The sequence below is a fragment of the Thermobia domestica genome, chromosome 18, assembly GCF_964235325.1.
Source record: "Thermobia domestica chromosome 18, izTheDome1.hap1.1, whole genome shotgun sequence".
Lineage (NCBI taxonomy): Eukaryota > Metazoa > Arthropoda > Insecta > Zygentoma > Lepismatidae > Thermobia > Thermobia domestica.
This window is the reverse complement of record NC_137471.1, coordinates 161,118,711-161,190,799: the sequence shown is the minus strand read 5'-3', so window position 1 is coordinate 161,190,799 and position 72,089 is coordinate 161,118,711. Positions and strand designations below refer to the sequence as shown.

General features: G+C 35.7%; 1 protein-coding gene across 1 annotated transcript; it reads right to left on the bottom strand.

Moving 5' to 3' along the window:
• Positions 1-23,808: 23,808 nt before the first annotated feature.
• On the bottom strand, positions 23,809-56,522 carry LOC145675818 (uncharacterized). The gene is made up of 2 exons (XM_081746541.1): positions 55,847-56,522; positions 23,809-27,060 (listed from the first exon to the last, which is right to left on the bottom strand). Exons 1-2 carry the CDS (start codon positions 56,206-56,208, stop codon positions 26,133-26,135), a joined length of 1,290 nt encoding a protein of 429 aa, XP_081602667.1. The 5' UTR covers positions 56,209-56,522; the 3' UTR covers positions 23,809-26,132.
• Between the last annotated feature and the right edge of the window lie 15,567 nt (positions 56,523-72,089).

The window sequence follows — 72,089 nt, the reverse complement described above, 5'->3', positions numbered from 1 at the left end:
AATTGCTTGCTGTATATCAAAAACAATCAGAAGTGAGTTTTCACCTTCTCCAGCAACAGATCTTCTTTGCAAAATTTGAGAAAGAAAATATCGCCGATTTCGTGTAAAGACTGCAAGAAATAGTTGTGAGAATGAAAGCAATTTGTAAAATGTTTCTGACAACACGTTGATAACAACAATCTTGATGTCGCTGCCAGAAGAGTACGGTATTTTGTATCTGCTTGGGAGTCTGTGCCATCAGATCAACAAACTGTGAATGACTTAATTTCACGTTTGTCAATTGAAGAGGAACGCTGTAAGTCAACTGCTGCTTCAAATACTGGTGCGAGTAATGCTTTTGTGGGGAAAGTGAATCAAGGGAAGAAAACAGAAAATAACTTCAAAGGTACAAGGTGTTATGGGTGTAATCGTTTTGGACATTTAAGAAAAGTGTCCTAAAAACAAAAAGGAAAAATCCAAAGAAAAACCTTTTTGTTATTGCAAAAAACCAAATCATGTAATCAAAGATTGTAACTTGAGACTTGAAAAGTAAAAAGAAGAAAAGGGAGAAAGTTCAAATGTCTTTATCAGTAATGCGTTTTACAGTGAAGTGGTTAATAATCAAGATTGGTTTTGTGACAGTGGGGCTACTGACCATATCTGCTGTAACAGAAGTATGTTTGCGGATTACAAAGAACCTTACAAGGCAAAGGAAGTGAAAATCGGATATGATACATCAATATTAGCGGTTGGGAAACGAACTGTAAAAGTGAGTTCTTTTAATGGAATCAACTGGGTTGATTCAAACATCGAAAATGTGCTTTTTGGTCCAAGTTTGAAACTAAACCTATTATATGTATTTTCAGTTCTATATAAGGGGTTTAAGTTGATCTCTGATGACCAGTTATGTAAATTTGAAAAAGCGGGCAAAGTGTGTTGCATTGCACTGAGATCTGAAAATCTGTTTAAATGCAGTTTATAGTAAAGTGTAACAGTTTTGAATGTGCTAATCCAAGTCAAGGTGTAAATCAAAAAGAAACATTGCAGATGTGGGATGAAAAATTAGGTCACCAAAATGACAAACAGGTGGTTAAAATTTTTAAAAATGTGGGGTTGAGTTTTGTGATGTAGATTACTTTTGTGAAGCATGTGTAAAAGGAAAACAGCATAAAATGTCCTTCCCCAAAAGTGAAACAATCACAACAAGGCTAGGGCAAAGAGTTCATGCAGATTTGTGTGGACCAATGGAAGAGGATCTCTTGGTGGTTCAAGATATTTTCTTCTGTTCAAAGATGATCTATCCCATTATCGAACAGTGTATTTTATCAAAAGCAGGAATCAAGTGAAACAATTTTTGGTACCTTTTCTGAATAAAATTGAAAATTAATCCGGACAAAAGTAAAGATTTTAGGAACAGATAACGGGTTAGAATTTCTGAACCATGGAGTGCAAGAAATTTTAACCTCGCGTGGAATAATTCAGCAAGGAAGTGTAGCTTATGCACCCGAGCAAAATGGTAAGGCGGAAAGAGAGATGCACACTATTGTGGAGTCAGCGAGAACTGTGTTGTGTGCAAAATCCTTAAATAAGGAACTGTGGGCTGAAGTTGTAAATGGTGCTGTGTATATTTTAAATATAACAGGAACTTCACAGGAAACAGGAAAGACACCAGTTCAAGTATGGTTCAATAAAGAAGTATCAGTAAAGGATCTGTCTCGTTTTAGTGTTTTCGGAACTGAAGCATGGACATATATAACCAAAAGCAAGAGAGAAAAGTGGGATGAAAAAAGTGGAACAGGAATTTTCGTTGGATATGACTTACATTGTAAGGGTTACCGTATTTACTTCCCTAAAACAAAAAAAGACCGAGATTGCCAGAGATGTTATTTTTAATAATGAGACTTGTGAAATACAGTCAGATTGAGAAGACAAAAAGTGGAGTAAAATCAGATTTCAACAGAAGGAGAATGAAGAGTTACAAGAAACGGTTCGCTTTCAACCCTTGGAAACAGATGAAACCTTTAGTGACTCAGGAAGTGAAGATTCATCAGATGAAGAAAATAATGAGACTCAAGAGGAATCAAAAGACCAGTGTTGAGAGACAGAAATCAAATAAGGAAACCAGCAAGATTTGATGGTTTTGTACTGCTAAGTGAAAGTGATAAAAAGGTACCGAATACGTATCAGGAGGCCATGATTGATGGAAACGCAAAAAGGTGGAAAGCAGCCATAAAAAATGAGTTGGACAAAATGAGTTGGACAAAATGCTTTGAGACAAAATGAAACGTGGACAGTAGTAGATAAATCATAAGCAAAATATCATAATACTGTGGACTCAAAATGAATATTTAGAGTGAAAGAAAGTGACAGTAGTGATGGCAAAAAGTATAAAGCAAGATTAGTGGTAAGAGGTTTAAAGCAAACACAAGAAGTATGTGATTATTGAGAGATATATTCCCCAGTAGCCCTATTAACAGCATTTATAATATTGCTAGCCATTCCAGTTCAAGAAAATTTTGAAATATGTCAAATGGATGTAAAGAACGCATTCTTAAATGGAGATATTAAAGGTGAAATATACATAGAAATTCCACAAGGATTGTCCGGTTTGGGAAAAGACAGGTTGCTCAAACTGAAGAACTCAATTTATAGTTTGAAAGCAATACCCGGATGCTGGAATGAAAAATTCAATGTTTTCATGGTCTCTCTTAGTTTCAATAGATCAAAATATGATTATTTTCTATGTACCAAATGCAACAAGAAAGAAAAGCTGTATGTACTCTGTTATGTAGACGATTTGGTTATAGCAGGGTCAAGTGAAAAAGAATTGAAAAATCTGAAAACCGAACTGAGTGCCAAATTTAAAATGACTGAAATGGAGAATGAGCAGAACTATTTGGGCATAACAATTCAACGTGATGAGAAGAATGGTGTAACCAAGCTGAGTCAGTCAACATATTTGAAGACAGTATTAAAAACATTTGGAATGGAAGATTGTAAACCAATCAAAACACCTTTAGAACCAAACTGGAAATTTGTTCAATCGGAAGAAAATGATAGCAGAAAGGAACTTGTAGTGAAGTGAAGACAAGCAATCGGGTGAATGATGTATACTGTTCAAGGGTGACGACGAGATTTGTGTACCCCTGTTAGTCTTCTCAGCCGGTATTAACACTGTGCAAACGAAATGTTGTGTAGATCAATTAAAAGGGTGTTAAGATATGTCAAAGGTACTTTAAATTGAGGTTTAGTGTACAAACGTGGTAGTCATCCTCTTGTTTTAGAAGGTTATGTAGATGCTGACTAGGCAGGAGACATAATAGACCGAAAATCAACAACAGCTTTTGTGTTCAAGTTGAATGATAGCGTCATTTCATGGACATCTAGAAAACAAAATTCAGTGGCATTATCATAAACTGAAATTGAATACATATCCCTAAGTAATGCTGAAAGTGAAGTGTGTTGGTTACAAGGAATTCTAAGTGACTTACAAGTAAAAATAAAATCCCCAATAATACTTTATGAAGATAATTAGTCTGCAATCCAAGTCACCAGTAATCCAGAACACTACAAGTGACTCAAGCATGTAGACATTAGGTATCATTTTGTTCGGGAAAAGGTACAAGAGGGAAAATTCAAGTGAAGTATACAAGTACTGAAACTCTGATTGCACACGTTTTTACTAAAATAAGTTTGAAGTTTGGCAAAAAGAATTGAAAAATTCAGAAAGTGCTTAAATTTGGAGTAAACAAGAAAAAAATTATAATGTACAATTAAGGGGAGTGTTAGGAAAGTAATTGTTATAATTTTATACTAGCAGCCTTCTACAATGTCTATTGCAAATAGCTCTTTTGTATTGTAAGTTAGGTTACGTAAGAAAACAAGATCTGGCAACTCTTGTTCAAGTATGGCAACGTCCATGAACGTAATAAACGAGTGTGAAAACAGAGAACCCGATTCGTTTTGTTGAAATGAATACCTGTCAGTTGGCCCCAATAACCTTGATAGGTACTAGAAAGCCTTTTGATACAGTCTAATAATACGTCTTCAGTTACCGGAGTTACATACATACTATGCTTGTTACATGGAATATTTGACTCTACAGGGAGATCCGACTTTCCAGGTGGTAAATTCGTATTAAGAAAATAGTTATTAAAGACGTAAGTAATAGCAGCAGGAGCAGCGAAAGAATTATTTCTATAATTAGCTTGTGATATTTCGCGCATTGGAAGTCTTTGATGAATTATTTATTACGTACCACGCCCCATTCATTTTGTTTTTGTATCCGTGTATTATAGTGTCATTGTGGATTCTGATGGCTGTTCTAATAACATTCTGATACATTCTTTTGTATCTTTTTATACGGGAATTAACTTGAGCTGGTAAATTAACAGAGTTTTCCTTAAGTTTATTATAATATATAATCTTTTGCTTTGAAATTTTTATTCCTTGCGTGACCCACTTTTTCATGTGTTTAAAACCTTCCGTAACCGTAATGGAAATGCTATGTTAAAATTCTGTAAAAAAAATCAAAAAAATAATTCAATTTGTCATTAGCACTAGGTAAGTCGTACAAGGAGTTCCAAGATTTACCTGATAATAGAAAACAAAAACAATTTATATTTTCCGTTGAAAATAATCTGGTTGTTCTCGCTATCGGTTTGCGACTTTCCTTCACCAGTGTCTCCGCAGTTATTCTACAATGAATGGTTTCATGATCAGAAAATCAAAGTTCAATAACTTTAAAGGAACATTTAAAATTACTTTTTGGCATAATAATTTGGTTGATACCTGTCTTGAAGTTTCTCAAACTTTTTAAAGAAAATTCCTAAATCACCAGAAGGGGTCCTATAGATACACACAACACAAATATTTAACTCTTGAAGTTTTGATGTGACTACCTCAAAATGCATTTGGACGCAAACATTTGATTGTCAATCTCAGTTGCATTTATATAAGAGATATCAAAAATTGTGACACCTCCTCGACTTTTGACTGTACGAGAGTAGTGAGTAATAATGTTCAAACCATTTAAACTAATCATATTAACGATATTTGCATCTAACCAGTGCTCACATATACAAAGAAGCTATATATTTGGGAATTCCCTTTCCAACAATACCTCCAGAAGATCAATTTTGTTTCCTAAACCTTGCACATTATGAAAAAAAGATATAAAGAGTCAGTATATCCTACCATGAAAAATCATTGGATAACATCTTTCGCATTCTCTTCCATCGTTCTATCTTTTGATCATTTTTAGTTATATTATTACAATCTTCTTTATTATAGATTAAACTACTTGGCTTCTGTATTAAAGTAATCCTGTAAATACAATCTACTCCTATACTACTACACTCTACGTTAATATTGGAGTATGTATCAAGGGTCTCGCTTACGTTATTGCTACTGTATCATACAACAGACCCTAGATTTTCATTATTCTCTAACGATGCTTGCCATGGCAAAGGCATGACACTCGTCAAGACCACAGATGATGAGTCTACAATTTCACACACATTTATTACACATTGAATGTTTCACAGTGTTGTTTAAATGTAGTCCGTGCCTAGTAAAATTATCCCTCTTCATAAAGTAAGGAGTTACCGTGTAAGTCATGTCTATGTGGAATACCTGTTACAATTACGTTAGTGTCATTTAACATATTTAGACACTTGTACAGATTTACCACACCTTCGTTACCCTCACCACCTGCAGCATCGTTCCTCCCCAATGATTATTAGTATGTCTTTCATACTCATATCCTTGCATAGTGAACCACAGTCTCTCATTGTTTCACTCATGGTGGCACCCGGCTTCGTGATACATGACAATTCATAACTGTTGCTTAATATGTCTTTTAACAGAACCTCTATGTTTCTGGCGTGACTGTCCCCTAGAATTAACAACTTCTTATTCCCACTTGGTTTGCTATTATTCTGTCTAAGGTAGCGTTTTTCCTCATGCATTGTTTTCGTACGTATGTTTACAGTTTTTGTTTGCCTTGCCCACTTTTTATTTTTCGATTTTGATTTGTTCTCACTTCGATGTCCAGTTGCTAATACCAGTTTTTCACGGGAATAGAGTATTTGGTTTTAGTTTGTTAGGGTGTTATGCTACTTCTGTGACCCGAGTCGGACAAAAATTTTTACGAAACCCCTATATCCTCCGTTAATTCGAACTAAGATTTTAGTTAGGGTTTCTCAGAAAATTAAGGGTAGCATGAGCCCATCCTTATCCTCTTGACTACGGATCTGCCTCTACAACAAAATTCCTCCTCTTAATTAGAGCTGATGTTAACCGCCAACGTTATAGCCAAAATGAAGTTAGATATTTTATCTTACGGTGGCGGGGGAAACTTTCTCTTTCCAATTCACAGTTTTCCAACTTGACTGTGCAAATATTTTTATATTTTGTGCAAAGTTACCGTTGATGTCCCAAGTAACCCAGTCTTACGTTATAATTATTTTGGGATATGCTTGGAAATAACATTATAGATTGAGCTGTAGATAAGCTACTGTGGTGCGCATGGTGCTTTGTGGTTGCCACTGATTGAAGAACGAGAAAGCTTAGAACTGGGTTCAGTGTATGCTCTACCTCGTCGATTTCCCCGCTTCTCGATTATCTTGAAAGGATGTGTAAAAAAAATTTAAATGGTCAATTATCATATGCGATAAGAGAACCGAACTGAAGCAGTATCCACAACTATGAGATGAGAAGATAATAATAAGAATGAAAATTATCATAATGATGATCAAAAATTGTTTTAGTTTTATATTTAAGCAAGCTTCCACTAGTGAAATTGTCAATCTCTTGCAACCTGTCGAATGTCAATGTGTTCGGATCACCGTGCGTTCAGACGATCACCGTGCAATAAACACAGCCTAGACTTGGCAACTATGCCTCACTAAAAGAGCTGTAGTACGCCAGATGGAAAATTATGCGCATGCACTATTATTTACCATGCAGCCAAAGTGGATAACAACTTATGAGAAGGTTAAAACTTTACCTTATGAGAAGGTGATCTGTGCTCTATTAAAATTTCACAATTACATGGTATAAAACTAACATAAAATCAAAAAGAAAAATGAAAAATGGGCGGAACTTTGATCCTTAGCATTATGAAGGAAGTAAACATATATATAACACACAACTTCATATAAACAGAATGATTCAATAAATAAATACAATACAATAAGGAAAAATGGAAAAGCGATAATGTGATATCGATGATGGAGAATGAGCCAGGTGCGAAACACAAGATAACACATGGTTTTTGTTAATCAGGCAAATAAATCTGTCTTCTGCGTATGGTCATCTCTATGTGATGATAAGAACAGGGGAAGCCAAATTGAGTAGAAGGTGTTTACTGAGCAGGATATGATGGATGAAACAGTGGAAGATGCTCATGAATAACATTATCAGATATAATTAAGAACGATGATTCTAACGGGGATAAAGTGTACTAATAGAGCGTAAAGAGTAGAGACAAGTTGTATGCTGATAACCATGTGGAGTGGTGGGTTGTAATGCAAGGTATTGGATACTGTATGAAGTAAAGGGAGAAGGGGTTTGGAAACGCTCGTTGATATTGATATTTTTCGATATAGTACTGTAATGTGGAGATAGTTATGCTTTGGTATGTTGAAAATTTCAAAAAATTGTAGAAAAAAATTAGGAGGACACGTCGTTGATTTCTCGAATAAAACTTTATTATACCCTTAGGTACAACATATATTTTTTCGAGGCCTGAAAGTGATGGCAACATTGTCAAAAATAAATAAAACTGAAAACAATCGCGCTTTTCGTGGTTTTTCCATCATTTTATTGCCCTCAAGGAGAGGGCCTATTCAAACGCTAGTCGAAGGAAGAAGATTAAAGCGTTTATTTTATTAAGTTTTCCAACTAATTTTAGAAAAAAGACACTAGTTGGCAACAGTGAATTCAGTCTAATCTTCGAATCACAACTTGGAGACGACAAAATTTATTTCTATATATGTGTGTGCCTAGAACAATAACCCTTTGTTCGAAATGTTGCTGAGAGACTTTTTCTACTTCAGATCCTATGAGAACGAAAATTAGCAAGTCACCCCAAGTGTCTAAGTGATATCTAAACTAATTTGTGATTGGACAATTTTTGGTCATCAACCAGTAGTGCACAATGTTATATTCACTGAGTGGTTGCTACTCACGTGACCCACGATGATCAGAAGAAGCACAGGTTAGTCTGGCGACAAACAGCGAAGCCGCCATCACGGGAGGAAAAATCGGGCGAAAGAAGTCGGACAACAGACTGAAACCTCCGCAGCGGAGATGTAATGTAGAGAGCAGACTGACAAATTAATAGGGGGTTCTCAAGTCAAGTGCTTTAACCAAACGAGAGGTTACAACGAACATTATTTTGGTAGTTCTCGAATATAAGTCGTTTGTGATTGTACAAAGAGGAAAGCATCTCACTTGGTCGTCAGACAGAAGACACTCGTCACTGGTCTTAAAGTGTAGAGAATTTTTGTTGCGAGGATACCAAGTCGTCAGAGGACCATTTCATCATATTTCTCGACAGGACACGTTGTTCTATGGAATTTTACCTGGATGCAATTGTAAGTAAAGTGCCAATTTTGTTCTGAGACAGCGACACGAATATTCAGTGAATTATTTCTCGCGAGAGCTATGCTTCTTCAATTGTGTTAAGATCTAAAACTATTTTAAATAGCCAGCACGCCTACTACGGATTTATTAAAAGAAAAAGTAAAAAACTAAGATTCATTATACGCATTATTTTGCGAATAAGCCACTTGCGCCGAGAGTTGAATTTACATATTTTGGTTTAATCGATCTATAAGTAAACAAAATGTTTAGTTAGAACAACAGAATTTATTTTAAAGCTTCTCTTGGCCGAATAAGTAGTTCTTGTAAAATGTCGAGTGTATTTCTTTTTGTGTTCGGATGTGTAAGTTAGGTTACTTATCTAAAGCAGAAATATGTAATTCAGATAGTTTTGATGTTGAAATATGATCATTTAAATGTATGTTACTGACGTAATCATTTAGCTTTTTAACATTTCTTCATACCGGGATGATGTAGGTTGTGATACGTGCTTTCTGATAATTTGCAGGAGTATTGAGCTATCCCTCGCACTAAGTCCGAAAGGTAAAAAGAGGACTTATAGTGTTAACCATCACAGAAGGATAGCTCGAACACGACCGACCACGTTGTGTACCAACTTCCACTCAAATCCTCCCAAAGCATGTTATGTATATCGGTGGAGGAAGATGATTGGGACTTACAATGTATATTGGTTATTGAGTACAAGGATGAATAGAAGCGACTTTCTACACCATCGATAACAACCCTTTAGCCGTAGGAAAAATTCGTATGTATTTAGGATCGTCTGTGCATTAAGTGGAAAAGTTAGAGTCAAACAGTAGCAAAGGTAAAGTTCGTGCTCCGGCTTCAGGAAGAATATTTGCGCTATCTCTGTGTTTTATCATTTCCATTGTGAACCCAGTAGTAACGTTACGGCTATAGTTCTGTGTTTGAGAACGCAACGCTCAATATATCAAGCAGGAAATGCAGTGAAATGCCGTTATTTTTTGTTGCTACATTACGCACTCTTAATATAATTTACAATGATCAAGACAGATGACAAGAAAACAGTGAGAGTGACTTGGACAACGCCATTTCACGCGGGAGAAGTGTTCCAAATCAGGTGCTCAATATTCCGTATTTGTGTTGTGTGTTGATTGTACACACGAATGCTGGTCCAAAGTGCAGTGAACAGAAAAAAAATAAATGAAATCTTTAAGTTTTACGTCCCACGGTTATGCCGGTTAGGTTAAAGGAGACGGACAGTGAACAGAAAACCACGTTTAAACTATACTACCAAAATATACAAAGCATTAAAAACGAACTCGCGGGTAGTGCTATTAATATTAGTTAGTTGCTGGAATATGACTGTTAGTGATGAGTGAATCTTAGCTGAAAAATCCGGAAAGAAACAGTGAAATGCCTTTTCACAATCAATTCTCTATATAGAGGAATGACCGCAAGACAAGAGGGGGCGGAGTGTTAGTATGTATTACAATAAATGGAGCAGCAGAGCACAGAATGATCTCGTACGTGAGCGTGAAATCATTTGAGCCGGGGTAAGTCTGTACATAAACACAAACTTCAACCAGTGTTTCTGCAGACCACATAGAAACAGTCATCGAAGTTTACTTGCAACATGCCACGATATACTTTCAAATATTGTCACAAGGTAACAAAGTTGTTCATTTTGGTGACTATAATTTGGGCTTAGAATAGATCGACAGTAAACATGTGATAGCATCAGGCACAAATGAGACCCATTCGTCGACTATTCTATTCAGGGACTCGATTTGAAATAGCACAATATGCATAAAGCGCGCAAAAATAACACCGTAGATTATGTTCTCTCTACTTTTTCGAGAGAATGTATCATCTCATAAAAAAAGTTACATCTCTTAGACCACGAATCTCTTAAAGCGACCTACCGCGTGCCCTATCATAGTCAATGCCCAAAAGCCAGGAACCCAACTCATAAGGAAAACTTGTATCTGAATGGGGGAAGGAACTTGCGGTGAAATTTGTTAAAATCTATAGATGTTACCCCGGACACTTTTACTAGAAAGAACAATGTACGTGGCACTGTATTCCTTTGCCGATGTGCACAGAACAGTAAAAGATTTCGCACTATTCATAAAAGTAAAGACGATGGAATTTCCAACATGGCACGTCAAACAGACTTGGGGACTGTGGCATATATTTCCGAATGAATATATATTGTCCGGTATTGTCAAGGCTCTATATTTGTATTTCACATTTAGAATTGCAACCGGGTGTTTCTGGCTGCCGAATACGGTTGTCCGATCATCACCCTTGTTCTTCGCGCGCACACTCATTCGAGGAACTGAAAACGTACTCTGTACACGAACAGTTTATGATTGTAAACTTGGAAAACCTGGTACTTCTGCTTGTCAAGATAAAAAGGTGGGAGAAAAAAGGATGTGTAGAATGTAAAGAGAGTGCAACTGTGACTGATACATGTAAGAAACATATTCATTTGTAGTTCATGCACATTCCGCCTCTAGTGCTACTGTACAACAAAGTATATTCTAACTCTATAACTCTTGCACACCGCTTGTAGGTCTATTGGCGTAAGTGACGACCGAAACTATGTTGTCAGCTCTGACTGCGATAAGGCACTTCAGTGCTGCTTTAACTTTCCTTTCTTCTCCTTTGTCAATTTTGAGACGCCAAACATGTTGGTTTTGGTTGTTGCACGCGCAGAACGGGTTCCTGCGGAGCGAAGTATTTCAGAAGTTGACTGCATATTTTTGTTTACGATAGGAATATGATAAGTACTTTCAATTATAATACGGTTTTAAATTGGTTAACTGTTGAGAAAAACACGAAGATAAAGTTGTACTTGTAAATGTATATTAATCGAGAACGTAGCTACTGACAGTGTTGGTTATAGATTTTCTCGTGGAACAATTTCATTACACTAGAGGTGAAAAGCAGACGTCCATTTAGACAGCCTCCCCCCCACACCTTTTCAGACTCAATCGGAAATGGTCTCAATCGTTTGTACAAAAATTTGCAGGCGAAATTTTTGTTTGTTCACAATTAAGCGCCAAAACGATAACAAAGTATAGGCTACATAATTGGTAGCACCTCCGCACGTCGGATTCAAAAGAAAATTACCTTACAGCGATACATTCCTATTATAATTAATCTGTACCCGTTTTACCAACACTGATCAGAGGCGCAATAATTAAGCATATAGCTTAGATATAATTAAAAGAAAGAACGCTGTTATTGACAGGACATGTTGTCATGGGAAAAGACTATGACAAAACTATTAGTTTGTTATTGACAAGATTATTAGTTGTTATGGAAAAAGATCATTACTGAGTTATACACACGAAATTGGAAGATATGTACAAAAGCTATGGTTGCTGTTGATATTTCATGTACGTATAAAACAGAAGAATAAATCGACGATATCTGGACACAATTCATGTTTATGGTTAGTAATTAGTAGTTGATATATTTATTATAATAACGTAGTGATTTAAAGGTACATAAACGAATCAGGGCTAAAGCGAAGTGTATCATAATATATATTTCGTTTTATCTGGTGCCGAAACCCGGGACTATACTATACTATTTAGTTCCGAAGAATAGTAAGAACTGAGTTTATGTGTATACGTATTTTATGAGTTTCACTACTTTGAGAAGTGGGAAGAGAATCCAAAGAATTAGCAATATGCAGGATTCCGAGATTGAAGAAGTACCTAGTATTTCAAATGAAACCATATCTGGAAATGCCGTAACTGTGTCTGAACATTTCTATTCTAATCTTGTTGATACGATTAGTCAATTACTAGATGCTAAATTTGATCAACAACAAAAATTGTACGAAGAAAAGCTAGATAAAAAGCTAGAACAGATACTAGATGCTAAATTCGAACAACACAATGAAAAGCTAAAACAGAAATTCAAACAACAACAAAAATCAAACGATGAAAAGCTAGATCAGATACTAGCGCAGCAGAAATCTCTTGCAGATAAAGTACAAGGTATACAAGAAAATTTGGATCATCTACAGTATAATTTGAAAGAGGATTTGCATGTATTGATTAAAAAGGTGAACGGTACTGATGTGAATATGAAAGTAGAACCGGAAGAAAGTCAGAAGAAAGCCGATGGACGAAATGAAAATATTGAAGAACAGGATGGAAATGAAACAATTGAACCTGTGACGAATGGTGATGCGGGAGATGCTACAATTGAAGAAGAACCGTCATCTCCGGCCAAGGAAACCTCCACTACTACTACTGGCGTATTCAAAATTGAAGTGAAAGGTCTGCCGAGATTATACCGGTTAGGGAAATTGAAGAAATTGTTGACTGATGATTTGAAGTTGGGAAGCCATACTATTAGGTCGCCGAAAAGAGCGAGTTCTTGGATTTATTTGATCTTCAAAACTGAAGAAGACCAACAGATGGCAGTAAAGATTTTGAATGGATACAGTTGGAAGAAGCGAGTTCTTTCAGCCGAAGTTGTCGAAGCTGATCAACGTAAGCGAAAATTGGAAAACTCTGTTGATAAGGATTCTAAAAAGGCGAAAGTTGAGTTACCTGTAGAAGATAGAATAAAACAGGCTACAATACCTTTGTGGGATGTTACTTATGGAGAACAGTTGAAGAAGAATACTGAAGAAATAAAATCTTCACTCACGCAACTGATGGATTTGTTGCCGAGAAGGAATTTAGATTTAACAAATTGGGCAGAAGAAAGAAAAGAGAAGAATGAAGGACTTGCAGACTTTCTGAAGCATTCGCCTATAGGGAAGATTACGGATGATTTGAAAGATTATTATTTCCAAAACAGAGAAGGAAACAGCTTGAATGTAACATCGCTCTATTTCCAGATCTTCATTGGAAAGGAAAAAGGTGAGAAACCTCCACCACTGCATTTGTTGTTCGCAGAAGAATATGTGAAAGAAACTATATGTGACATGAATTTTCGAGTATCTCCAGATTATTATTTTCAAGTGAATACTTTGATGCTGTATACTTCCATCGCAGAAATGGTTGAAGTTGACGAAGAAACTTCCTTGGTAGATGTGTGTTGTGCCATTGGAGGAATTGGATTTATTTTTGCTAAGAGTTGTGCTCAAATTCTTAGCATAGACGTAGTTGAAGATGGCTGTAATCCCGTTTGTGACTTATCGTTTAGCTTGATTGAATCTTTTGGCCATGTAACTTAGATTTGAGTTACGAAGGGATAACAATCCTTAATTTATTCTCTCAGATGTTATGAGTTGTGTTGTGAATACTTCATTTGGACTTTATATTTGAGCAACATGTTATGATGTGATTAATTTATCTTATCTTTGTATTAACTTTGAATGTTATGTTTACCTTTATTTTACTTTACATGTTCAAAAGAGATTTGATTGTGTTAACTTGAAATCCATGACAGTGAACTTAAATTGAAGCTTTTAAATGTAATTATTACCTTCTGATCTTGTTGTTGACGTGTGATATGATGGCAATCTTAATTGTAAATAATGTTGTTTGTATATGAATGTTATCGCTCAATGTAAAAGAGGAACAATTAACTAGTAACTCTGTGTAAGTCATCAGTTACTTATAATTTTGAATAGACCCACAAATAATATTTTTTAATGAATCGACGCTTTATGATATGTGATTAGTAATAAAAGAAAAATGTTGTTATAAATGAATTGATATATATATGGAGAAAGAAGAGAAGAGAAAACTACTTATATTGATGTAATAATAATAATTAATAGGAGAGTTGATTTAGTAATAATTAGTACGAGGGCTATTCAAAAGGTGAATGTTTTGAAAATATACAGGGTTCTTTCCTTCACTATAATACTGTTACGGAATTCCCGTTCTGGGCGACATTCATACAGCGATACATTCCTATTATAATTAATCTGTACCCGTTTTACCAACACTGATCAGAGGCGCAATAATTAAGCATATAGCTTAGATATAATTAAAAGAAAGAACGCTGTTATTGACAGGACATGTTGTCATGGGAAAAGACTATGACAAAACTATTAGTTTGTTATTGACAAGATTATTAGTTGTTATGGAAAAAGATCATTACTGAGTTATACACACGAAATTGGAAGATATGTACAAAAGCTATGGTTGCTGTTGATATTTCATGTACGTATAAAACAGAAGAATAAATCGACGATATCTGGACACAATTCATGTTTATGGTTAGTAATTAGTAGTTGATATATTTATTATAATAACGTAGTGATTTAAAGGTACATAAACGAATCAGGGCTAAAGCGAAGTGTATCATAATATATATTTCGTTTTAACCTCAATCGTTTGTACAGTAATGCGCAAGCAAAAGTTTTGTTCTACTCTATCAGGTGTGTCGACAGAACAAAAAGAAAGGGGAGCTGTCTAAGTGCTAGCCCCACCATGTTCGATTGATCCACAAACTGTCGCGATCATACATACAGCGCTTGTGCATAAATGTTTAGGTAAAATTTTCGTTTGCGCTAAATACCATACGGATGTGAGTATTTTTAATATTTGACCTAGAATGGAAGAAAAGGGATGGGAATTGTATATCTCGGGATTCCTCAAAGTTAGAGATATGAAAGTTATTATTCCGACTTCTCATTTCAAATGTTAAATGTTAGTGTATCATATTTTTAACGTTTTTTAATACTTAACCTAGAAAGTAAGAAAGGGGGTGGGGCTAGAGCTATGTATTACCGTTTTTGCTGTTTAGCGATCAACGTTAACCGGTTTGAATAACGGTTGCTGAGATTAAAAATGGTACCTATTGCACTAGTGGGCAAAAAAAATCTTTTTCTCCGGCACATGCAAGAAAATACCTAATTCTAATAGAACTTTCCACGTCGAATTCAATCTGCGATCAGTTTTTCTCCATCATCCTCAGTTTTCCCGTGACAGAGGGATTTTCGGAAACTTTCCCCTCAAATTTTATTTTCTTCTTTTTTTTACCATTTTCATACCTGTTGCTCGGGTACCTTAGGTATATAAACGCAATAATTATATTGTGTGTTAGCTTGAAATATACTTAGTAAGGTCTTTAAGTTTCATAAGAATAGCGTTATTCTCATCAGAGAAGTGTACTGTTCATTTTACCATATTCGTTAGCGCAGATAAAATCACGTATAACTCCCACGAAAATTACAATATAAGCACAGTTCATATCTCATTGGATTTGAAATAAAACATATTTTCAATGATGTATACACAGTGTCACAATTTTATATCTACTTAATAAATAATACAAAAGAGGTGAGTGGTATCTTCTTAATAAATGAACACTTACTTATCTAAACTGTCCTAGTTGTCGACTTCCTTCTGTGTTTGGCTTCTGGGACATCTCTTTTGAGTGTCCAACAGTAATCAGCTAGCATTTTTGAATTTCACTGCCCCTGGTATCTCTTCTCCATGGAGATAATGCCTGATGAAAACGATCCTCATACTCATCACTAACAGCACCAAGGTTTTCAGGAAAGAAATGCAGGCGGGATTCTAGAAAGTGAACTTTAAGGGACATTTTACAACCCATTTCTTTGAATGATTCCAGGAAATCACTCACAATTTCACGGTAATTTGGGTCTTTGTTGTTTCCTAAAAAAATCTCTGTTAAACATTTAAATGAACACCAAGCTGCTTTCTCAACCAAAGTTAAGATATCCTCAAATTCTTGGTCACGAATCAAACATCTTATTTGGGGGTCTACAAAAATCCCTAGCGTCACTAACCCGAGGAAATTTTTCCTTGAGGTAACAAAATCCTGCATTACTTTCGTCCATTGCCTTAACAAAGTTTTTGAAGAGCCCCAACTTTATGTGAAGAGGAGGTAAAATTATCTTATCAGGGCTCACCATTGAGGGATAAACAGCATTCTTCTGTCCAGGAGTTAATACATGCGTTGGCCATTCCTTCTTGATGGAATGTTCCGCTTTGTTCCTGCTGTCCCATTCGCAGAGGAAACAATATTTCGTATAATTAAGCTGCAAGCCCATTAACAAAGAAATGACTTTTAAATCACGGGAAACGGTCCAGTTGTATTTCTCATACTGAATTCTTTCCAACACTATTTCGATGTTTTCATAGGTTTCCTTCATATTAGTTGCATAAGCCAAAGGCACTGAAGAAAATTTGTTGCCATTGTGCAAAAGGACAGCCTTAAAACTAGTTTTGGAATAGTCAATAAACAATCACCACTCTGTACTTATGTGTGCATGTCCAAGTGTATCCATCACAGTACAGACATTATTACAATATACTAAATCTTTTTCTTGAGAATAAAAGTTCTCTTTTCTTGAGAATAAATACACACTTTAGTGTCACGACGGAGCAGATTCCAGGCTTTAAATCTAGAAGCAAGAAGTTATGTCTGTATCTTGCAGTGTTTTAAATCCCGTACGAGGTCATTTAGTTCACCCTGAGTTATCAGATGGGGGATCGAATGTAGATGTCCTTCCTACATATGTAGGATCAACTTCATTTGGAACTTCAATAGGTGCCTCAAGTACGTAATCCTCATTTACCGTAAGATGAGGAGGAGGTACTGGTACAGGTGATTCTGCACTGTGTTGAACTGGCGTAATTGCTGATGGAAAGTTAGGGTACTGTACTGTGTGGTTAGATTTACTGGTTACTTCTTATATCTGTGTCATACAAAAGTAAGAGTTTGAAGAATTATCTTTTGTTTCCCTTCAGATAATCGGTACTGCGGATTTTGTTTCGTTCACCATTTGCCCACCCAGTCTGACGTTTCACGCAAGTACAACAAATGTAGTGAGGAGCGAAATTCTTATCTTGGTCTCCTACACAGCAATCAAAATATAACTGATAACATTTCCTCACAAGGTGAGTAAATCCTCAACGTTGCGATTTAAATATCAGCTTCCCAGATACATAACAGAAATTGTTTGGTTGATTTACACACTTTCTCGGCATATTTTATCCTGTAAGGTATCACACACACTCACACACACACACACACACAGGAATCTACACTCCATCAAATTCCCACAAAATCTTTCTAGAAATTCCCTCATACAAAAATGGCGACATGGTGTACACATCATTGAAAATATGTTTTGTTGGAAGTCCAGTAAGGTATAAACCGTCATATATTGTAATTTTCGTGGAAATTATATGTGTTGAAGATTGATCCCACCAGAACCGTGACCCGACCCGACCCCACAATCCGAGCAGATTGACTCGACCCCACAACCGGACCCAATTGACTCGATCCCACAACCCAACCCGAGCTGGCCTGATTGACCCGAACCGAAGTGACCCGACTCAACCCTACAACCGATCCGAGTGACCTGACCTTACAATCTAACCAGTTTGAGAGAACTAGAACCTTACAAAGCTCCCACCAGAAAAAAATGCTGGTCAATTAGTATGCATTACCATTGTTTCGGCTTTTTCATTTGTAGTATAATTATCCTCCTCCTCTTTAGTGTTCTGCCATTAATGACAGGCCAGTTTCCGTGAACTAGGTAAGAAGCTTCCATTTTTGCGATTTCCCGCTAATATCTTCCTCGCAACCCAACATAATGTACCACTCACTTATTATCTTCTATCAATTGCAACCTTCTTACACACTCTCGCTCTCCTGATACATCTCTCAGAATGCAATCCCTTAGCAAGATCGAAACTTGTGATCCGTCCATTTTTTCGCTTCCTTATATCGTCCAATATTGCTGTCGTCTCTTGCATTTTTTTCAGCATTTTCTAGTTCGTTTTCCACTCTACCCTGCTAACCTTCTGTATTTTCCTCCACATCCAAATTTCCAAGGTTAAAATTTAGGGAATCAACTTCGAAAGTCAAAATAAAGTTTGAAGTTGTGCAGACAACATGATTTTCTAGTAAGGAATGTATATAGAACTTCTTTTAGTATTTTTTGCTGTGAAGCAAACAAAAATTTCATCACGTTAACATTCCAATTTTTCTATTTAAAAACAGCGTTGCTGTCTATAGAATCATAAGAAACTAATTGCACTGAAATATTATTCTGTAGGGAATTACCTTTTAATTTTTTCTTGAATAATTTATCTAGAAGATATTTGCAACGTTAGATAAAATCAACGCGTAATTTATTGACGAGGAAGTCAAATCACTACCGCGGCAATAATAATAATAATAATCTGAAGGTGACCAAGAAAGTTCTGCCGCTTTTTGTGGAGGTCTGTGTTCAATTGGCCCTCAGACGTAAGTTGAATGCGAATGGAGATAAGGCGAAGGTCAGTTGTTGAACGAGACGAGACGAGACAGAATTTTCATGAAGGGGTACGAGATGAGACAGAGCTCTTTCAATAGAAACATATGTACTTTAGCCGTCATCGTTGGTTAGCATCCCATGAACCGGTTCAAAAACAGCCCAAACCAGCACTACACCAGACTAAGGTTCTACTGTGGACTGCTCGCGGCGTCGTTTATGGGGAACTGCTACCAGCTGGTCAGAACATCAATGCAACTGTGTACTGTCACTCTCTGGATCCAACACTTCTGAATCGCAAAGGGGTCCTCCTGTTACAATGCAACGCTAAGCCCCACGTGGCTAAGATGACCCAGGACACCATTTTACGCCTTGGATGGGAAACACTATTGGATCCGCCATACTCCACGGACATTGTACCGTCCGATTATCACCTGTTCCATTCCTTGGACAAAAACCTTAGAGAACGCCAGTTCAAATCGCTAGTAGAGGTTCAATATGTACCTGATACCTTCTTCAATTTACGTGCTACCAAGTTCGACTGCGATGGAATCTATAGCCTTCCAGAACGTTTGGAGAAGGTCGTCGATGCTGATGGACACTATTTTTGATATTCCAGGTACGTCTTACGTTACATATGAATGTTCGAAGGTGTTGGTGAGAAGGCGGCGGAACTTTCTTGGTGACTCTTAAAGTAATAATAATAATAATAATAATAATAATAATAATAATAATAATAATAATAATGTGTCCTGCCCAAAGGCAGAAGTTTGACCCGAAGGTCCATGGGTGTTGATTCCAGCTCGTACCAAGTAAGTTTTCTGGTGGACAAACACCGTGTGCATGGGTATTGTCGGTGTTCTACCATTTCCTCTCACTTTCTCCATTCAATCATTTTAATTATATCTCATCACTGTCTCTCTTAGCGTTGGTGCATAACGTGGGACGTTATCAAAAAATTTCCCCTCAATTTCACTTAATGTGACATTTAACTTGATATTAAAATGCAGAAAGGAAAAAAGTCAGTCGTAATATTAATTACAATTACCATGCCAATTAGTTAATATACGGTTAAATTAAAATTTTATTACTATTTCAGCTACAATTAGTCACAATTATAATTCATTCACCAACTTCGAATTGAACTCTACAACAAAGCTTCTTATGCTATTTCAAAATTAGTGAAGAATGTGACGACCTGACCCGACTTACCCGACCCGACCCAACCCGTTTGACAGCACTATCAGAGGGGTACAATTTACAGTACAATTTATTTTGTATGGTTTAGCATATTTAAGGCTACCATATCTTTTGAAAACATAAAAAGCGAGACATATTACAAAATTAGTAGTAAATATTGCATTTTGTATTAATTTTATTTTTCGAATTTTACTACAGAATCGCACGAATTACACAACTTAAAATGATGTATTAATATAGTCCATACTTAATCAACAGTGCTAAAAATTATTATAGAAGCTAGAAGCTCTTATAAAATATAAACGCAATCCGTGAACATACAATATTTAGGCAAAAAATATTTTCAATATTATTACACATACCACCTCACATGCTATACATGTCTATAAAAAAAATCGAGATTTATGAAGTTGTTTCCAAATATCAATGGACTGACTAATTTTTGTTAACCTAAAATGCGAACTAAAAGAAAGTAATTTGCACAATTGTTTTTCTGAAGCAGAAAAAAATGTTTTTCCGGGGCTGGTCTGCAACGTCACAAGAATTTGTTACCACCCCGGGATATACATTCTGACTTTTGGTGAAAGAGTGCCAGTTAGGAGGATTTAAACATTGCATGTTATATCCGGGGAAGAAGGATTGGAATAATAATAAAGATTAGAATGAAATTGTTCCTATGGTATTGTCGGAATCGAAAGCGAAAGGAATAAGTCGATTTTATTATTTTTTCAGGACTTTTGATATGTAATTAATAAAAAAAAACAGGAAAAGAAGGAAAATTTCTGCACACCGGGACGTATGGTAGCCTTACATACTTATTTGCATGCGGAGTGTCAGTACGGAGTCACTACGTAGCAGAGTTAAAACAAAACCTCGTAAATATGTTGCCAACTCAGGAAAACAAAATTACCGGCACACCCTCAAAATTCTCTGTACAAATGAGAAACTTTAGACTGTATTGATCGTTATTGTATTTACCAGCAATTGACACTTCTTTAAAATTATCGAAAGAAATGAATAATACTGATTATTAATCTTTACGTAACAATTGTTGATTCATAAAATGAAATTTGTTATATAAACTTAGACTTCAAACAAACGAAATTGCTTTAAAAAGTCATTTTCTACTCTCAGTAAATGTATAAAATTCTTTACAATAGAATCTAAGTGTTATCAAATTTCTAATGTTAAATAAATAAAAAACTGCCATACATAAAAAATATCGATAATGTATAATACTACGGAAATTTGTTTGTAAAGGCACTGTTGAAAAATTTCGATGTTCAATATTATGTTCTGAATTGCAGATTTCAAAATACCGGTCAGAAGGGGGCTAATAAGAAGTTTGTACCGGTCACCGGCCTTAAAATCACAGCAATATTCCCGGCCATGCCGGTGAAATACCGGCCAGTTAGCAACCCTACTCGTAAATCAGAAGACTGAATGCACCAAAATACTTCACCATGCATTCTATAGTTTCTGCAAAATGAGTTTATTGAAGACGTTCAAATACAACAAGATATTGTGTTACAATTTTTCCTTTATCAGTCTACTTTGTGAATTTGTTATATCTTCCACTTATCAATTTCCTGTACGAGATGAGAATAACGGTTTCTGCGCAACTTACAAAGAAAAAAATACATTTTTCTCTTAAGGATTCAGCTCACGTAAGAAGTAATGAATAAGTTTAATAATAAGAGCCGAGGAGTGATTCTCGAAACTAACTCAGCAATAATGATTGTAAGTATAAATACAAACTTAAAACAAAAAAACTATTTTCATCATCGTTAGAACAAGATCAATGTAGTGAATCACACGATAGTGTGAACATACCAGTCGACACAATAGTGTGTACAAAGTCTTGTTAGAAAAATACTCTAGTATGTGACACATTTCTTTAATGTTTCTACCATTTAGACAGTGCCCCACATTGCTTTCGTTCTGGCGGCGCCCGTAATTGTGTACAAACGATAATTTCGCCTGCACATTTCTGTACAAACGATTGCGACTATTTGTGATTGTATTGGACATGGTGGGGGCTACATTTAGAAAGTCCCCACATTGTATTCGTTCTCGCGGCGCCACTAATTGTGTACATACGAAAATTTCGCCTGCACATTTCTCCACAAACGATGTACAAACAATAGCGACAATTTGTGATTAAATTTGACATGGTAGGGGGCTACCATTTAGACGGCCCCCCGCTTTCTTTTCGTTTTGGCGGCGGCCCTAATTGTGTACAAAAAATTTCGCCTGCACATTTCTGAACAAACGATGTACAAACGATTGCGAAAATTTCTGATTAATTGGACATTGTGAGGGCTACCATTTAGACACACCCCACATTGTTTTCTTTCTGGCGGCGGCCCTAATAGTATGCTAACAAAAATTTGGCATGCACATTTCTGCACAAACGATGTAAAAATGATTGCGACAATTTGTGATTGAATTGGACATGGTGGGGTGGGGTACCATTCAGACAGCCCCCACTGTTTTCGTTATGGCGGCGCCTCTAATTGTGTACAAGCGAAAATTTCGCCTACACATTTCTGTACAAACGATATACAAACGATTGCGACGATTTCCGATTGAGTTTTGGAAGGTAGGGGCCGTCTAAATGGACGTGTAAAGCAGTACTGCCAAAATACATCTAATTCACATTGAGCACGATAGGAGGCAATGTTCATTTCAGACTTTCCAGGGCGTGTTAATTGAATAAACGATGGACCAATATAGTACTGTGAAAATTCTAGTAACTCAGGTTGTGCACGCTGGGGAAATGCCATAGAGGGAATTTCGAACCTCTAGGCCCAAGAGCCACTTCTATAATCATCACTGACTGCCATTTCAACAATGTGTTCTATGGTCTTATGTCCGTGTTCCGATCCCTTCCCTCCCCCTCCAACTGGATACTTAATACTTTTCCTATCCCAAATTTTTGTGCTAGTTTTCTGCCGAAACCTTGAGTTTTGTACTCTCATCAGTTTCGAGTTAGTTAATTACTTACGTTTAGGATTCTCTTTCAAGGTTATGTGAGACGTAGACTCAAAGATTATGATGAAATTCAAACACAGTAATGGTCCAAATTTTGAAAGCTCTATAATGATCAACGTTAAAATCGGATACGACCCATTTCTACCATATCCAGTTGGCGAATCAAGTTTATTAAGGAACTCCCTCGAGAGGAACCACTCTACTTATTTATTGCAAAAGGGAGAATTAAAAAAAATCGCATTCGTCCAAAGTTATCGTTGGAAGTAACGGCCGCTCGTATGTACGTACCAATATCGATAAGTTCTACTACGCGTCCCAATTAATACTTCATATACCCCCGCCACACACACTAGCATATGTACACACGAATATATACCTAGTAGTATGCACACGCTTACGCCGGAAATAAATAAAAAAAAACAGACAGAGGGAGAGAGAGAGAGAGAAAAAAAATCTTGTTGTACCTTTATACTGAATGCACCATTACTCACAAAATCAATTAAAAAAGAAGAAGGAAGAAAGTTGTAAGTGAAACTTTCAAAGTTTGGTACCACTGCTGCGTATAACACATGAAATTGTTCCATAATGATTGATCCGTAATATGATGTATATGAGTTTGTTAATGGTAGTATAACAAAATGACTTCAAATTGACCACAAATAAAAAGTGAAATTTATTTCTCAAATTTTGTAAAATCGAAGTCGGTGGGCATTATGGGAACAGTGTACAATAACAATATATGCAAATAAATATTAATGTACTTCAGGTTTTCCAGTGGGTGCAAGAAAGCTAGGAATAGTGTTTGGTTTCATAATCATTAGCGGATGTAAATATATATAAATTTCTAATATAAGACATCACACGAAAAAGCTATTGAGATGTAAATACCTACTATAATTTAAGAATTCAGACACCAGCATCAACAACACTAAACAATAGTTTCTTACGAGATCTAGATCTAAACTTCTAACACACATCCTCTGGTGTACAATGCTCTATCAAGTGCAGAAAATTAAGAAAGTACAAAATTTTAATGAATAGTTTTGTAACAAATTCTAAAAACCAGAATGAACGTACGTCCCTTTTTAATTCTTTATCTCATATATAAGTCCTAAAGAGGATGAGTTACTCTTATTTTCTCTCCGGCCTCAGAGAGCCGCTCGCACGGTCATTATAAGCTACACCTCTCTGTGTTCGACAGCATCTATTATTTCTTTTCCACTTTCGCTCATTTTTAATAGATGTTTGAGGGGAACCTGTTTTTCTCTCCTTGGAAAAGACACCGTGTCTCCCAATTTTAAATCTGGATTGAAAAATCACAAGTCATCCTAAAGCAATGTCTCACTTCTCTCAGACACATCGATCATCTGCGACGAGAAAATTATCAAAGACAGTTTTCAAAGTCACCTCTCCATATTTTAACACAACTCAACATGGTTTATGTCTATAGCTCTTGCCTCACTAACATCATTAACATTCCAACAATGCAAAACTTGACGCAGTCTATCTCGGTTAATCTAGTGTCTTCGAATTCATTAACCATTTTAATCTAATTTACAAACTTTCCAATACATTCTGTGTTCATGGGTCACTTATATCGTTGTTGAATAGAAAGTCGTCTCGGTAAGATAAATTTCTAACCCTAACATCAGAGGAAGCACAAGGAAGCGTAATTCAAACACTCTTATTGATATTGGTATTGATTTGATTAGCTGCTTCAACTCGAATTTTAAGAGAATACTCTTATTTCCAGAAAACTGCAAAATCTTCAAAGAAATGTAAAGAATAGAGGACCACAAGCTGCTTCAAAGCAAAATTGATAATATTTCCTTCTTGTGTAACACGTGGCTTCTAAAAGGTCATCCCGAATGCGTAAAGTTCATCCGAAAGAGTAAATGCATAACATAACATCAGCCGTAAAGAAAAATATTTACTTACTTCATAAAACATAAACGATTTGGCTATCTCAATAATCAATACTCATAAGGATCTCAGAGTTTCTTTTGACACAAAACTAAATTTCCCAGATAATACAAAGACTTTGACTAAGCATTCAATGCGACTTCTAAGACCTCTGAACAAATTAACATAATTACGGAAGATCTCATACCTAGCAACTTCCTACAAAGCAATAATTTTACAAAAACCAAAACAAACTTAGGTCAGCTCCTGTGAATAGTTCTTCTCATGAATTACGTATTATTATTATTATTATAGTTACTGTGATTACTATTACAGGTACATTATGCTATTATCTCTTAGATTTGTGAATTTTAACAAAATATTTTGCCACACTCTTGGAACCTACAAAGTTTGTCATCTGTATGTAAACATTTGTCTTAAGGAACGTGATAATAACGAATTTTGTCGTACACTTTTGACAAGATGTTTCGCGATTGTTTGTTCCCATGTGTGTAACTTGACAACATCCTCTCATGTACAAGCATGATATTTTAGTAAATCGCGTCACATATCTTTTAATGTATTTTCACTAACCAAATATGGAATTCAAGAAAAGGATTTTCACACTTTTGCACACACACTTTTTACGTGTATGGGATATCATGTCTCTCCGAGAACAAATTCCTACCAAACCATTCTTCATAATTTTGACACGCTCAGTCCTCCAAACATTAATTTCAATGAAAATTACTCAACCCATTTAGAACGATTTAGTTTTTCATTCCGGTAGTTATGTTTCCCTTGTGTATGCATAATGTGCGTTGCAAAAGATGATCATCGTATTGACCATCTTTTCACGTGAGTCTTGCCGTATCTGAGATTTTTATCTCTATGGTCAAATGTCTTGGAATTTTCGAACTTATAGCAAATACAAATCCACACTCAATGCATATATGAAATTTTTCACTTATGTATATTTCTCTTCCCAAATTTCAGTGCTAAACAAGTTCATCCTACGACATGTTTTACACCTGTTTAGTTATATGATTTGCTAACCTTGAATGCAAACTTAATCCCTTCCTACACTCTAGGCTTCTATGAGAATTGGCAATTGTGTGTATCAAGATGTGTAGCCGAACTAGAACGCCAACCAAATCAATCTACATCTTCATTGGAGTGACGTATTCGTGCTGCGTGGATTAATTTGTGAGAAGCCAAAGCTTAAAGTACCGTAAATTGTTTTTCCACACTACTGACGTTTTCCTGCTCTGTGGATTAGCCTGTGTCTTCCCAAACTTGATAGAAAACTATATCCCTTTCCACACTCTTCACATTTGTGAGGTTTTTCTCCTGTGTGGATCACAATGTGATTTGACAGGTCTGAACGTTGACTAAATCCCTTTCCACACTCTTCACATTTGTGAGGTTTTTCTGCTGTGTGGATAAAAATGTGTTTAGCAAAATTTGAACGATCACTAAATTCCTTTCCACACTCTTGACATTTGTAGCGTTTTTCTCCTGTGTGGATTTGCTTGTGTCTTGCCAAACTTGAAAGTTGACTAAATCCTTTCCCGCACTCTTGGCATATGTGAGGTTTTTCTCCTGTGTGGATTAACAAGTGTCTAGACAAACTTGAACGAACACTAAATTCCTTTCCACAGTTTTGGCATATGTGGGGCTTTTCTCCTGTGTGGATTAACATGTGACTTAACAAGTGCGAACGTTGACTAAAACCTTTTCCACACTCTTTGCATGTGTGAGATTTTTCTCCTGTGTGGATTTTCATGTGTGTAGCCAAATTTGAACGGTTACTATATCCCTTTCCACACTTTTTGCATCTGTGCGATTTTTCTCCTTTCTGTATTAACATGTCTCTAGCCAAACTTGAACGTACGCTATATTCCTTACCACACTGTTTGTACTGGTGGGATTTCTCAGCTCTATTTATGGACTTATGATTTGACGAAGATAAACTTTGAGTATTGCGTTTATCACTCTTTCGGTACGTACCACGCTTTACACTATTATGTGTTACCATACTACTTGAGAAACGTGACAGTATAATTCCTTTGTCCAACTGCTTCGTACTATAAGATTTCTCATCTGAATGAGAATTGGCATCCTTTAATATAATGCACGTATTCACTTCTCTGTGAAGATCATATTCGTTGCAGCGCCTGTAACCGGTTCAATAAACAAGGAAGCGTGAATTAATTTAATAAGTAACAACCAAAAATGAAATACTACATTATATTTCAATATAAAATTACGTTTATTTTTGTTCTGTTTATTGTAGAAATTTGGAACCGAGAACTTTCGAGGTGTTTCCATACCTCTCTATTCTCGAAATAAAAGTATGTAATTTGCTACATACTTTTACGTATGTAGTACATACGAACGTATTTATGTTGTGCTATGGAATAAATATTTCAATATTATCAGTGTAAAAATTCCATTGTTATCAGATCTATTATCACTAAAATATTTATATATCATTAATTTTTGTGTCACAAAATTTAGCAATAGAAGAACTTGTTGCAATTACCCCTACAAAAAATGTGATGATGACAAAAACAAGGAAAGGTATAAAAAGTTTTATAATATTGCACAAAATATGTCATTTGAATCAGTACACCAATCCCTACGTGTGTTTTTAATGTAGTCTGATTCTTTGAGATAGTAAACATTAACACGAAATACAAACGTTGCATCTATCGATATATAGCTAAGCGGTTACATCTGATACATACTTAATCCGCGTATTAAGTAAATACTTTTGAGAGGCGGCGAGTATCCAATTTCTTGTAGTTTTTATCTATTTATTTGAAATACGTGAAATTATGATTCCAGATGTCCACGTTAAGGTAATCTGGACAAGCATTAGCACCTTCGTCACCCTTAGATTATTACTATTGCTATTGTACGTTTCTGCTCAAAAAAAAAAAAAAAAAAAAATTCTAATAACCTGACGTAATTCCATTCGGAGAAATCAAAATTCTATACTCGGTTTGGAAACCTGCTAATCCTCTTTTTTTTTAAACAATGCCTGGGAGTGTTACCGTCATCGTGAAACACTTTAGTTATTATTGTCTTCTTTTTACATTAGAAGTTAAAATGGCCTTTTAAAGATAAATGCTACACGATAAATAGCAAAAAATGCAAGAAATGTGTTATGCATCACACTATAGGAAGCCGAAATGTGTGAAATAAAATATTTAATATGTTGAGTGTCTATATTTAAGTGGCATTTTATCATGTAACTTTCATTTAAATGGTTATCATAAGGACAGGAGGAGGATTAAATTTTTACGTGAAAAATTGTATTTTGACGGGACTCTCTCTTTAGAGAGAGGACACTTCACACTAGCTTTTTTACTTTTGAAAAACTTTCGCTTGCACCAGTGTTTTGGGAAATACGATATTCAAGAGGGAGAAGATGAACAATCTGCATATCGCCGATCAAGAACCAGATGAACGTTAATCCATTTTCGAAGGTTTACAAGCCAGAAGACAAAAACATTGTTTTCTTAGAAAGATGTGAATTTAATGCAATGGGAATTGAGCTACATTGAAACAGACAATCGACAAGAAGAACAGATGGGGTTACGTTCCGTTTACACCAAGTGGGGCTTTCAAAATTGTGTCCAAACATGAAGAATATGAAAATAGCATTTTTGAAGATACGTTCCTCTGGTTTTCATTCGACGATATTATATCTCAGTAAACAAGCTCGACATCTAGCTAATGTAGCATTAGCTGCGGAAATGAGTAATTAGATTGAAATTAGATTTTACACTGTAGTTAGCCACATATGTATCTTAGATAGAAAACTTCTTCCTATCTTTTTTGGTTACTGTCAGTAGAATGAAGGTCCTACGAGTAAGAGAACAGATTTAAATTTTAGGCAAAATGCAATGTATCTGACGAGTGGATTATGGTAGGGAGGTGAAATTTGTCATACAAAATCTCTACTCCATACCTGTGAGCAAGTGATCAACGCCCTACGACTTTAAAACGGGTAATTTCCGTAGATTTTTTATATATATAAATTTAATACATGACATAAAATTAATAAGTAATTTATATAACTTCATCATGTTTTCTGTGATGCTGGTAAGTGATCACAATTTTGCTAGCATACAAGAAATTTTAATAAAACTACGTTTTCAAGCGCATGTTCTGAAATTACCAAGTAAATCCATTTAACTTCAAATCAAGTTATAGACTTATATATATATTATAACACATCCAACGGCAAAAACAGCAAAAGAGCTTCTAGTATGCGACTTAAGAATTAACTAATGGGAAGAAAAGCTTCTTCATAATTTCTTTTTCAAATAATGCCTTTTTAGTTTTCGAACGTACTTCTTTACTTATATCCAGGTTTCTACTTCATTGCAAAAACATCGAGAAACCACTACGTCTTCTCCGGAATTCACATTAACATTACATATTTCATTCCCGCGTTAGTACAATACAATACTCAAAGAAGATGACTATGGGCACTCTAACCTAAGCATATATACGTAGTTTTAAGGACCTTATACATAATATATTTTCTTTAAACACAATCTTGACGGAATAAAAATTATATAATACTATATGCCTAATATTATCATAAACAATGGACATTTATAAACCATTTGAAAATAAAAAAAAAAGTAATTTATACTTAATCCGAGAGAGCCCATGCTGGTTTTAACTTTAAAAGGCCCAAGAGGTGCCTCTGAGGGTCCCTGCTCCATATACAAGCTACCGGAACTCACCTCGATTATTTCTATTTTCCGTCATTAATAGGTAAGGCTAGTCACTACACTGCTATGAAATCATATGTCAATGGTAATAAACAATGAACAGTATCGAATAATTAGAAAAGTGCATACTTCAATACGCTCATCAGAGGCACACCCATACGTTAGCATAAAAAATAACGCTATTCTTTCTGAGGTAAAGTAAAAAAAATGCTTGGCAAAGGCAATCAGAAGATGTATTTCAAAGAGATAGAAGAATTTTAGAGCACAGCACACGGGGTAAAATATCTATAAAGAATAATGGCATTAAAACTGAACAGGGTGCCTCCGAGGAACCCCTTGGGTAGTGATGGACAGTGGGAATATTCCCGGTGGGAAGGAATTTAAAAAATGGGAAAATGCTCGGGTTTCTTCCCCCGGCCTATAAATTACCGGGAAGAAATTTATTTCCATTTCTTTACTTTATCTTCCAATTATAATAACCCTATGACTAATTACATTATTTTAACATATTATGATTTACTTCTACGTTTTAACGAATTTGGAAGTTAAAAAATTTAAATTTCTTTGACTGTACTTTATATAACAAATAATATGAGTTTTAAGTTCCATCTTCATTCGTCAAGAAAATATCGAACACAACTTATTGGGGGGAGGAGTAGGGAATTTGTACAAACCTTAAAGATAAGTGGAAGTGATTTTTGTGACAAAAGAAAATGAAGTTTTGGCAACGAAGATAGAAAACGACGTGCCCTACGGGGTTCTATCCCGCCTTCACTCGCTAGCGCTCGCTCTACAATGCCGTCTGAATTTAATGTTTGTAACTTAATTTAACCTATGAAACCATAAAACAACCGCATCGGATTAGAATATCGCAAAAAGTAGGTGCAGAAACTGGCCTGCCAAAGCTAAAAAATAGGCAAAGGTAGGAAAGTACTAATTTACAAATGATGAAAACGAACCACTTTGTAATGTAGAGTCGAGTGAGATTAAGTACTATTAGACAGGCCCTGAACGACTGTTAGTAATAGACGTCGGTCTGTCTCCTATCTCTGACTCGAATTTCTGAAAAGATACTCGGACTTCTCTTACATGTGAATTAACGTATGAAATTCGAGAAATAGGTAGCAAGTAAGGTCGTGTGTGGCAATGTTAAATGCTAAATTATAAACATAAGAAAGTATCTTCCAAATATTGTAAACATACATATTTATGCGCAAATGTTGACAAAATGGTGGGACATGTGTCTTCTGGATGTTACCCAAGCTAATTTGTTTAATACATTTAAAAATTTAATTTGTATATATCAGTAGTAGAGTCAATTTTAGAAAGTCTACTTACATGTAAATTTAACAGTTTGAAAGTATGTGGACTTACTATAATATATTTGAAACACTTACATTCATAGAACATATTGTAAATAAATGTCCATTTAGGCGTACTCTCTAATTATAATAAAATATTAATAAAATAACACAACATCGTTCAGAATATACATTTTAAAAACTTCTCTGGGGACAACAGAAATAACGTACTTTGATAAACGAATTTAACTTTGAAACTATAATATAGTAATGTAATGCAATTTTATTTCTGATTGTACATAAATTCCCCGAAAATTTCCATTTTTGGGAATCTTCTCGGAAATATTCCCGAAAAATATTTTCCCGGGAATTTAACCATCACTGCCCTTGGGCTTTTACGCCAATATAAGAATAATCCTATTTTTTACTGAAGTAAAATAAGAAAACGTAAGAACAACTCATCCAGGGGCCATATTCCAAAGAGAAAGGAGAATTCTTGAGGGGAAGACACGCGACGAAACATCTATTAAGAATAATTGCATTAAAAGTCGACTAGGGTAAATTTTATTACCTCAGACAAAGTCCCTTATGCTTCCTTCTTGAAACTGGTCCATATCTTATTAAAGTAAGAATTATGATCCAGATCCTGCAAAAATCCCGAATCAGGGACAATAAGCAAAAGCATGCTACCGGTTGTATTTACTGAACGATCTGCGAAATTTGGAAGTTTAATTTAAATATTGGTCTTAGGCGTAATCTGTTGCAAATTTCGCACTCTCGTGATCAGGTGCGACAACCTGGTAAAACATACTTAGCACACGTTCGAGAAATTATGAATGAAGGCCGAAACAGTTAATTATTTGCAACAAACGTGACCTTCCTTTGAAGTTCTCATAGTAATTTGCACTGTGTAATTTTAAAAGGAAATATTAAAATTCCAAGAAAACAAAATGTATACTTCACCTTAAAGTCTAGTATACGGAACTCATTCACCAGTTGACTAACGAAACGCGAAGTCCGAAACCTAACAAATTTAACTTCTCAACATAATATCATCCTACACTAAACCATGCAAACTTGGATTATTACCACCATTCTTAGAGTATCGTATTGTATAATATTATCCATTTCTTTTGACCTACTAACCTTTCACAAGAATTTTACAGTTCCCTGCGTATTACTGACACGAGCGACCTGACACGTCAATAGTAGATATATAGATTTCATTATATCTGTAAAAATATGTGATGTCTTCCTATTGTAAGCATTAACTACATATAACAACCTTAACTTTCTTTTAGTTCATATCACGCTAAATAAGTTAATCAAAATTTAACGAATCTTTTTTCCTGCTTGTTAATAAGCATCTTTATCCATTTCAGCTCTCACGTACACAATTGTACACAGAGATAGAGTGATCAAAATATCCAATATCAGCAGAACACAATTGTGCAGGGTTTTTTCCCTAAAGCCACTAGTTTAAAAAAGAAAACTAAACCACATTTATGAGGATCGGTAGATCATGCTAGATTAGTTAAAAAAATGTCTTTTTTCCTTTTTTAAAAAAGAGTCGTACTGCTGGAAAGGGATATAAATTGATACCCTCGACTTGTGACAACTAAATTTAATTAAAGGCGAAATAGAAGATAATATCATCCTTTTCTCAATTTGGTCTTTCTTGAGAATTGTTTGCAGTTGAGATTAAGATGACATTTTGTAAATCTGGTCAATCGATATTTTAACCTTTCTGATCGATTGGGAGTAAAACTAGCTGCATCGTAGGTCTATTCTAACCACTTATACAATTCATTACAGCAACAGCTAACAATTACATACATCCAAAGCAAATGTCTCGTACAAAGTGATATTACAGGTATTAATCCTTAATATTTTACAAACTAGTAAACTTTGAGGACATGCATGCAAAATAAGGTTTAATGAATGGGACGAAACTTTATGGAAATAACTATTCATGCACTAAGAATATATAATTATATACCAGAAAATTGACCCAAACTAGAATCAAACTCATCAACTTACGCTTTTATTATAACACCTCGGCTTTAGCAGAGAGCTGATATCCTCAGCTATTCTTTATAAGCCAGTTAGTACAGACAATGAATCAGCCAACGTATTCCATACAAATGGAAATAAGGAAGTGTTTAAAAATCTCAGAGAAACACGTTGTTTACGCAAAAACAACTACCACGATCTAGTTCAAGATGATAAAAACATGGTAAAATATTTACGTTTATGAAGAAGTGATACAATGTTAGCGGAATGTGTGAAATATCCAACGTAAATGTCGGAATAGTAAAAACTTGCCGTGTCATACATCATTTGCTGAAGATCAAAATAACAGCATTCTTTTCTAATAGGATAACATTTCAAACCAAGATAAAGGTTTAAACTGATGGCAGTGAAGGACAAACTGTGAATGCGGCATTATTTCTTTAACCATTCCCATAACTTCTGCCAAATATCTGTTACATAGCCACAACTTTTTAATGGATGACTAACAGTATCAACCTGCTGCGGTGTATTACAAGGATTATACTTTACCTAATTTAAACAAGTGAATATCGTTTCACAATGTGAAACTAATGCTTCCCAAAATATGCGAATACAATACTTAAATTCCAAGTAGGACATCTCTAACAACTAGTTGATATAGAGTAACAAGATCAAAAAAGAATCTGTTCCTTGGAAGGTGGATCCATCTCATAAACTATTACTAGCTATGCGTTACTCTTTAACTTGTATAGAGATAAATGTTGAAAAAATCGTTAATTTGAAGCACTTCGAGTTTGAATAGAAAGTTAGGGAAGGAAATAGAACGTACTGTTGCGCCGCTGATCCGATCAGAGAAGAGATTTTCGACATCTTATCCAGTATTTGTATATGGAAATCAGATAACGAGAATACTAATCATTTGCAAAAAAAACAGCTCTTCGATACCTGTTACCATTTTCGTTTTATAATGATAAATGTTGAAACTGAAGACAGATAATTTTAATCCCTTCAGGGTTGAACAGGTCTTCAACAAGAAATATAGATCGTTTACTCGGAAAGCTTACTCGATTGAACACAACCAGATATCAATATCTCTCATCACTTTTGCTTTACGGAAATCAGTATTGAAACCAGAAATAATTGTAAGTTTGAAGCAAATGTGGTTCTGATATAGTGCTGCAAATAGTAGAGATATGTTTAAGACGCTAAAACGCTTTCAAAAACGCTTCTCACTATCTGTTACTGTGTTTGTTTTCTGACGATAAACATTGAAACCAGAAACGGTTTATTCTAATCACTTCCAGTTTGACTGAACTTCAACGGAGGAAGTGAACATAGTATTTAAATAGAGTGTCGTTTACAAGAAACTGCAACCTGATGGATTTTAGCATTCTTCCTCTAAGAAAATAAGTATTAAAATTGAATCTAATGGTAAACTTGAACAACTTACGTATTTGGCAGTGTCGCGAATTGCCATTATATATTATATTCATACGCTTGCAGAAAACTGAATCTTGTTACATGCTATCGTTTTTGTTGTATGGCAATAAAAGTTCAAAAAGATAATGAAACCGGTTTTAATAGTAAATCTGAACCATGTTCCGTTTCACGTAGAGTTCAATGGGTAATCATGATATGTTCAATTTAAACATTCAATTGTTTGCAGAAAGCCGCCTTTCTGTATCTGTTACCTTTTCCGTTCCGTAAGGGTAAATGCTGAAAGCGGAAATGGCTAACTTGAAATGCTTACCGTTTGGATAGAGGGTTAACGGAAAAGATGGGCCTATTCTTGAAAAGCTAAACGAATTTTACCAAACCTTATCCCGATATTCCTTATCGTCCTTACTCTACAGAAATCAGTATTGAAACTACGTGTTTAGAAACTTTGAACAACTTCCAGTTTGGTAAAGTGCTGTGGGTTGTGGTATTTCCACTCCAAACGCTCAATCGGTTGTACAATTCGTTTATTACTGTTAGTTAACGTTTCCTTCCTATGATGACAAATATTAACACCGCAAATTGTTCGTTTCAATCGATCCGCTTTGAATAGGAGTTAGTGTGAAACCCTAACCATGCTGACACATATTGTGTGGCCAAACACGTGATTTGACAGAGAGTCTACATTCAGAAAACTGATACCACCGGCACTAACAGTGAGTAAAAGGCTCAGCTGCATAGCATACTCTCGCAGTAATATTCTGAATAAACGAAAAGCAACGCATTGCTGTGTATGGCATCGTGCTATGGCATGGTTCTATATTTTATGCGAACATATTGTTACCTAATTACCACTAACACATGACCACTAAAATTGAAATAAACAAATCATTATTAATAAATGTGGAAATATAAAAGTCAATTTTGAAGAAAAGTTACGAAAGTGTAAGCATATAAAACGAAACCTGATTTAAGCTACCCTAATCCATGAACACATGATCTAAAATAACATACGAGAAATGCAAGAAAACAAATATTAATAATACATGTGAACATATAGAAACATATTTAGAAAGAAAAATGTTTCATCTGTCGTGAGTTGAACCCACGACCATTTATCCCAGATATCAACGCGTTAGCCATCTGACCGCCGAGTCAATCTTGCAAATATTAGTTTGCCCGTTTTATTTACTGTGCAAAAAGGCGAAATTTAATTCAAGATGTAAATTATTACATTAAAAGACATGGACAAATAAAGATGTTGACATTGGAGACACGTAAGTAGAACCTAATCCTGTTATCAGCACACATAACAGACTGTAGTAAACATCACAGTAAGAACACGTGCATGGTTTTAATAAAAACTCTCTTAAGGCGGGGATTAGGGAAAGAACATTATAGTAGGTATAGTGTGACTACAAAATACGAACTGGTCTCAATATTTGGTAAACTAGTAACAACCAGTGACCCAACATTTAAGATCAGTCCTAATAGTTTGGGAGTCTCCACTAGAAGACTAACATGAGTCAGTCGGACGGAAGACTATCCAAGAGTAGTTTTGGCAGTTATGAAGAGATGATTATGGCCAACTTAAATCAACGTCCGCGAGCAGAAAAGAAAAGAGAAGAATAATCAATCCCCCCCCCCGAACATCACGAGAAGAAGGTGAACAAGAAAACTCAGGTGTTCAGAGTGAGGTTGACAGTTGCTCTATAGGTATGAGTAATTATCAAGAAGCCCTCAAGTTTATTGATAATATACTCGACGTGATTAAAGGTAAAGCCAAAATAGTTGCAGTTAAAGAAGAACTAACAAAATGGCTCATCTACCAATCCAGGATGGAGGGAATCATTGATCATATTAAGGAAGAAAATCAAAAACTCAAGGACGAAAACGGTGAACTTAAGACTAGACTAGTTTTGTTGAGGAAAAATTAAGAAATCAAAATACTGCACGGTTGCTGATCCCAAGACAAAAAACCTTGCAGAAATAGAAAAAAAAGGAGACGGTAAGAGCTACAGCAATTAAAGAGGCAATGGCCAAACAAATGCCAGTCATATTTCTAAAAGGAAAGGAGAATGAGTCCATCAAAAATCAAACCAAGTTTGTGAAGTCTTTTAATCTAATTAAGGATAGAGTTAAAGTTGTTTCTGTCAAGCCGGTGGGTGATTCACTGATAGTCGAAACAGAAAATGAAGAGTATATAGAAAAAATATCTATAAATAAAAAGGTGAGGGAAGAATTCAAAATTAAGAAGAAGAAAGGAAGAAAAGACCATTGGTCATTATATATAATATACCGGCAGAAATGAAAGACAGATATTGTGTCTACAATTATTGAACAAAACTTGGAAGATAACGATGTGGAATTGCCAAAGAAAGAAGTAAAACCGAAATTCACAACAGGTCCAAAGAATGACACCAGGTGTCATTTGGTAATTGAAGCACCCAATGAAATCTATATGAAACTACCTCACACAAATAGCATATATCATCTTTACGAAGCCTTCACAATCAAAGATTTCGTTTCAATTCCTAGATGCCTTCGTTGTCTTGATTTAGGTCATACCCAAAGGTTCTGCAAGGATGACAAACCAACTTGTAAAATATGTGAACAAAAAAGAACATGAACAAAAACACTGTTCGGAAAAAGGTAAACCCAAAGTTTGTATGCCTTCCCAAAAAAGAAAGAAAAAGTGTACGGCTTCCAACGAAAAGGAATGCCCAACATACAAAATGTTGTATGAAAGAGAAGTATCCCGAATTGACTATGGATAAGTGTTAATTAGAACTAATATTTAAACTATAAATTAAGGTCATCTTAGAAAACAAAAAAACAAAATAAAAATCGGGAAGACAGACACTCGGAATCGCAAAGAAAGCTAAACATGGATGAACACGTAGATTTACGTATCAATCTGTATGAATATAGTTTTGATAATGTAGAACAGTATGCCTAAAACTGTATTGATTCAAACAATAAGGAAACTTTTTCAATTTTATATTTAAATGCTAGAAGTATACGGAATAAAATTAAAGAATTAGAACTACTGTTACATAGAATACATATTGTAAAAGTTATAATTAATGTTGAGACATGGTTGTATTCTGGTGAAATTGAATACGATAATATTAATAACTATAATAAGTTCTATGTGTGTAGGGACCATAATCGTGGTGGAGGAATACTTGTTAATACCAGTAATGAATTAATTTGTAGACAATTATATATTATAGATAAAGTGTATAGTGTACATTTAATGCTTTTTAGTATATATAATCCAAACAAGAATAAGATTAATGAACTGTTAGATGACATGGAGACTTTGTCACCTAGTTGTAAAAATTCATCCATTCTAATGGTAGGGGACTTTAATATTAACACATTAAACAGAGATTCAACTGAAACTTCGAAATATCTACAGTTTTATGGAAATTATTGCCTCTCACGCAAATATTAAATATACGACCAGGTTGGCTGATAATAGTAGAAACTTGATAGATCATGTATTAGTAAACGATTGAAGTGAAGTGGTTTCTGTTAATAATATATTGGCTGATATAAGTGACCATAATAAATTAATATGTAACATCATATTTAGACGAGTACAATACTATGTAAACAATATGGAACATTCACGTTTACCTAAAATAAATTATAATAAACTAAATAATTATTTTAGGAATACAAAACTTTCTTCAACTACTAATTGTACTGATGAAAAATACGGTAAATTGATAAAGTATATGTCAGAAGGGATTGAAATATCTAAATATAAAAATATGCATAAGGTCTGTAGGAAAGGATATAAACCTAAGTATCCTTGGATAAAAGAGGAATTGTTCAGTTTAGTAAAAATGAGAGATAAATATAACTCTTTAATTAAAAAATTCCCAGATAATATAGATATACGAAATGAGCATAGAAAACTTAGAAATATGGTAACAAAGTCGAGACGGCAACTGAAGAAGGATTATTATCACAAAAAATACAGGAATCTGTCTGACAGTACGAAGTTTTGGGGTGTTGTTAAAGAATATTAACTAATAAGATAAATAATGATATAGATTGTATACAATTGAAAATAGGAAATACCTCCGTTGATAATGAATATATATCAAATGTGTTGAATGATCATTTTGCAAATGTTGGTAAAACACCAGCATCAAAGATACCCTTAATGGAAAATACAGCTTTGAATACGGGTATACCATACAACGGCTCGTTCCTTTTTACGCCAGTTGCCCACATTAAAATTATTATAATTATTAGTTCGCTAAAGAAAAAAGAAATCAGACAAAAGATGGATTATATAATGAAATTTTAATAAATTGCAAGGACACCATAAACCATACTTTATCTGAATTAGTAAATATTTCCTTTACTCTAGGCGAATTTCCGATGCAATGTAATACTGCCAGTCATTCCAATTTATAAAGGTGGAGATTCCTTAAATCTGAATAATTATAGGCCAATATCAGTATTAAGCTGCATTTCCAAATTAATTGAGAAGTGTGTACATAATAGACTGGTAACTTGTCTGGAGTCTAAAAATTATTTTTATAAATATCAGTATGATTTTAGGAAAAAATCAAGTACCTTAAATGCTGTAACTGATAATGTAGTAGAAATTGACGAATGTTTGGATAACAATAAACTTGCAGCAGGATTGTTTATTGATTTAAAGAAACCATTTGATACACTCAAACAGAACATATTGCTTCAAAAGCTAGAAAATTTAAAATTCAGAGGTTTCTCTTTCATGGTTTAAAAGTTCCTTGTCTAATAGGTCACAATACGTCTTAGTAAATGGAAAAGAAAGTACTGACGCTCAAATAGAGTATGATATTGTAACCGGCAGGGTGTCAAGTGGCTGTTCGGGCGGACATTTATCTGTAACGGTCCTGAGTTCGGGTCACTGTTCGGGCTGACATTTATTTGTAACCGGTCCATGTTCGGGTCATTTGATACTACCAAGAGGTATACTCCTGATACTTTAACTTACCTGGACAGGACGATGAAGGACCTCTCCAAGAAAAGGTTACAAACTGTTTCCAAATTGCTCGTCGGTCTCAATAATGAGATGAGCATTAGGCGCCGAGTGGTTCGGGTGTCTCGTCTGAAAAACCTCACGGACGATCAGACGGTCATCCAGACCATAACGCACACAAACATCACTCATACAAACAACGAAAACACACTGGATTAAATAACACTATACTTATTTATTAGAACACTATTAAAAAAAATAGCGAAGAGGAATGGATACAACACTGAACACTGGATAAATATAATAATTTTCGTCGCTGAAATCACGCTTTAACTTTTCAGTGCGCGATAGCCCTTTAAATATAAAAAATTATGATTCGGATTTCACTGTAAATGCTTCTCTCACACCATTGACACACTTGGGGGATTAGCACTGGGGAAAAGTTGTTTGGATCGTCCTACGATGAATCCAGTTACGCTCAACAATCTTAAAGCGTAAAGATGAATCTTCAGCAAATTAAACAAGAAATTCTCCAAAGTAGAATGCGGATGTGGGTGGGCGCGTGTATAACATTTTGAACGCACAAGGTCTGCGGACCTGGGATTTCACTAGTTGGGGCTAGCCGTAAGAAATCGTCCTTCACCGGCTAAATAGCTTGTGCCCCTTCACAAAACTTAACCAACGCAACGTGCGTGGTGGCTGCGTACAACACCGGAGTCGAACTCCCTGAGCATCCAAGCTCAAGCTACGGGTTGCAATGATCAACGGAAAAGTGTTGGCAGTTCATTTCAAAAATCACTCAGTTAACTCACCTGTATGCACATACAAACAGAATATAGAAAACAATTTATGTTAATTTTAGCCAACTGCCTATAATGCACTAGACACGGCGATAACACTGGCGTGAGAAAGTACAGATAACGAACTGCAAAAATTTTGAGGCTGGTGTCACTTTGGCCACTGGGACATCTCGTCAGCCCGTATTTCTCTAATCTATTGTAATGTTTCCATAAGTGATTAAAGAAAGCACTTAATTCAGTTCCAAATAACTGCAGAATATATATTGTGTATATAATGAGTCAGGGAGAAACACTGAAATAGTTAGTCACTAACTGAAATGTTCTCAGCAAAAGCAATGTTTTAAATAGATATATGAAAAAATGATGAAAGACTTCTTTATCCAATTGTGTGGGAAAGAAGCTATTCCCACCAAAGAAAGAACTTATGTGCGTTGTAGAATAAAGTATAAATCGAAAATAATGATCACAGTCTTTACGAAATATACAGAGTGTCCACAAAAAATCCTTCTATAACCTGGTAGCGGTTATAATATTCCACAGTGTTCCATATTGGGGCCGTTACTGTTCTTAATGTATGTAAATGATGTTCATCTGCTTAATCTCAAGGGGTAGAATAACTTTATTTGCTGATGAATATGCTATATTCTATAAAGCTGATACTGTAGAGGAACTGGTAACATAAGACTTATCTACATTATATCATTCGTGATGCAAAAACTTGTTGTCATTAAATTTAGAAAAATCTAATTATATAATTTTTCACAAGCCGTTGTCGAAGATAATTCTATCTAACAAAAATGGAATTAAGAATTTCGAGGTGAAAAGAATCTAATACACTACATAATTTGGGATAATAATAGATCAACATCTAACTTGAGAATTACATATTAAAAATTTAGAAAAGAAACTAACTCCTATTGTAGGTGTTATGTACCGCTTTAGAAAAACACTAACAACGAACTTAAAAAGAATGGTATACAATGCATATATAGAAAGTCATTTGATATATGTGTATTATTTGGGGACATGCTAATAAACCAAAAATACAATCACTCATAATATTACAAAAGAAAGCCATTAGAGCAATGTATTGTCGACCTTTGGACTATCAAAATAAGAGTTTATTCATGGAATCAAATATACTGCCATTCGATTTATTAATCAAAATCCAATCCTGTATGTATGTCCATAATGTACTTTCAAATAATATGCAATGTAATCTATTTTTAAAAAAGAGGAAAGAGGTACATAATTTAATACTAGAAAAAAGAATCATATATTGATATTGATAATGTTAATACAACAAAATATGGTACAAATAGAGTTAAGCATAACATTACACAAACTTATAATAGTCTGACTAAAGATATAAAGGATACAAAAGCAATACCTTTATTTAAAAAAGAAGTCAAAAAACACATTTGGAATAAATTTGCTGAATAATCTAGTAGCCTTAAAAATGATAAATGAACACGGGGGACTCTGACATATTACTACAAAAGAAATAGCAAAAAGAAATATTTAGTATCTTAGGGTGAGCCATTGCTCGTTGGGACAACATTTTCCATCTTCTACTATCCACATGTTATACTTATCAGTCATAGGGAACTTGGAGGACTAGTTCCCTTTATAATTTAGACATATTAAGTGTGGGAAATCTGGAAGACCGATTTCCCTGTTAATGACGTACAGATGATGACCAGAAAAATGGAAACACCTGTACGAAATTGCAACTTACCAGATTAATTTGGTGTCGGGCCACCTTTCGCCTTCAGAACAGCCTTGATGCGACGTGGGATGGAGGCATAGAGGTCGTGAATGGTAGCAAGTGGAATTTTACACCATTCCTCGTGCAGGGAATCGGCCAATTTTGTGAGAGAGCATGGAGGTGGAAATCGTCGCCGGAGTCGTGTTTCCAAGACGGACCACAGATGCTCAATTATGTTGAGATCTGGGGATTGCGCGGGCCAGGGGAGGTGTTGAACTTCATCCCGATGTTCCTCAAACCACGCTGCAACAACGCCAGCTGTGTGAATGGGTGCATTATCATCCTGAAAGATGGCGTCATTGTCCGGGAACAACATCCGGACCATAGGATGCAAGTGGTCTCCTAAAATTGCGACATAATCGTTGGCAGTGATTCGTCCGCTTAGTGTGACCACAGGACCCAATGAAAAACATGATAGGGCGGCCCACAGCATCACCGCGCAGCCGCCATGTTTCACAGTTTGGCGGAAACACTGCAGATCATAAGCTTCTTTGGGCGTTCTCCACACATAAACACGGCCCGTGGTTGGGAATAGGGTGAAGGATGACTTATCCAACAATATCACACGTTTCCAGTCCTCAACGGTCCAAGTTGCATGGTCGCGGCACGATTTGCAGCGTGCGAAAGCGTTATGGTCCCTGATGAGCGGTGTGGCCTGAGCAACACGACCCCGTAAGTTCATATCATGTAATTCGCGGCGGACTGTGATTGTCGAAACAGGTAGGGGAAGGTGCTGATTGAGTTCCTCCGTCACTTGCCCCGCAGTGGCACGACGGTTCTGCGTGACAATGCGCTTTAATACCCGGTAGGGCCTATCACTCATGATTTTCTTCCGCCCACTGTTCTGCTTCCCCGATGTGACTTTCCCGTGTGTTGTGTAGGCCGTCATCACCTTCGACACTGTCCCACGCGACACACCTAACACAATACCCACTGCCGTCACACTCACTCCACATAACCGCGCACTAACAATTTGCCCTTTGAAAATCGGAGAGGTCTCCCATTTTACACTACCTCCGTCTGCTGCAGCCACTCGACACTGCTGTCCACTGCGCTTGACGTAGTATGGAGACCGATCAAACACACCGCCACCAGCGGTCCGGCGCTGCGGGCGCCAACACACCACTACCAACCCATACATCTGACGTGTTGCCAACTACAGGTGTTTACATTTTTCTGATCACCATCTGTATATTAACTATGAGAAATTAGTATATTATCAAAAAAATTGTAGGAAATTTGGACTTTCAATTTCCGTATACTATGATATTTATGTTACTCATTGTTTTTTCTTTATTTTGCCCTCATTTTTCAAAAGGATTTGTGTAAGTAAAAATATGTTTTTGTTGTAATGGTTTTATATATTGTGAACAAATGTAGGTATGTTGTATAAATCTTCCAGCACTGGTCTATATTCTAAAGCATCTCTTTTGTAAAATAAATAAAAAGTTTTCGTACTATATAAGGTGCAACTCCTAAAAAACCACATTCCTGTCACAGGACTATTCACACAGTCAAAAGAAAGAAACAGAAGTGTTAAGATATTTGACTAAACCTAGCCTCCCCTAACTACTGGTCAATAAAATTTACGAAATCTACAAAGAGTGCAGATTGTAATAACAAAAGAATGTGTTTTCAGAGTAAAAATATAACTTCTACCAGCCAATATTTGAACGCGGGTTATTTCATTGAATAACACGACATCGTACCGACGTATTCATGTGAGAGCTTGTAACTATCATTTTTGAAGTTTTATTTACACTGGACGTATATTACGTAACAAAGCTACGAGATGTCATTCAAGGAAGGATTATTGGTGAGAACACCTTCTCCAATAGCTAGAATTGGCTCCGTAGATGTAAGAAATCACCTTTCTAATCCTCCTCAAAGAACTAGTGCGAATATCGTAATTTTAGGAAATCATTCTCTAAATCGTCGATAAGTTCATGTTCACCCCTAACCATAGGTTGGTAGGCAACACGGAAATTTTGTAAACTGTTCCCTCCCTTGGGAGATCAGTTTTAGAAATTGATAACGTCTCTTCTTCTTAACTGTCTATATATTTTATTCCTGGTCTTCCAGTGCCTGGTATTCCTATTGTCTTTCCATCTATCAGCATGGTGATCAGATCGGAATGCAAAATAAGGTGGTCAAGTATGCTGTTTCTTCTTTTTCCTATTATTTTCATGATCTGTTGTCCTTCATTAGTGTCCTTTAGTCCTTGTTCATTTCTTTTTCTTTTTCTCCATGATATGCGCATCATTATGCGCCAATACCACATTTCAAGTACTTTCAGGTTGGATATTTTACCTTTTCTCAACGCAAATCCTCGGGCAGTCCTACACATATGTAGGTGAAATAGTAAGTTTCTGAAGATTGTGTATTAATTTTTGCCTGATCTTGATCAACAGATCCAATTTTTTCTCTCAAGCCAGACGTTAACCCATAAACGTCTAAAAACCGTAAATGAATTTCAAACTTCAAATGAAATCGGGGGCAATTCCATGACAGTGTGGAGTTTTATGGCTAACTTAAACATACGCCTTAGATTGTGCACCTACGGAGACAGCGTATGAGACTCATTTTAATGGTTCTCAGTTCGAATCGCAGCCTGCAGTTACAGTTTATTTTTCAGGAAATTAAACGTCGTAAATTTTGTGTACTATTGCTACTAAAAAGATTTATTCAATAAGGGAAGAGAAAACCAAAAACAGAAAGATGGGGCAATAGGGAAATGCAGACTATCTATGCTTAAGAGTTAAAATTTCTTCGTTCTTTCCATGGTTTCTTTGTCTCTGCATGATGCATATTATTATATTCATTTTGTTAGCATTAATTTTCATCTCTTAGAATTCAACGAAAATATAATTTACTCTATCTATCTAGTGGTTCCCTAAGTGATGCCGAAATATTCATTCTTTCCTGCTCCAATTGGAGGAATATCCTCGCGTGTCATGTTCGGTGTCCAGCTATCAGACATACACTGTAACAATCCCATTGGATGAAGGAGCTACTATTTGTTAGAACGCCAACCTCCATAAACTTTAGTGGTTAACAGACTAGGACAAGTAATAAAAAATTGGATAAAAGGAAGGAATTAGCAAACATTTAATAAATAATTGGAAAAATTCCGATTAATAATAAAGCTAAACGCAATCATCGAAAGAAAATGCATAACATATTAAAAGATAACCAAAAAGCACAAATTGAAATGATATATTCCGACTATTAAAATTAGGAAAGGAAAAAGAGAATTAAACAAAGAAACAATGGACATTGAAAATATCATGGTTCCTTTAATTCTTATACTAAAAGATTAAATATCGAATATGATTAAACATGTTACTGCATGGTAGAAAAAACGCCGAAAGAAATCGGCGTCGGATTAACCTAGCGGCCCACGGTTTACGCTCGCTACAAGCAACGGCGTACTATAAATATAGTAAAATAACACGTGATAGTTTTTTGTGAAGTTTTAATCTACAGAGACAAAGTAATCTATGTATGAGACTATTCTTTCTTTGAATTGTATTATATTCGACTTTTCAAGTTAAATTTCAGGCCAAAATTTGTACATGTTCAAAAGTTGGTTGTCTAACGATATTCTGCACATTTGAAAGTGGTAACACTGTTATCCTGAATGTGTAGGCCGTAATCAGAAATATTGGATTAAACATTTCTTTTCAAACGTAAAAGTTATAAAACTGCCCTCTGGCATTTTTGATGACTCGCTACGGTTCCTGTGTTAAGACGAATTTACAAACACGGTAGCTCATTATGATATAGCTATAATTTCGTTACTTTCACTGCGTTTTCTTTTGGAAGAAGAAGGTAAGATGAATACGGTATACAAGTTGTATCGTGTAAGACCTGTAAAGAGTAATTACTAACCGTAGCTTTCAAGATTTGTTTGCTTTAATATTCGTGAAGGCATTGAGTATACATTATTTATTTCCCTCCGTTTGCTTGATTGGAAATTGTTCCGCAGGTGTCAGTTTCGCTGATGATTACACCAGGAAAGTAGTACCAGAGTCAGGTGCTGCCATGTCATTATACTATTGCCACCTCGCATACAGTTTTGATATTTCGTTACTTTTCACATCACACTCAGTTAAAATATAAAGGAATTGATTAACAAATTTTTCATTACCGTAAACAAGTAATAAAATTCTCATTTAAATTTCCTAGACGATTCACTTGGATACAAAATTGAAAATATTTATGTTGCATTTGTTAGTGCGCTCCAGTTGTGAAACTGCGTTGTTCATCACGGAGAAATTTCCTGCGGGGCAGTTCACACCAAGTGTAAAAAATATAATAAAACTGGTTTAGCAAAAGCAATGTCGTTGTAAGCCACAAGGAGCGTAACAGATTGGGTGTCGCGGGGAAAACGACGTTGTAGGGATAGTGGGAGTTGATGAGGGGGAGGTGCCAAAAACACGAGGAGGGGGCATAAATTTCTCTGTGATCAACTCATATAAACTGTGCATACCTTTCCCTACGATAGTGGAAAACATTTCTTTCCATAGAATGTAATCGTGTGAACTGAATTGGCATGTCATGAAATCATTGGACATACAGAAGAGAAAAGTTTCAGTCTGTGTGTTTTCAATTACGTCCTTGACAAAATCAAATTATGACTAACCGGTATTCGAAACACGAAAACTTTTACCATGATTTGGTGTGTTTCGATCCAAGGTGGCTTTCTGATTAAAAATTCGAACTACTTATAAAAAGCAATGACCAAAATCTGTGGGGAACTTATGGACTAGAGGAAGTGAAACTTATCGACGAACTAAAATTATGTGCAGAGGTTTGATCCATAATGTCGAAATGAGATGTTGTGAGTGAATATGATAGTGAATATATAAGTAGTGAGTATGAAGAGGAAACATGGTGAGACGATATTGAACCAGAGATGTAAGAAAATCAACTTAAAGAAAGCTAGCAAGTCTTGCTTCACGTGCGCGTACAAAATTATATACGAATGTCTTATGCATGTCCTATGTTATACATAGCTCTCTAAAGTGTACAAATTCCTCCTTACGATCCGTCTAACACAAGCAAATTTTTAACGAGCGTTTTTCAAACTCAGGATTATTAAATCTAGATTACGGGCGAACCTCGGTCAAGACAACAATGAATCGTTTTTGTTAATGCAGCATGAAGTGGATATACTAAACAAAGTGAATTAAGATGTCATGATTAACAAACTCCATCATGATAGTACAGAATTGAAAATATTTCTGATGTAAGGTAAGAATGTCCTTGGTTCTTGTATGTAAAGAGATCAAAGTGATAAAAGTTAAATGCGCTATATATATAATTTGGCACTGCACTAATAGTAATCAAGCTCACTGAAACCAAATTGAACTATCACAACTGCATTTTCGAGGTGTCAATAAGTACGTGTAAAACTTTAAACCCAGTATTTAAATACCACAAAAAAGGTAGATTGCTACATTGTTGCATCATCTTTTAATGTGAATTTATCTATCACTCTTTTCACAAGCGCTAACTTATCAAAAATCATTAAAAACTACATAGTTAAATCTGGCTACTGATAGTTCGAAAGTGCATTTAGTTCACTGCTTTCGCACAGCTCAATTGAGAGCCCCATAATAAAAGGGATCTAAGTTATGACGTTTGCAATAACGTTTAATTATATTCACAAATGTACTCTCCGCAGGACAATATGCTAACTAGAAGAACATCATCGCAGTCTACCTTAGGGTCTACAAATGATTGAACTGCATCGTGGTTCTCCTCCAAGTATATATTTCACTCAGAATAATAGATTTCCTGGGCGTAAAAAAAAAAAACTACTTCAAAAGTTAGTTAGTCCCCTTGACCTCCAAGGTCTTCACATTACGTTTGATGTAGATGTTTCGTTGAGTATAACGGAATAAAATTATATGGTTCTGAAACGTACAGTTTGAGCGTTTAAACGGACTGCGATGATAGTTTTTAATAGCTCATTATATACTACTGTTGATTTTCCAGTTAAACATAAAATACGGGTATGTAATAACGTCTCTATGTTAGAGGTTAGTGCGCCCTTTTGGTAGAGGTAGTGCCCCTCATTATGATCCTGCTAGAAATGAGAAAACTAATGATATTAGGAAAAACCTAATCCAGAAGCATGGGATAACATCAAATGGTAAAATATAGGATTAAATTAATTTCAGAACTTAGCTAACCATATAATCAAGAATATGTCGAGGAGAAAAACACAAGTAAAACAAGTAAAAGGTCGTAGAATACTTTAGCACAGAATATAAATCTTTATAAACGAAAACCTGAAAATTTGTTATAAAAAAATAACTTCTCTGGAAATATCCTGGAACAGATGAACATCACTTTCGTTTTGTTAATGAACGTTGTAATAAATGTTTGTGATTCCAGGTGTGTTATTGTTTAGTGTGGCTACAAATCAAATGTACGAAAGGACAAACCATAACCAAATTAGATTTGGGAGAATGAAAAGAAAGTCAAGAACAAACTTTTAGAAGATATTCCTGTTTATTGGCATCAGTATCGATACCAGTAGACGATACTAATGAGAATTAATATTGAAGTATTTATCCAAGTAATAACATTAACTCAAGACAAAGAAGAGAAACTAATTTTTTGATTCACTCCCAGCTCTTATAGGATTACCATGTGTGTAAGGTATGTGCTTTTTGAGAAATTTTGAAATTCAAAAAATAACGTAAAAAATAAAAGGAAACGAAGGGGAAAGGGAGTGATTTAACTTCCGAGACCATACAACATCTGAATGCATAACCGTAACCTACTGAGTTATAACTATCCAGAAAAGGGCGGCAACGGAAATAGACAATTACAACAAAGAAAAAGGCATGAGGCAAGTGACCTAGGTAAGACTCTAAATAGTCGACAAAGAAAGGGGAGATGCGGGCTATAATCTTAAAAGGAAACAATAGTATAAATTAAAGATATCCATGTTTGATAATGGAAATTCTTGTTAAGGGTGATGCATAAGCTTAAAAACGACACCCAAACCAGTATCCTATGAACTTTGAGCCATCTGCAAACGCTAATCGAACAAATGTCAAGCACGCAACATTTTGTTGGTAAATTATGAGTATTTTGACAACCTATAATTTCAAAACTGACATCGAAAACAATCTCAGCTTTCTAATTTTTTTCGCCAGCTGGTAATACTATTTGAAAAGTTTACTTTATCTTCAACTTTTAAGGCTTCACCTGTCATCTTCCTGATTTTATATCGAATATCTCAGCAAATCGTTTACCGGTACATGTTCAAGTGCAAAAAGTATGGACCCGTGCAAAAACGCAGTATGAAGTACGGTAAATGCTATAAATAAACGACTACTGACAAGATGATAGAAAACACAGATCCTGGTGGAATAAGGCGAAAAGAGTGTACAAAAATATTTAAAAATTGAGAAAAGCTGTAAATTAAAGAAAGGATACGTGGAAACAAAATATATATTTTTAAAATAACTTATATACAAGTAAACTATAAACCCTTGACTTAATAACCTTCTCATCATTCTTGGTTCCTTGTACTCTCACGCTCCTGCACTTTCGATTGGATCACAGAATATATTCCAACGTGCAAGAAATCTAATACAAGTAGACAATTCTTTTTCTTAAAGCAGTTTTCATTTTTCTTTCATAAAAACTTGGATTCATAGCCATCATTGCGCTTTTGTAATGTAAACCTGCATTAAAGAATGAAATGCCGCTTAGAAGGTGTATTATTCTATGCTACTATGAAACTTTTGTTCAAAAGGCGAGATGTACTTAATAATTAAGTATTGAGGATTATATTCTTAATCTGGACTGTGGAGGGCTAATTTACAAGTAAATAAATAACGCTTTGCTTGCATTTGTGAGTACAACAGTACACCGCAATAAAAATTGACTTAACGTCACCCTGAAATCAATCTAAGTAATAATGATGATGGCAGCCTAATGGAGTTCTAAATAGAAGAACGAAAAACCGTTAATAAAATACCCTTTTTCAAATGTACTAGGAGGATATTGTCTGAGAAAATGCTGCTGCTCTATACAAAAATTGAAACTAACCTTGCTTTGAAATCGATTTGTAATCATAAGGACCATCTCCTTTTAAAGGAAATCAACAAGGAAAAAAACACCATCGGGCACCGTTTTTAAAGGTATTAAGAGTCTATTTTGTAAAACAAAACAAGATACCTTCGTGGATATTTCGTACTGATAAATCTATTTTTAATATTCTATTCAAAAGCAATTTTTACATTAAAAATAAAAAATTCTGTGGGACTTCATCTAGGGCCATTCTCATGTCTGTCAAAAACCTAAAACCAAAGTATGAAAATTCATTTCACTCACTTAGTAACAAAGACCTGATCTCAGATTACATCCTATGCAATTAGAAGCAAAAAAGCGCCAATAGCTGCTAAAGTTCGAAACATGTTTCAAATATAATGATTAGGCATTTTTTTTTATTTTTTGAACCTGGGATATTTTTACATTTCTTTATATTCTCAAATAAGACTTCAATTCATTTCAGTCGCCTAAAAGGAATGAATGATCTCAGAATTATACAATCTGCAGTTAGAATCAAAGTAGAACTCATTCTGATCAACAAGTTTGAAACAAGTTTAATGCTACGATCAAGATTTCTTTCCTTGTTTGTCAGTACGGACATTAACACTTCCTTCTTCATTCAAAAAAAAAAAAAAAAAAAAAAAAAACTCGTAAACAAAAAGCTGCAGGTACTTTCTTCCAGGTAGGGATATTCTTACAAATTTCTAAATTCTTGAAAGCACAAACTCTAAATTTGTTACACTTAACTACTAAAAATGAAAAGAAATATATTATTGATTCCGCAAGATTGATTGTAGAATAATTGCAATTAAAAGGTACAAATCCGAAACATGTTACGAAAATGTTTGTAATTCTTATTCTTGAACTGTTATCGATCTTGTGGTTGATAATAGTTTTTCCGCTTCTCAACACAAAGGATATAATTTAAAATTATCCTATCCGTATTAACTGAGGGAAACACATTATTTATTGTTATCTGATACAATATAAAGGATACAGGTATGTTCACAGATAACAGAAACTACGATATCCATTTCTTTTGTTTCCATAGCTATAAAAATATACCCAATTATTTTATCTGTAACATGTTTTGAATCTGGATCTAATAATGGCGAGCTTTCGGCTTTTAAACATAGGGGTTACAATTTGAAATCACGCCATTTTGTAAGAGAAGTGAAATGACTTTAAATTTTGGTGCATTTTAAAGAGAGCACACACCTAGATATGAGTCACAAATTATTTCCTACTCTTGTATTTATTTTAGACGTCTTTCGACACTGCAGGGAGCACTGATACCTAAAAATTGTTATAAATATTGTTATACATCAGTGGAATAACTCTGTATTGTCCTGGATTACTCAATAGCTTATTACTAATAATGTATATTTTGCAGTTATATTTCTTGTATGCTATGTTCAAAAACTGACATATATATATATATATATCGGGTGTTGCAAAGTAAGTGTCACCACTCTTGGAAGGTGACTCCTGCCACTGAGACAAGAAAAAAGTTCTCTTCAACTATCGGCTTTCTGACATAGTTTCGGATCTCCAAGATGCCGAAAGCGTGGGAAAATGACTTTCGGACGCCAATAGTTCGTAAACTATCCAACGTAAAGAGGGCTGCTAAAGAATTCACTGAAGAAGTCATACCTGCTGCATTGAATTTTGCATGTTTCACAACCGCCAACATGCACGCGCAAGGGATTCCCCAAAGGAACGTAGGGAGTCCCGGTTAATCTGCCAAATGAAAATTGGTCTACTTGGATACAAATTGATAGGGTTTCTGCCACGTAGCAGTAATTCGTTTGTATTAAATCTATATCTGGAACAAATACAACATGGCGGACACCTTCATGCCCGTTGTGTGTGGTTGTCCCATCGCCAGGTACGGATGCTAGCCAACAGTGACGTTCTGAGTATTAAGTGTAGCGAATTTGTACTCAAATGCCCTAGAAAGACATCTGGTGTGTCGGTAGAGCACAGCAGATGAAGCAAGGTGATTCACATGTGTGGAAACACGTAACGAAAAATGCCCACAAAAAATGCACTCATACTAAGTAAACGTGAGTTCAAAGCGTTGCAAATGTTAGGAGTAGCATCAAGAACATGGAAGCCATTGCCAATTCACCAATAATATTCCATCAATCCGATGCAATATGATCAGCACGATTGCATACCAATAAGGATGCACCAACTGCGGCCAAGTTGAAACTGTGCAAGGAGACTCAGAAAGAAACTGGGTAAACTAAATGAATGTCACTAATGGGATCGCATGATCGATATTGAAGTGTGGCTAATGTGTGTGTTGCTATCACCTTGCAGCTAATAAAAAAATGTCAACATGTCCCACTTCTGCTGGGACACTGTCTCACGTGCGAAAACTATGAAAATAACGTTGTACATTCTGCTATTACATCTGGTGCAGTTTTTGGTACAATGTAACTAGAACACAATTGTATCAATGTTCCTCTTTGTTTGGGACATTGTCCCACAGTTGGCACATATGAAAAGAAATGTCTTGATCCATGGTTCAAATTCTGATATAAACGTGAAAATTACAAACTTGTATTATGTCCCACGTCTTCTGGGACACATGACATACTCGGAATATAGGAAAATAACTCCCGAAATTCGTATCTTACATACAGTGCACATGCCAAGACAAAGACGAGAATGAACCCATTTGGCACATGTAACACTACAGCTGGAACACCATACATACGGAAAATAAAATGACATGAGAAATAGGAAGAAACGTCTTAAAGCTCTGATTGTTTACAATTGTGCCGTGGGAGTAACAAAATGAAACACACATGCATGTCGGGAGGCTGTACAAGAGCGCTTGCCAAGCAAAGCGGATACTCCTCAAAGAAATGAATACAGAGAAAGTGAGGTACCCTCGAAGCCTCAGGGCTAGAATGCTCGCTTTCGCTCCCGTGGTTTCAACTTCCAATCCTACTGGGAGACCATGGCTTCAGATTCAAGACTCGAGTAGTGATTTTCGTATTTTTCTTACATGAAACGATGTTCAAGCAGTAATAGGACATGTTGACATTTGTTTATTAGCTACATGTTGATATCAATACACTCATTGGCCACATTTCAATATCAATCATGAGATCCCACTAGTTACAATCATTTAGTTTACCCAGCTTCTTTCTGAGTCCCTTTGCTTAATTTCAACTTGGCCTCAGATCTTACATCCTTATTGGTATGCAACCATGCACATCACATTACATTTTTTGAGGGAATATGATTGTTGAAATGACAATGGCTTTCATGTTCTTGACGCTAATCCTTACAGTTCTGACACTTTGAACTCACGTTTACTTAGTATGAGTGCATATCTGGACATTTTTCGTTACGTGTTTCCACACACGCGTATCACCCTGCTTCACACGTGTATCACCGACACTCCAGATGTCTTTCTAGAGCATTTGAGTACAAATTCGCTACACTTAATACTCAGAACGTTACTGTTCGCCAGCATCCGTACCTGTCGATTATGCAACCACATACAACGGGCATGAAGGTGTCCGCCATGTTGTACTTGTTCCAGATATTGATTCAATACAAACGAATTACTGCTACCTGGCAGAAACCCTATCACTTCATATCCATTTAGACCAATTTTCATTTGGCAGATTATCCGGTACTTCCTATGTTTCTTTGAGGAATCCCTTTAGCGTGCATGGTAGGCGGTTGTGAAACATGCAGAAATCAATAGAGCAGGTATGACTTCTTCAGTGAATCCTTTACCAGCCCACTTTACGTTGGATAGTTTCCGAACTACTGGCGTCTAAAAGTCATTTTCCCACGCTTTCGGCACCTTGTAGATCTGAAACTATGTCAGATAGCCGAAAGTTGAAGAGAACTATTTTCTTGTATCAGTGGCAGGAGTCACCTCCCAAGAGTTGTAACACTTATTTTGCAACACCCGATATATATATATACTAATTTAAATAAAAATTTATGTTATAATACTGTAGAAACTTGTATTTTTTCATGTTCCAGGCGAAATAGCAGTAGCCTCATAAAAAAAGAATGATTATACAAAATATTTTGAAATAAGGAACTGATGAGAATAAATATGAAGAGCAACATTCTTGCAATTTCCATGTCCATTGTCGATATAATTGCCAGTTCTAATCATAATTCTAATAATAACTATTATTATAAAAGTTGCGCAAAATTAATACCAATGAGCAAGAACTACTGAGCCTAAAAACTATGTATTCGATACTGATAGGAGCCCTATTTGATTAATCTCTCATCTCTGTTCTTCGTAATATTTTGGGCTCTTTCACCTCTGTAATACTTTTTTCCATATTGTTAATCATAAGTGTATGTTAGCTTGCTGTTGTCTATTAGTATACGAACCGAGGTTTATCTTTCTAACATGATGGCTGAGAGAGAGAGAGTAAATTTCTAAAATCTTCTTTAACACTTCCCTATTCCCTGTTATGAGAAACCAAACAATGAATCACAGCCTACAGTTTCTTCGAAACTCTGATGTCTTGCATAAAACTACTCTACGGTGGGGATTTGTATACAAGAGCAACCAATATGAAAACATTAACTGGTCGAGGTTTACTATAAAAGAGAGGGAACTAATTTATAATAACATTCTAAATAATACCGTATTGTGCATGTTATACATAAATTCGTTCACAAAGTAGCTAGCAACCACTGTAAGCGACAGGAATAACAAAATTCAATGTGCTAAGTCATGATACGGAAAAAAATATTTGGGAGTTAAGGAATTTACATAGGTAACAAATTTAAGTTCCTAATGTATTGTGTTATTTTAAAACACAAATATGCAAGCAATGAAAGCATTTCAGGATGTTACTCAAAATGTCTTTAGGAACGTACAAATACACATTCAACACGTATAATATGTAGGTTTATGCTATATACAGTACTATGCGCTATCCTCGTTTTCGTGTATACTTATTTGCGTTGATCCAATTGATCCTAACCAACGCATCCCTGTACTTACAATCGGAGCAACACCCTGCGTTTTGCCCTCATTTACATAGCAATCTTTTTCTTTTACCGACCATCTCGCACACGTTGGTTAGTGTTGATTGTACAATAATTCTTGTATCGCCTACGTGCGACCTTGTATCAGGAAATAGATATCCATATAATATAAATGATTGCTGAATATATAAAAAGTCGAATGTCTTGAAAGAAATGAGTACCGGTATGAAATGAATTTATGTCTGTATGGTCATCTACAATTACTGAATATCCACTGTTGGTTAGAATACTCTTTTATTTTGTAATTTGTTAATGTCTTTCGAAGCCCTCCGAAAATTGAGGATAGACTCATTCGAGCTAAATCCTTAATAAAATAACAAAAGTCCATAGTTTTTGTTCGAGAATAACCATTTGACATTAAAATTTCCAAAATTTTAGGATAAATTGTATTATCACGGTCTTATTATTTTATTATTATTTTACCAAAGACTCTATATAAATAAAACAATATCGTAGAGCACCCATATTGTAAATATATACAATAAAAAATTTGATGAGAAATTCGTATTTAATAATAAACAATCATTATTTTATCAAATACGAACTACTTAAGATTTGTAACGATGCTATCGATCTTATTCTCATAATTATGTATACATTTAGTCTATGTGTGCCATGTCATTTTGAAATTGCAGATTAGTAATTTACGTTCGAGATATCTCCAATATCTAAATATTTTTCATTATTATTGTCTTTAACCTAAAAGCTTTCCGTACCTATGCATCCGTATTATCAATCTGAGCCAATTACTTTATGAAAAATTGAATATTACCTTTCTGGCCGATCGGAATTTAAACTTTTCGTTGTTAATTCTTGGGAGTCCTTAGAGTATGACGTGCAAGTCTCTTGAACCACTAGTTTTCTTAGCGTTTCTATATTACTTTCAAATGCAGGATGTTCTACGGCAAATTCTGATTTCCCTGTATCAACGTTTAGATTCTCATCCAAAGAATACATAGCTGCATCCTTCTCCATTGTTTGCTCTCCTTCCGTTGTAGATAATACTAATTCTTTGTTTTCAGTCATCAGTTCGTATGTCCACCCTTTCACTTCGAGTGGATCTTCCTGAGGTAAGTCATAATCAATTTCTTCTTTGCACATCAATTCCAACTTAAGAGATGCCTCACCAGCCATTATGACTTCAAAATTAATAAGAATTTGATACTGTTCTTGTACTTCCCTTGTCTTTTAAGCTGCCAGTGTTAATGAAATGATTGACAAAAACGTTCACAGCAAGTTTACACTTGCAATCAAAAACATACGAGCAGATTTTAATAAAATACAGAATAAATGCAGTTTGAAAACAATAAGTTCTTCTTCAAAATTTTAATGTCCCAGGTAGCAAAGACCATTGGACTGTTATTACGTGTATTAAGCGTATAATAAATTATAAAAGCGAAAATGTAGATAATTATGCGAAGAGAGAAGTTACCACATCCCACGCCACGTCAGCGTTGCCAGTTAACCCTGTTTTAACCTTATGGTTTACGGTCAAATTATAGTTTCAGAAAAATCGTATTGATGTTGAAAATTATAGTTTCTTTGTGTTAGAATTTTGTTTATGTTATACAATGGAGGGTTCATTTTGTGTTAAATGTGAAAAACTCCAAAGAGAACTGAATGCAAAACTAGAAGAAATTCTATCGAAACAGTTAATAATAGACATATAATCTATAGACATTCTCCAATTAGTAACAAGTTGGCCCCACCACTTTTGGACGGAGAAAAATAAATAATGCTATTCGTTTGTGCTACGTTAGTGCTGGTTAGTGCCCAAATTTCAGCGTTTGTGCAATCAAAAGAACAAAGTTATGAACAATTTAAATTTCGGGGCCAACTTGACATCAAGTTGGCCCCGCTTTTTTCCCTAATTCAGATAGAATGGATTTTATAACGTCAAACGTTTGTGCTACGTTAGTGCTGGTTAGTGCCCAAATTTCGCCGTTAGTGCTATTCAAATAACGCCGTTATAACAAAATTAATTTGCGTCAAGTTGGCCCCGCCTTTTTCCCTAATTGAGATAGAATGGATTTTCTAACGTCAAACGTTAGTGCTATGTTAGTGCTGGTTAGTGCCCAAATTTCAACGTTAGTGCTGTTCAAAAAACGCCGTTATAACGAGTAAATTAGCATCAAGTTGGCCCCGCCTTTTTCCCTAATTGAGATAGAATGGATTTTTTAACGTCAAACATTAGTGCTACGTTAGTGCTGGTTAGTGCCCAAATTTCGCCGTTAGTGCTCTTCAAATAACGCCCTTATAACGAATTAATTAGCGTCAAGTTGGCCCCGACTTTTTTCCCTAATTGAGATAGAATGGATTTTCTAACGCCAAACGTTAGTGCTACGTTAGTGCTGGTTAGTGCCCAAATTTCAACGTTAGTGCTCTTCAAATAACGCCGTTATAAAGAATTAATTAGCGTCAAGTTGGCCCCGCCTTCTTTCCCTAATTGAGATAGAATGGATTTTCTAACGCCAAACGTTAGTGCTACGTTAGTGCTGGTTAGTGCCCAAATTTAAACGTTAGTGCTGTTCAAATAACGCCGTTATAACGAATTAATTAGCATCAAGTTGGCCCCGCCTTTTTTCCCTAATTGAGATAGAATGGATTTTCTAGCGTCAAACGTTAGTGCTACGTTAGTGCAGGTTAGTGCCCAAACTTCACCGTTAGTGCTGTTCAAATAACGCCGTTATAACGAATTAATTAGCGTCAAGTTGGCCCCGCCTTTTTTCCATAATTGAGATAGACTGGATTTTTTAACGTCAAACATTAGTCTACGTTATTGCTGGTTAGTTCCCAAATTTCAACGTTAGTGCTGTTCAAATAACGCCGTTATAACGAATTAATTAGCGTCAAGTTGGCCCCGCCTATTTTCCATAATTGAGATACAATGGATTTTTTAACGTCAAACATTAGTGCTACGTTAGTGCAGGTTAGTTCCCAAATTTCGCCGTTAGTGCTGTTCAAATAACGCCGTTATAACGAATTAATTAGCGTCAAATTGGCCCCGCCTTTTTTCCCTAATTGAGATAGAATGAATTTTTTAACGTGAAACATTAGTGCTACGTTAGTGCTGGTTAGTTCCCAAATTTCACCGTTAGTGCTGTTCAAATAACGCCGTTATAACGAATTAATTAGCGTGAAGTTGGCCCCGCCTTTTTTCCCTAATTGAGATAGAACGGATTTTTAACGTCAAACATTAGTGCTACGTTAGTGCTGGTTAGTTCCCAAATTTCGCCGTTAGTGCTGTTCAAATAACGCCGTTATAACAAAATTAATTAGCGTCAAGTTGGCCCCGCCTTTTTTCCCTAATTGAGGTAGAATGGATTTTTTAACATCAAACATTAGTGCTAATTTAGTGCTGGTTAGTTCCCAAATTTTACCGTTAGTGCTGTTCAAATAACGCCGTTATAACGAATTAATTAGCGTCAAGTTGGCCCCACCTTGTTCCCTAATTGAGATAGAATGGATTTTTTAAAAACAAACATTAGTGCTACTTTAGTGCTGGTTAGTTCCCAAATTTTACCGTTAGTGCTGTTCAAATAACGCCGTTATAACGAATTAATTAGCGTCAAGTTGGCCCCGCCTTTTTCCCTAATTGAGATAGAATGGATTTTCTAACCTCAAACGTTAGTGCTGGTTAGTGCCCAAATTTCACCGTTAGTGCTGTTCAAATAACGCCGTTATAACGAATTAATTAGCGTCAAATTGGCCCCGCCTTTTTTTCCTAATTGAGATAGAATGGATTTTCTAACGTCAAACGTAAGTGCTACGTTAGTGCTGGTTAGTGCCCAAATTTCGCTGTTAGTGCTCTTCAAATAATGACGTTATAAGAAAATTAATTAGCGTCAAGCTGGCCTCGCTTTCTGTCCCTAATTGAGATAGAATGGATTTTCTAATGCCAAACGTTTGTGCTACATTAATGCTAGTTAGTGCCGAGATTTCACCATTAGTGCTCTTCAAATAACACGGTTATAACGAAATTAATTAGCGTCAAGCTGGCCTCGCTCTTTTTCACTAATTGAGGTAGAATTTTATATTTAATGCAAACAGTTTGTGCTTGATCGTTGGTGCTTGGTCGTGCTTCATTTTGTCCGTTGGTGGTGTTGAAATTGCCTGTCCATGAACTTTGCGTCTCCACTTAACGCATTAACGATAAAATTAGTGTCAATCATTATTGCATCGTTAGTGCTACTTAGTGCAGCAACCTCTAACGTTAGTGCTTCGTTAGTGTACATGCTACAAGTAAAACAACTTTAGGGTTTCAAAGTGGTTCTGGGCGTACTTTAAGGACTATCGAAATAATTAGTGCCATTTGTTAGTGCAACCTCAGTGCTTCTTACTGCACTAACCACTAACGTTAGGGTTTCATTAGTGTAGGTTTTAGAGCCAAAGCAATGGTCCTCGCTGATCTCTCCACACTATGCATTAATGAAAAAATCGTTCAATTCGTTTGTGCATCGTTAGTGCTTTTAGGAAACATTAATAGTCTCGTAAATGCTTTACTACTCGTGTAGATTTAGCCAATTATATGTCACGAAACTCCCTTAAGAAATACATGGGGAATTTTTCATTGCATGAAATTCCCGGCAAATTCAAAAGCACTAATGACTTCTTCTAGTGCAATCGTTAGTGCTTCTTAGTGCACCATCCCCTAACGTTTGTTCTTCATCAGTGTCGCTGCAACAAGTGGAAAACCTATGTGGTCAGCGTGATCTTGATCTCTACTTTAAGCGCTATCGAAGAAATCAGTGCTTTTCGTCAGTGCATCGTTAGGCTTCTGGAAAACACTGATTGTTTCGTGAATGCTTCACTATTAGTGTAGATGTAGCAAATTATAAGTTCCAAAACTCCCATATAAAATGCATGGACAATTTTCTAATTGCGTGAAATTCCCGCCAAATTCAAAAGCACTAATGACATCTTTTATTGTACTCGTTAGTGCATCGTTAGTGCTTCTTAGTGAATCAACCAATAACGTTAGTGCTTTTTCAGTGTAGATGCTACAAGTAAAAAACTTTGGGGAGCTAAGTTCTCGCTGCTTTCACTTGAAGCAGTAACGAAAAATCAGTGCCTTCATTAGTGCATCGATATTGCTTCTTAGTTCGCCAACCAATTACGTTAGTGCTTCATTAGTGTATTCTCTAGAACCAAATCAATGATAGGGAGTAATTACCCTATAAGCCCCACTTTAAGCACTAACGGAGAAAATAGTGGAATTTCTTAGTGCATCGTTAGTGCTTCTAAAAACGCTAATAGTTTCGTTAGTACTTCGTTATTGTTGTAGATATAGCCATTTATATGTCACGAAACTCCCAAAAGAAAAACGTTAATTTTTTTACTACTTAAATTCTCGCCAAGTTCAAAAGCAGTAATGATCTCTTCTAGTGCAATTGTTAGTGCATCGCTAGTGGTTGCTAGTGCACCAAGTCCGAACATTAGAGCCTCTCATTGTGAATGTTTTTGTAGGGAAGAGCTAGCGTGTAGTTAGCATCCCCTAAGTTTTATTTTATAGCGTCCATACTGTTGAAGCACTAATGTTGGGAGTTCTGCAATAAGACCTATTAACGAAGTAGTAACCATTACAATACACGTCGTCATTAGTTCTTTTAAATTTGGCCTTAATTTTACAAAATGAAAAATGCTATGTTCGTAAAATTAACCCCGCACGGTTCTCAAATGCTACTATTTTTTTTACATATTTACAGATTCTTTAGTGCACATTATTGCACTAACCACTTACCTTAGTACCATAGTACTTTAAAAGTTATTAATAAATAACTAGGGCAGTTCTAAGTTTAGATTTTTCAACTTTCGCACAGTTTTATAGTAATTGTGCCACAAAAGTGGAACTAACACCAGCGGTTAGTGCATTGTTAGAGCTCTATGACACAGTAGGCCCTAAAATTAGTGCTAGCATAATTTAGGAGTTATAAGTGCATAACTCACTCAGCACTAAATTTAAGTTTATCGAACTTTACAATAATTGTCTCGCAAAGGCAGAATAAACGTCGAATTTTTGTACATCGTTAGTACTCCAAAAAGTTCTAACGGTAGTGATATTTAATCTCTAAAGTTAGTGCTATCATAGTTTGGGAGTTATTGATGAATAACTCGTGCGGGGCTAACTTTAGATTTTTCAGTTTTTGTAGAATTTTACATTTATTGCCAGATAGAAACAAGATCAACAACATTAGTCAGTGTATTCTTGGACCTCCATTAAACAGTTAGCAATATTGTTAGTGTTGTCATAATTTAGGAGTTATTATTGAATTACACGGATGGTACAGTATTGAAACTTACTGAATTTTACACTAATTTCCCCATAAAGGTAGGACAAACAATAAAGATGAGTACATTGTTAGTGCTACATAAAACTCAAAACACTAACGTTAGTGCTATCATAGTTTTGGAGTTACCAATGAATAACAGAATTTAAAATTATCGAATTTTACTCTGTTTCACAAAGGTAGGACAAAAACTGAAGGTTAGCGCATCCTTAGCAGTAAAAAAAGAAAAACAAAAAACTAGGTACTAACGTTGTACTATCTCATTTTAGTGGATGTTAATGAAGAACTCAAGCGAGGCTATTCATTTTACATTAATTTAGATTCACATTAGATTTTTCACTTACACAATTATCCCACAAAAGTGGGACTAATACCAGGGCTTAGTGCATTTCTAGAACTCTATAAAACACTAAGCACTGTCGTTGTAATTTCATGAATACTTCAGGCAGGACTGAATTTAAATTAATCGAATTTTACTCTAATTGTTCCACAAAGGTGGATGACCACCAAAGCTTAGTGCACTGTTGGTGCTCCATAACACACTAATCACTAACGTCAGTGCCATCACAGTTTAGGAGTTATTAATAAATAACTCGGCAGGGATAAAATCAGGTTTCTCAACTTTTACACAATCAGTGTAAAATTCAATAAATTTTAATTTAATTTCGTCCGAGTTATTCACTAATAACTCTTAAACTATATCGTTATCGTCAGTGCTTACTATGTTTAGAGCACTAATAAAACACTAATATTTAGCGATTACACTACCTTTTGATTGACAATTATTGTAAAATTCGATAAATTTAAATTTAGCCTCGCGCGAGTTATTCATTAATAACTTCTAAATTGAGATAGCACTAACGTTAGTACTGAGTTTATGGAGCACTAACCTCTGGTTTTGTCTCATTTCTGTCTGACAATTAGCGTAAAATTGTATAAAAATTGAAAGATTTAAAGTTAGCCCCGCCCGAGTTGTTCATTAGTAACTTGTAAACTACGATAGCAGTAACGGTAATGTTTAGTATCTTTTGGAGCACTAACGATGCACTAACCTTTGACGTTTACTGCACCTGTATGGGACGATTATTGTAAAATTCGATAAAACTAAATTAGTCCGGAGCGAGTTATTCACTTATAATTCCTAAACTATGAGAGCACTAACGTTAGTGCTTGATGTTTCGGCAGGCAATAACGATGCACTAACTTTTGATGTTTATTCCACCTTTGTAGGACAATTATTGTAGAGTTCAATAAATTTCAATTTAGTCCCACGAGAGATATTCACTAATAACTCCTAAACTCACATAGCACTAATGTTCGTGTTTAGTGAACGAAGCACTAACCATGTGAACTGTTTTGGTAGTAATTCAGATGCGTGCGAATCTAAATTTAGACAAGTGGCATTTTCCAGTTTGTAAAATTCCCGCCAAATTTAAAAGCACTAATGAACATATATAGTGTAATGGTAACTATTACATTAGGAGGTTTTATTGCAGAACTACTAATATTAGTGCTCCAATTGTATGGATACTAAAAGGTGAAACTTGGGGGAAGCTAACTACACGCTAGGACTAGCCCCTCCGCACAAAAGCATTCACGACAAGAACCACTAGTTTTCGGAATTGGTGCACTAGCAAACACAAACGATTACACTAGAAGAGATCATTACTACTTTTGAATTTGGTGATAATTTGACTCAATGAAAAATTCCCGACGCATTTTTTATGTGAGTTTCATGATATAATTTGCCATTCTACACTATAGTACTCGCGCCGACTCGTGAAGCTTGACCTAGATCTACCGATTTCACCACCCAATAGAACGCGAAGGTGTGTTCCGGCCGTCAACCCCCACCCATCAGATTTTGTCAGTGTCTTCTCTCGTGCTACACGGAAAACATCTCCCGAGCGTATAGTGTTGTCGGATTGGCGCCAAGTTCCGTTCTGTTAATTGCTTTCTTATTGCGTTATATTTTTGTTGTTACTATTCGTGTTATTGTTATTATTTTAGAATAATTGTTACACTGGTTAGTGTTGTGGGGTGTTATTATTGGTAATATTTAAATGCTTTTTTAAATATTAATTTACTATGTCTTCAAAGTTTGGCAACATTGTTGGTGAATTTCAGCTGTTTGACGTTTCCCCAAGTGTGCGCTCGGGAGGCGGCTCCACGAAGTTTTCCGATGAATCGGACCTCAAGTAAAATATTTCTATGATTGGTTTAGAGCCCAAGCTTCACGACTGGACGCGAGTACTATAGCTACTAGTGAAGCACTAACAAAACTATTAATGTTTTCTAGAAGCACGACCGATGCACTGCGTTTCATTGTTAGTGCTTTCTCGGGAAACTAACATGTATTTAGACCTCCCAAAGCTTTTCCTTCTGGCATTCAAACTATTGAACAATTAATGTTGGGAGTTAATGCTCCAAGAAGCACTAACGAAGCATTAACGATTTTACTAGAAGAGATTATTATTGCATTTGAATTTGGTGGAAGTTTGAGACAATAAAAATTTGCCCATGTATTTCTTATGGGTGCTTCCAGACATAAAATTGGCCATATCTACAGTAATAGCGCAGCACTAATGAAACTATTAGAGATTTCTAGAAATACTAACGATGCACTATCGCTTTCACTAGGTTTCATCGTTAGTGCTTTCTTAAGGGCTAACGCTCTTCGCTTCTAGCGTCCAACCTATTGAAGCATTAATGTTGGGAGTTGGTGCTCTAAGAAGCACTAACGAAGCAATAACAATTGCACTAAAAGAGATCATCAGTGCTTTTGAATTTGACCAAAATTTGAGCCAATGAAAAATTCCCAATGTATTTCTTATGGGAGTTTCGTGACATGCAATTGGCCATATCTACTCTAATAGTGAAGTACTAGCGAAACTATTAGTGTTTCCTAGAAGCACCAACGATGCAATAACGAATGGCGCTAATTTTTTCGTTACTGTTTGAAATGGCGACCAGAGTGTAATTACATACTATCATGTTTTGGCTTTAGAGCCTCCACTAATGAAGCACTAACGTTAAGAGTTTGTGCACTAAAAAACAGGAACAATCCACTAACGAATGGCACTACCTTTTTGTTAGTGCTAGAAGTGGGGCAGAAGGTTTTGGCCCCACTAATCCCTACAATTATTTTGGTTCTAGAGCTTACACTCATAAGCACTTACGTTAGTGTTTGGTGCATTAATAAGCACTAACGATGCACTACAAACGGCAGTATTTTTTCGTTTGTGCTTGAAGTGGGGGCAATGTCAACTTCATCCCAAAGGGTTTTTACTTGTAGCACCTACATACACCAATGAGCACTAACGTTAGGGGTTGCTGTACAAAGAAGCACTAACGATGCACTGACGATTACACAAAAGGAGATCATTAGCGCTCTTGAATTTGGCGGGAATTTGTCGCAATCAGAAATTATCAATAACTACACTAATAATGCAGTACTAACGAAACTATCAGAGATTTCAAGAAACACTAACGATGCACTAACGAATGACAATAATTTATTCATTAGTGCTTAAATGGGAGGCTAAGTTCACACTGGCCCTCCAAATATGTTTTACTTGTAGCACCTACACTAAAGAACAACTAATGTTAGGTGTTGATGCACCAAAACGCACCAATGATGTACTAATGATCGCATTAGAACAGAGCATTAGTGCTCTCGAATTTGGCGGGAGTTTGACGCAATCAGAAATTACCCATGTATTTCTTATGGAAGTTTCGTGACAGGTAATTAGCCATAACCTCACTAATAGTGAGCACTAACGAAAATATCACCGTTTTCTAGAAGCATTAACGATGCACTAACGAATGTCATTAATTTCTTCGTTAGTTTCTAAAATGGGAGCCAAGTTCACGCTAGCCCTCCAGAGGTGCTTTACTTGTACAACCTACACTAATGAAGAACTAACATTAGGGGTTCGTACACTAAGAAGCACTAACGATTGCACTAAAATAGATCATAAGTGCTTTTGAATTTGCCGGGAATTTGACACAATGAAAAATTACTCATGTATGTCTTTAGGGAAGTTTCCTGAAATGTGATTCCCATAACTACACTAATATTGAAACATTAACGAAACGATTAGTATTTTCTACACGCTCTGACGGTGCATTAACGAATGACTAATTATTCAGCTAGTGCTTGAAGTGGAGGCCAACGTGAAGTTGGAGCCATGAAGGTTTTCTTTTACTTGTAGCATGTACACTAATGAAGAACTAACGTTAGGGGTTGTACACTAAGATGAACCAACGATTGACACTAATTTTATTGTTAATGCCTCAGGTGGAGGCCAAGTTCACTGACGTGAAATTTCATCACAACTATAGAACATATGGAAGCACGACCAAGTTCTAACATAGCACAAACGCTTGGCATTATAAAAATTCTACCTCAAATAAGGAACAAAACCGGACCAACTTAACGTTAATTAATTTCGTTATAACGGCGTTATTTCAACAGCACTAACAATTAAATTTGAATATTAACCAGCTCTAAAGTAGCACTGACGTTTGGCATTAGAAAATCCATTCTATCTCAATTAGAGAAAAAGATGGGGCCAACTTGACGCTAATTAATTCGTTATAACGGCGTTATTTGAAGAGCACTAACGGCGAAATTTGGGCACTAACCAGCACTAACGTTTGACGTTAGAAAATCCATTCTATCTCAATTAGGAAAAAAAGGCGTGGCCAGCTTGACACAAATTAATTAGTTATAACGGCGTTATTTGAACAACACTAACGGTGAAATTTGGGCACTAACCAGCACTAACGTAGCACTAACGTTTGACGTTAAAAATTAATTCTATCTCAATTAGGGAAAAAAGGAGGGGCCAACTTGACGCTAATTAATTCGTTATAACGGCGTTATTTGAACAGCACTAACGTTGAAATTTGGGCACTAACCAGCACTAACGTAGCACTAATGTTTGACGTTAGAAAATCCATTCTATCTCAATTATGGAAAAAAGGCGCGGCCAACTTGACGCTACTTAATTCGTTATAACGGCGTTATTTGAACAACACTAACGTTGAAATTTGGGCACTAACCAGCACTAACGTAGCACTAATGTTTGACGTTAAAAATCCATTCTATCTCAATTAGGGAAAAAAGGCGCGGCCAACTTGACGCTAATTAATTCGTTATAACGGCGTTATTTGAACAACACTAACGTTGAAATTTGGGCACTAACCAGCACTAACCTAGCAATAATGTTTGACGTTAGAAAATCCATTCTATCTCAATTATGGAAAAAAGGCGCGGCCAACTTGACGCTAATTAATTCGTTATAACGGCGTTTTTTGAACAGCACTAACGTTGAAATTTGGGCACTAACCAGCACTAACGTAGCGCTAATGTTTCACGTTAAAAATCCATTCTATCTCAATTATGGAAAAAAAGGCGCGGCCAACTTGACGCTAATTAATTCGTTATAACGGCGTTTTTTGAACAGCACTAACGTTGAAATTTGGGCACTAACCAGCACTAACGTTTGAGGTTAGAAAATCCATTCTATCTCAATTAGGGAAAAAAGGAGGGGGCCAACTTGACGCTAATTAATTCGTTATAACGGCGTTATTTGAACAGCACTAACGGTGAAATTTGGGCACTAACCAGCACTAACGTAGAACTAATGTTTGACGTTAAAAAATCCATTCTATCTCAATTATGGAAAAAAGGCGGGGCCAACTTGACGCTAATTAATTCGTTATAACGGCGTTATTTGAACAGCACTAACGTTGAAATTTGGGCACTAACCAGCACTAACGTAGCACTAATATTTGACGTTAGAAAATCCATTCTATCTCAATTATGGAAAAAAGGCGCGGCCAACTTGACGCTAATTAATTCGTTATAACGGCGTTTTTCGAACAGCACTAACGCTGAAATTTGGGCACTAACCAGCACTAACGTAGCACTAACGTTTGACGTTAGAAAATCCATTCTATCTCAATTAGGGAAAAAAGGCGGGGCCAACTTGACGCTAATTAATTCGTTATAACAGCGTTATTTGAACAGCACTAACGTTGAAATTTGGGCACTAACCAGCACTAACGTAGCATTAACGTTTGGCGTTAGAAAATCCATTCTATCTCAATTAGGGAAAAAAGGCGGGTCCAACTTTACGCTAATTAATTTTGTTATAACGGCGTTTTTTGAACAGCACTAACGTTGAAATTTGGGCACTAACCAGCACTAACGTAACACTAATGTTTGACGTTAAAAAATCCATTCTATCTCAATTAGGGAAAAAAGGCGGGGCCAACTTGACGCTAATTAATTTGGTTATAACGGCGTTATTTGAAGAGCACTAACGGCGAAATTTGGGCACTAACCAGCACTAACGTAGCACTAAAGTTTGACGTTAGAAAATCCATTCTATCTCAATTAGGGAAAAAAGGCGGGGCCAACTTGACGCTAATTAATTCGTTATAACGGCGTTATTTAGACAGCACTAACGTTGAAATTTTGGCACTAACCAGCACTAACGTTTGGCGTTAGAAAATCCATTCTATATCAATTAGGGAAAAAAGGCGGGGCCAACTTGACGCTAATTAATTTTGTTATAACGGCGTTATTTGAAGAGCAGTAACGGCGAAATTTGGGCACTAACCAGCACTAACGTTTGGCGTTAGAAAATCCATTCTATATCAATTAGGGAAAAAAGGCGGGGCCAACTTGACGCTAATTAATTTTGTTATAACGGCGTTATTTGAAGAGCACTAACGGCGAAATTTGGGCACTAACCAGCACTAACGTAGCACAAACGTTTGACGTTATAAAATCCATTCTATTCGAATTAGGGAAAAAAGTGGGGCCAACTTGACGTCATACTAATATGACATTGTATTCTATATAATATAACCCTAGATTCCTAAACCACCTTAAAAACAACCTTAGCACTTAAATTCTAAAACGTTTAAATACACTTTGACATATGATTGCACACTCCCGCTCTTGGTGAAACATTACGATACCGAAACCAATTTGAACAGTGAATTTCAACATACAAAAATAGCTTGTAGCACTATCCAAAAGACCGCGCACTCCACCATGCTAAAACCTTAAAAATAGGTTTGCAATCTACCTTAAACGTGACCGGTTTTGTGACGTAAAAGGTAGTTAGAAACTTCTGGAGGCATGTCGAACGGAGACCTCTTGTCTGGGTCGCAAACCCCAAACAATTCTCATACATGAAAACTACTGAATGGCCTTAACATCCACCCAGTTCCTCCAAGAAGTAATTTAAACTAATGCAAGTCTTGGGGGCGTAGATAGCGTAGCTCAGAATTAGAAACATGGGAGTAGAAATTCAAAGATAAAATTCGATAACACAGAAATAATTTAGAATAAGAATTTAATGAACTGATCTTGAATGACTGAATAACTACAGAGCATGATGTGGACTGGTATGACTTAAAGACTAGAGAAGACAATGCATAATCACTTACTTTTGGTGACGATGACGAGCAGAACCTCTGATTGACGGAATGACGGAGTGACAAAAACTAATTATGAATAATTTGACTTGCAGAGTTTCGACGTCAAAATAGAACTTCTCCTACCCGGAAGAGAATCCGGTAGTATTTATATGATTTTTCCGTCATGTCAACATTCTTGCACATTCTTTCTGAGTCTTCCTAGTTCTAGAAGTCATAGCCGGTCATTTGCATTGTAGAAGTCAAGGCACTCTAAATTTTCCATTGGATTATGAATCCTAAAGAATATTCAAACTGCCTCCACTTCATACATTGCCTGTTTTATACACATTTTAAAATTCAATTAAATATTTTGTTTCACTACATTGTGGTACACAATAATATCAAACTTCCGAGCTCTGCTCCAGAGCTCTATGCTCGCGTGACTTTTCAATACATTTAGTTCCATGTAGAAAAACTTTGCCTCAAATACGTCCGGAATGCTCAATCCTCATCATCCACTCCTCTCCGATTCCATCAACGCCCATATCAATTTTTATATCGTTCACAGCATCAGTCATTCTACCTCTTCCTCCTCTTTACAATGTATCATTATTCCTTACCACCGAATCATCAAGATCTTCCGCTCATCAGAAAGTTTCTTCTCTATCACCCTCCACACAATATCATACAATCATATTCTACACAATAATTCCTGTCACTAACAGAGTTTCCCATTTCCTTTCATGAATGCTTCAAGCAGCCCGCCAGGGAGAAGAATAACCTATATCCGTCATTTTACAATATTTTATAGTTTGTCTCGTCCAAATGCACCTCATCTCATAGATATTTGACCCATCAAGACAATATGATGAAATGTAAATCCAAATACTTTCATCATGATGTCTATAATTCATTGTACAATTTCCTTTTTCCACCGTCATTATGATTACGATTGTAAAGACAGTAATGTTCTATTTACTTACGTTATTTATGACATAAAGTTATTATAAAATGTTGAAAATCCCTTAAAACATGTCTAACTCCTTTTTCCCTATACCCTTGACTTCTCTTTCCCCCGTGGAGGGCATAACCCTCGAGCGGGTGGTTAGCTAAAACAATCATGCGCCATACCTTTACGTTATAATTTTATTTATAGTATTTATAGGTAATTTGTGTCTTGAAGCAACGTAGAGTTCTTTGTTTTATACTTTTATCCTTTTATACTTTTATACTTTTAGAGTTCTTTGTTTTACGAGACTGAAGTCGCTGAGAGACCGAAAGTAAAATTTTGCTCAAATATGTACCTCGTTGGCACTTTCAGATAATGAAATTTTTATAAAACTCCGTATCAGGGACCCAACAAAAATATAGGGGAAAAGTGTGAGGATTGGGAAGTTGGAGATGTGGGAGAGTGATATATCTCTCCGGTGATTTGTGTTAAGTCATAGTGGTTGCTAGCAGATCTGGTGGCAACATTTAAAGAGCATTGCTACCAGGTTCTGAACGTGCACAAAGTTTTAGAAGCAAAGACAAATTTTCCTTCACCGCTGATAACTATTATGTGAGATGTATATTATAAAAATATTTGACAATATGAAGAGGTAGTAGAGAATTTAATATAAGAGTAGAGAGTTAGGTATTGAAAGTATATTTAGAACATTTTTGTATGATTCTTATACCAGAGTTCGTGGCTTCATAGTGACAGTAGTAAAAGTGGGTATACAGGGAGGATTATGGCATGATGAATTGAGGAGGATTGGGATACTGTCCCACTCCTTTCTACTCACAAGTGTGAAAACATTAGGTAGCTTTTTTATAGCTCCTGTGTTCCCGCTTGGCTAACGCTATATTTATTTAGTATTTTTCACCTCTGTTTCAGAAAAATTCCACGAAGTGGAAGAAGATAAACCTAGACTACATACAAACAGCAAACAGTGATAGTCTGCAAGCCGTAAAGATATACATAGAGAAAAAGAAAAGTATACAAGAGGTAGCAAGAGAACACAACATATCGAAATCAGCCTTTGCTAGACATATTAAAAAGTACAAGGAAGACCCAAATAGAGATGCTGTAGTGTTTCAAGAAAATCTATTTTGTGGGAAACTCTCCTTAGTGCAAGTAAAATGAACTATGTGCTTAGAACGAGGCGCGGACGAACTTTGACTTACGCATTCGAAAATGCCTTGAAGAAGAATATGAAGGAATCTTAAGCTGTGCACAAAAGTGCGGGATATGGCTGACTTAATGGTTTTAGGGAGCATCCCCCTCAGTTATCACTGCGATCTCTGGAATCAAAAGTTTATCAAGAACTACCAGCTTCAGTAAGGAAATCGTGGACGACTTTTTGAACAATTTGAAGTTAGCATATGAGAAATGTAACTTCACTCTGAAGTGTACTTTTAACTGTGATCAAACTCGATTTCGTACCGTACACACAACGCCATGTGTGACAGCTTCACGACGACAGAAACAAGTCGGACAGGTAACTTGAGCGGAACATGCTGAACAAATGAGAGTCCTATGTACCTTCAATGCCGTTAGGAATAGCATTCCTCCAGTTTTTCTATATTCGAGAGTAGGGTACAAGGATTTCTTCCTGAAGAAAATACCACCTCATAGCTTGACATTAGCAAGGATCACTGGATGGATGATTGCTGAGATATTTGGTGTTTGTTTAGATCACATTAACCAAATTTCAAAATATTCGAAAGAAAATCCGATCATATTGCTCTCGAACACCACAAAACCACGTAAACATCATTGAACTAGAGAATGCTTACCAAAATGGCGTGTTGTGAATATTTTCTCCGAATTGCAGTCACAAACTGCAACTGTTGGAAGTGTCGGTTTGTGGACCTCTGAAGACCCATTACAATTGGGTCTGCAATGACTGGCTGATTAATAATCCAGGAAAAAACTATTTCTCATTCTATTGATGAATTTATAGGACGGGTATACCCCTGTGCTACGACACAATGGAACATTGTATCTGAATTTAAAAAGGCTGTAAAATACCGTTTCAACTGTGTTTCTTTTACAGAAGACTAATACCTGATACCTTCAGTAAATGACGTCCAAATCACTCGTTGAACAGAAACGCACCGTCTCACTAACGAAAATTATAGACAACCTTACCGCACGGAATGTTGCTGGCACATCTAAGGATATGGACCATGGTTCATCAGAGCTTCTGCCGCAAAGCTCGCTTACATTAGTTATCCAAGAAACTACATTTGTTATATTTTGGAGCAATATCTTCCACTACGTTAGCAACCACTCAGAATATC

What these genes read in the sequence shown, in the direction of transcription:
- LOC145675818 (XM_081746541.1), bottom strand. Translation starts at nt 56,208, where the DNA reads ATGGCTGGTGAGGCATCTCTTAAGTTGGAATTGATGTGCAAAGAAGAA. An exon ending in AATTCCGATCGGCCAGAAAG is followed by an intron (nt 27,061 to 55,846) that starts GTAATATTCAAT and finishes AACCGGTTACAG; the next exon opens with GCGCTGCAACGAATATGATC.